The following is a 72,089-nucleotide window of genomic DNA, read 5'->3' as shown; positions in this document are numbered from 1 at the left end:
TTTACGGTTGGTTCGCGATGCCGTATTTCTCACCATGGCGGAATGGTACTTTCCGCCATGCTTGATGGCGTTAAGTGAATGTCCGCTAGGGTCAGCATTCGCGTACCGTTGCGCCATGGTGGTAATTACGGTTTTGCATGGCGCGCGTGCGCGTACTTGGTGCAGTTTGCGTTGGCGTTCACTACGGTGTCGCTGATGGCATCGTACTTTACGGTGACGGGTCATAATCGCACCGAGCGGTATTCGATGGCGGTGTTGCATTTCCGCCATCGTTTTTCGATTTCCGCCAGGGTCGTAATGAGGGCCAGTGGGTCTATCACTGTATCTTCCTCCTTTGCCAGTGGGAAATAGTAGAGGAAAAGCACGTGCTTCTATACTTTTTTCCCATATGCTCATTGGTGAACCTTTGGTTTGTCGCATTTGGTAAGTTTCTAGTGCATCATCTATGCTGTCATTAGAGTGCAATGGATGAATTGAATAATGGTCCAAAATATTGGATACCGCAGCAGGATCCAGACGTTCAAATTGACTAGTTTCTGGTGACTCTTGAATTATTTCAGTTGTTTCCCTTAAGCTTTCGTCAATATTTATTTATTTGTAGTATTCATTATTGTCTTTCAGATATTGCAAGGCTTGTCTAAATTTATGTAAGTCCACAAGTTGTTGCCAAATTTTTTTGTCTTTTGTTGGTACACCATTTACTAAGACAATTAAAGATTGCTCTATTGGATGTTGCACTCATAGAGTGTGCACGTTTTCTGTCAGATCTAATGGTAAATAAACTTCTTTGCCACAAATGCCTTTCACCAATTCAGAGGAAGGTAACTTGGCTGTTTTTGGTTGAAGGCATATTATTGCTTGAAATGGGTGTATTGTTTGAATTATGATGCTCTCATACAAATTGAGTTGTTGCAGGGGTTTTGGTAGTGGGAATAATTTGTTATTTGTGATAGCATGTGAAGGAGTTTGGTTGTTGTAAAGTTTTGTGGTGCAGTAACTGCAAACTATTAAGGGTTCACTTATTTCGGATTTGTTTTCTGCTAAATGGTAAATGTCTTCTATTTTGTATATTACGTCTATAGTGTTTGTGTTACTTTTGTAAAAAGTTCTGCAGCAACACACAAACACATGGTTTGGTACTTCAGCGGATGTACTTTTAAATTTTAGTGTTTCTTTTTTGTATGTGTGCAATAGAAGGTTGCCATGTGCAGAATTGCTGCTAGTCTGTTCTAAAGCTATTGCATTTTGTAAGTGGCTTTCACTTCAAATATATTTTCTCTGGATAAGGTCAATTTCTTCTTGTAGGTATTTGCATGTACTATGCAGAAGAGTGTTATTTAAATTGGCTAGTTCTAAAGCAGGACGTTTAGCATAGTACAGTTTATACACTAGATTTCTTATATTTGAATGATGTGTTGATATAATTTTGATATCATGGAAGGTGCTTTTGCAAATAGGTCCTGAAATGCACGCTAATTAATGTCCTTATAGTCCTGTGTATTTGCGCACTGGATAGGTATCCATATTTTAGCAGCACTTTCATTTTGATTTTGTCTTTACCTTTCACATACTGATTGAGGAACTGGGGTAAAGATATGAAAGATTTGTTGGGAATGTTACACATTGACGTGCACGGCCATTTGTATACTGGATGTTCTGGTTCAGTCGAATGGGGAGGTAATGCTGAGTTTTCTGGGGATATTTTTGTAAGCAGTGCTTCTTGTTCCATGATGGTATTATTAATTTTTTCATACACTGCTCCACTGCTATGGATGGCAATTGTGTTTGTTTGGTTTAGTTTGTATGCTTCTTCATTAAAATAAGGTTCTGTGGTCATGGTGTGACTCCATCACCTCCACAGATATTTAAGAAGTTATTTTTGTTGACATTTTGTTTATTGAGTTTTTTTTGTAGTTTAGTACTTAGTTTTGTTAGTGGTTTCATCCTGTTTAAAACTAAAATAAATAACTTCCTTTTGAGAAGAATTGCACTGTCTACCAGAGCTTCTAGTATTAATTTTCTACGGTAGGTTTTAAGGGTTGTGCATGATTTCGCTCCTGTTCTTATTAGATTCTGAAGGACTCTGTGGTGGAACATTTTTGCTAAAATACTTTTTTAGTATGGTTAGTTACTAGTATATGAGGATTTATAGGAGCAGTGTTAGCAGTAGTGGTAGCCGAATTCTTGTTAAGCATTTTCTGTTTCGTTTCACATTTTGATAGAGGAGGAAAAGTTTCTGCAGTTTCGCTAAATGACTGCATTAGCTGTTTTGTTTGAACGTTTTGTACAAACTCTGGTAGAGATGGATGCTTATTTTGGACACTTTTATTTTCATTTGCTATATTTTTGCGTTGCTTTCTACGGACTTGCTTTTTGGTAGGCATTCTTTGGGGTCTGTTGAAACAAAAAGAAGGTATGGGTTGGTCTGTTTTACAATGTATGTGTGCTGTGTGCATGCCTGTATGAGTTTGATGGGGAAGATGTATGTGGTGGTGTGTGAATGTGCATTGGGGAGTTACAATGAGTTGGGAAGGCTATTTTTCTGTTTTTATGTTACCACACTGTGGTTCATATGAGAGTAGAAAGTGAGCTAGTGGTGAGGAGAAGCATTAATAGTAAACGTAATGGTATAAAATGAAAACAGTTATTTGTTTTGGAGTACTAACATTCTAACGCTTGAGTATGTTATTTGTGTTCCAAAAAAACGGGAATTTGTGTGCCATTCTCCCTGCTAATATCTGTTTAATAAATGGGGATTTGAGGGCCGAATGGTTCAGAAATTGATGTTTTTATTGGTGCGCAAATGAAATGAATGATGTAAACAGTCTCTTTGAGGAAGAGTAAGAATATAAAGGTAGTATTTTACTTACTTTTTATTGTGGAATGAGCAGGTTTCTTCGGATATGTTGTTTGTAGTTTAGATGTTGCTGATTTTCAGGCGAGGGGTCTTCACTGCAATTGTAAAAGGAAAAAATTAGTGATTTTGTGTGTTTATAGCACTGATGTTAATGTACACGTTGATTTTTATGTTTTCGTGGTAGTATTCTTGTTTGGTATCTGAACATAGTGTATGCATGCATTTCATTTGACTATGTGCAGCCTTTATTTGTTATTTGCAGTATGAGTAGAATTTTAAGTTCATGAATTTCACTTTTTATTTTTTGCAGTTGTGTTGTAGATAGCAGAGAGGTTTGGAAGTGATAGTTCACTAGAGTAGATGGGAAAAATTTAAATAATTTCATATTATAACTAGACATGCGAACAATTGGGAGCACCTGAGAGGGAGATTTCACCACAGCAATTGGGAACATTTATTTTTCTCATATGATTGCATTGTGATTAGCATTAATTTAGACAGGATACAGTAAAGAGTTATTAATGAAAAATTGAGTTTTGCGCGTAAATCGGGAGGGTTGGCATGTATGTATGGGTTATGCGGGAGACAGTAAAAAGTAGTGTGATTTTTCAATGAAAAATCGGAAGTCTTGTGCTTAAATCGGGAGTGTGGGCATGTATGTATTGGTTATGCAGATTTAGTGGCATTACTTTGGTTATATGGAATCATAAGAGTTGTACATGTAGTCTGAATAAAATATGCATACCTGTACTTTGTAATCATGCATGTGGATATGTATGGAGCTGTAAGTAGGAATCTTCGAGACTTTCACAGTAGTTTTTGTAGTAGGTGCTTTCCAATGATATGAGACTTGTATTCAGAGTGATCAACAGTACATTTGAAGTGCGGAACTCTGATGATGGAGTTAGATGTAGAGGTCTTGGATGTGATTGGTGGATGGTTGTGTGACTGCTTAGCTGTGTCCATTGAGGGAATGGAATTGCGAGTGAGCCACCACTTACTTACAGAGAATAGTACATTGGTTTTGCTAGAGGAGCACCCCAAAATTGTATCTGTCCTAGGACTGTCCGCAGACTTTTAAAAATGTGCAGGGCCCTGCACTGATTATTTGACACTTCTATTTTTAAACTGTGAAAGGTGGCTCTGAAAAGAGCCTTTTGTTTTGGATTTTAGTTGTTTTAAATTTTTTACCTTTTTTATACACGACACACTAGGAGAGGAGGGGAAAGGAGGGTAAGGAAGGGACACCAAACACGGGGATAGGAAAGGGCAGGTGGAGAGAGGAAGATGTAGGGTGGGTGTTATTTAGGTAAGAAGCAGGTCTTCTGGTGGTCCGTGACTGTAGTCTCGAAAGCACTTCAAAGACTCTCCCCCCTGCAGAGTACTGCGTCACAGTACATACACAATATTGTGAGCCTCGAAAGGTAAGGGTCAACAGCATCGCAAATGGCCTGTGAAGCAGCTGGAAGGATGCGCTCTCCCACAGGAGTGTCTCTTGTGGTGAGAGAGGCTGAAACAGAGGATGCTGTGGAGGAACTCAACCTACTACGTTCATCACAAGGTACAACCTTGCAAACGTCTGCACCGTGGAACGAAGTTAGTTGTCACTTCATGGATGTCATACCAAAGCTGTATGCACCACGTCTCCACGACTTAGCACTAAATTGCACTGGTTACAGGTGACCTTGTCCGCACATGCTTTTGGTATGTTACCATGAAAGGTAAATAACCGCCACACCCAAGACTCCTGGCGAGTGCTGGTAGTAGGGAATTCCTCGACCTCATTCTCTTCATTCTCTTCATCCTCTTCATCCTCTTCATCCTCCTTCTCTACATCCACATGCGTGTTCCCCTCTGCAGGCCCTTGGGGAGGTGGTGGTGGAGGGTTTGGGGTTGGTGCAGACACTGATGTAGCAACAGCAGCCATGGATGCCATTAGGGTTGTCGCAGTAATCTGAGCTAGAGCACTAAAGGCAGCAAAAGTCAAGCTGCAAGAGCCAGAAGTACAATGAAGATAAGCTCGGGGGTGTGACCTTTTATAGGTGTGGAGGGGTGCACCTCGAGAACATATTGAACACTCAAAATCCTTCAAAAAGTTACAAAGAATAAATGGAAAGCCAGGGCCATTGTCTGGGACATGTGAAATGGTGATATTTTACTGTAAAATAATTTGAATTGTCTAAATAAGTTCTTTTAAAATCAATGTTATTTCTGATGTCATCTTTGATGTTCTGGGTGTTAGTCTTAGCAATGCACGTAGGTGGTGCGAGTTATGGTTGTTTAGCATCCCATATTTAGGGATTGTCAATTGTTTTTCGGTTTTACTGTGAACTATAATGGCACAGTAAAAAAGTTTTTTCACTGAATATGCATATATATATATATATATATATATATGTATATATATATATATATATGTAGAAAAAAGGACTGGAAACCAATCCGGGTTACATCGGCACTCCGGCTGTGATCAAAGCGAAAGGCTGGATGTCTTCAATAAATCCACACACAGACTTGTGTTCCGTGCAGTCAAAGTGTCCTTTATTGTTTAAGATACATGGACAAAGGAGGCAGCAACGGTCTTAGGTGTAAGAAAGGAACGACGCGTTTCACCCTACTCGGGCTTCGTCAGGTAAGTGACATAGAGAGAGGACTGTGGTATTATATAGACAAGTGTATGAGTCCTTTTTCAATGTTTTGCACTAAAATAAAAGTAACAAGTGGTAGACAAAAAAGCAGCCATGTTGGAACTTGCATAACAACACATCTCAGTGCATTTATCAGAGACACGGCATTTTCATAAACAGTGTAGCAGTTCGAAACATGTTTGTGTTATCAAACCAAATGTCCCAAGTGGGTAAGGGGTGGACAGAAAGCCTGAGATTACTGATATTGAATCACTGATATTAAGTCATGTGGTTTCATCTTGGTATTTGCCAATGTCAATAAAATTAGGTAAAACGATCATACACTGTTTTCTATTGTGCTGGGTTTGTTTAGTTCAGCCCAAGTGGGCCAACACATTGTCTCAACATGGACTGAAGTGTGCTCTCAAAAAATTATTTTACAACATATATGTTGCAGACATCAAAATTGAGATATGCAGGTGTTTTATAGGTAATAAAGTGCTGCATGCTTTGTAAACATTGAAAAACGGTTGTTTGAGAAAGTGCTGAGTGCTATCAATAAAGTGCATAGTATAAAGTGCATATTGCAAAATCGCAAGTGATTGGGAATTAAATCTAGAGGCGGTACTTAACCCCTGCGGGTGCCTCTAATATGTATTCTATCCCACTCAGATCTCTGTATATCATAAGTATCAAACATGTTGATATTAATGTGCAGTGTGTTACCCTCGCGGGCGCCCAAATGCTGTGACATGAGGCTATTATATGACCCTTGCGGGTGCCTCACATATTGGTCAATTCCACTATGCATAACTATACTTGAAAGAGACATACGATCCATGATATATATTATGAATATTCATAATAAAACATATAGGTGGTCTAATATGTACACCTAGGCAGTGTGTTACCCTTGCGGGCGCCTATATATTGTGACTGTACCAACCTGTATATTTAGCAAGGTAGTAAAAAGTAATTAATGCAAATGCAAGAATAAATATTGCCTTCTAAAACTGTTGTACGGATATATTATGAAAAAAGTTTTGAAAAAAGTTTTAAAAAGGAGTTAAGTTGCTTGATGTTATATGTTAAAATTACTCCTTATAATTCAAGTACAAACGATTTAAGGTGCATAGTGCTGGATGTCCCATTCATGTGTTGGTGTTTTATGCTTGAAAGTTTTTATAGTGGATATGGGGCATGATATTTTTAACATTCAAATTATTGCCTTCTCCCATGCTTCAAATCCATCGGTTACATTTAAAACAATTCTGCGGTTAATGCACATTGTTTTGAGGGAACTTGCAATACATTTGACAACTAAATGATAAATGCACTTTACATATTGATAAAAACAGCACTTGATAGAGCTAAAGATAAAACATCCTCTCCCTGAACTAAGTTGCTAATTTAAAATGATTGGTGATATAAAACAACACACAATCAAAGTGAAAAACTGCTTACAGGAAAAACTGTGTAGGGATGCATAGGCGTCCAAATTAGACTCACTTTTCTAAAAACCTTATTTCATTATGCATATTTGCCAAACAGACAAGATATACAAAAAATGCAAATAATATATATAGAATTTTCAGAAATGCAGAAAAATGCAGAAAAATTGGAAAAATTCCAATATATAGCAGTGAAGAAAAACAAAGGGGCGAAACATGCTGCCATGTCGTCAGTGGTGTCATCAATGACATTTGTAATGGCACCCTTCATGTTCTGCGGGATAGTGGTAGCAGTGCACAGTGCTAATGGCAGGAGTGGGTGCTTAGCCTACCATAACTGGTGAATTTCAGGGGTTTTTAGGTTGTAATGTGCACCGTAATGGCAGACTGGAATTTTATTTTTAGTGAAGTGCACAGGTTTTTGGTAGGGCAATGTAACCAAAACGTCCCTTTAGCAAAGTTGTTTTCACTGAATTCGGTTTTTAGTAGTGTAATTGAATCATAACATTAATTTAACAACATTTTTCAACTGCATTTTTTCAGATTTATCAGGTTTCTAATAGTAAGACATAAGCATATTACTGTAAAGGAACATTTGAAGTAACTGCCCACCTTCCGCAGAATTCCACATTATCATATCCTCGCGCACAGCATGGGGGCGTGTTTGAAAACTCATACACACTTCACAATAACATGTGTGACTGGTTAATAGTGTGGAAGTACATTGTATATTCTTGTAGGAAGTTGTAACTGCAGCATTTCTGGTGCAGAACTCCACAGGGCAGGTTTGCAGCACAATAGAAGCAAGAATGCATACCAACGTCTCTGGATCATTAACCCCATTACTCCCCAAAAAATGGGGGATGAATGCCATCAGCAATTGAGATTTTACAGCACAGCGTTCCCGGCTGAAGAAAACAAATGCTTTTCCAAGATGGCCACCATAGAAAGGGAAGACGGGTGTTGAATAGAAACCCTTCTTCACTTTCCATTACAGCCTGCAGAAAGCAAAAATGAGACTGTGTGACCGTAATGGCAGCTCCACATTTTTGTTCCTTGAGAAATGTGTCGTTATGAGCAAGACCTTTACCAGAAAGCCAGTCCCTGGTGGACATGGACATGGACATGGCGACTTCGATGCAATGTTTTGTCCCTTCCAGTAATGGCCAGTAGCCACATCCCCAACATTGTGGCCACTAACCATACATAGAGCCTACCCCTCAGAGACAAAAGCTGCACCGTTGATTTGTTATGTACATGACGACACTTGTTAAATATCAAAACATATGCATAGAAAACGCAAAGGAGTAGTCTTCTTACGTCTGCACAAAATCCCAACAAACTCTGTGATGGCAAGCACAATCACGTCAGAAATACTGCAAGCAACACCATTACTACTCACCTTTCGACATATAATTTCGTAAGTAGCACAGGTCGAAAGGTGTGAAGATATGTGTATTGGGAGGGTGTAACCATGTATTATTTTACAAACATGTCTGTACAGCAAACACTTTCAGTGCACCTTACCTCATTTTTCCTCCTTTAGAAAGATACTAATCATTCTGAACTAATGTTGGTTAATGAGGCATCCGGGTGACAGAAATTGGCCTGACAGTGACAGAAATTGACCTGACGGCACTAAAGCATATGAGATGGGCCTGACCCTCCCATAGCCAAAGCAAGTGGTATGCAATACCTTTCTCCATAACGTTCCTTGGCAGTGTAAACAAATGCGTCCATAAGGATTTACGTGCCGTGATGCATCACCTACAAAAGAACACATTACGACCTGCAATGTAGCATGCCACATTTTGAAATAGGAGAGTACATTTGTAAAAAAAAACATTAACATTTAAGAATTAGTAACGTAGTTTTATTTCACAATAAACTGAGCAAAATCATCACCCTATACAATTAGTAAAGTAGGTTTGTTTCACAATAAACTGTGCGAAATGATTGCCCTATTCACATTTCCATAGAAGTAGTAATTTTGTCTCTTTGGTCGAAATAGTAAGTTTGTCTCTTTGGTCACTAATGAAAATGTTAATGGTAATGGCCATGTTGTTGTTTTCCCACACAGAAAGTAAGCATTGCAGGCACAGTAGTCATTTTCCTTGCACATTGATTTGCAAGACAACGTCAATCGCTGTGATCTACACCACCAGAAAGGATGGAATGTTACTCCTTATGGTGAGAGCAGCGTAAGGACATAGAGGTCCGACACGGTCATCCCACTGAATTATGACGCACAGACAAACGGTGACAAACAGTTGCATTTGACAGTTGAATACGCCGTCACTCAGCAGCTGCAATCTGTGACAATCACAATAGGGAAGGAAGTAGATGAAGGGGAAAGGGGAAATAAAACATGTATAAATACGCAACCTTTGGACAAACCAAAGTTGTAATACATAACATTTTCAGTACAAATTATTTCAATAGGGGGAAATGTAGTGGGACCCTATGGACGGTGACAATGTGCAATCTCCATAATGTGAAGAAAATAAATTCAACGGCACAGAAAGCTGGAACGTCTTTATTAATAATAAAATTTGTGTTTGGAAGTTGTAAGTGACTCCAATCAAGCAATCCCACTAAGTCAGTGCCTTGTCTGGGATGCCCAAGGGAAGCCCTTATTTATGTATTTTTATGGCAAGTTATAATCTGGATGATGAACCCTTGTATAACACCCCTCTCTTAGAATCCCCCTTGACCCCACTGAGCCAACAAGTAGGCTTGTTTTGCAAATTTAAAAGGTTTATTTGAAAAATTAAACAATATATATATATCACACTTCTATAAATAAATTGATAATGGATAGTACACTTGTGAATATGAGCAGTAATCAGCAAGAGGTAATCCTACAGTAGCAGAGTTCTGGGTTACTTATGAATAGGAACAGAAGAATAAGGTGGGAAAGAATGCTTTATATGGTTCAAGGAAACGCAATGATGAATGAAATACAGTACAGAAAATAACTTGATATGATTTCAACCAAAAGATAATATGATCACTTTTTCTTGAACAATTCACTCCCCCCCTATGCAATGCAAGGAGATGAAAAGGAGAGCATACAGTTCTCAGGAATGAAAACAATATAATTCAGTTCCCCCCTAGCAAGCTTAGAGGAAAACAGGTAGAAATTGGAAACACAGGCCCAAAATGCTTTGAATGTGATGACAATGAAGTGGAATGATGCTAAAAATGCTTTTAATTCCCTATAGAGGTTCAGGGTGGGTGATCTCTAGCTTATATTAGTTCAGGCTCACTTTAGCAATGCTCTATGTGTAACTAGCAGGTTAAAACGAATTTTAGCAAAGGAAAGCAAGGAGCTGCTGATTTTTCCACGTGGCTGAAATTGTGCAAAATGTCAAATCACGGCAAATTTAGTCGCGTGCGTCGAGCACGATTACGGCGGCACTATAAGGAGTAGAAAGTCGGTTCTAGGCTTGTTGGAAAGCTTAGAATCTTAGCTTTGATATGACAGTAAAAACTCCTCCTAGCATAAATGGTTCCAGTGATACAGCCAATTTAATAAAGGTAGTTTTTCGGATTTGAAATTTTAAAGCTCAGAATGACAGATGACTGTTTTCATTTTTAAAGATGACAGAATGACACGATTATAGGAGGCAGTTCGAATAGGCTAAAATAGTTTGGATTAGATTATTTTAAACTAAGAGATTGGTTTTGCACAGTGAGTACTCACACTATATTTTTGAAATAAGCCATCAAGGTCTGGTCAGGTTGGACGGAACTTCCGGCGGGTGGTTCTGAAGTCCCGGCTATCTGGGTCAGCTCTGCTCTCTGGGTCTGTCAAGCACCGGTTCTGCTCACAACGGTCTGGTTTGTGGTTCTCTCTGGTTCCGGATACAGCACTGCTTTCTGGATACTGCTACAGGTTCTTGCAAATGTTCTTGGCAAAAAATTCAAACAGCTCGCCCGGCTGTTGAATAGTTTGGTTGGTTTTGAGGCCTGCTGAAGAGGATTCAGCTTGTGGATTCAGGCCTCTCTGCTACAAATTCTGGAGTTAATTTCTGCTCTCTGGAGATTGATGAATTTGAAGTCTGGATCTCTGGATGTGAAGTCTGAAGTCTCCCAGCAAAGCATCCCGCAAGAAAATGGAAAGTGAATGTCCCTACCTGGGTTTCAATGTTCCTTTTTATGTGTTTTGAAAATGGGTGTGTGCCTGGCATAACTGAGCCTGCCCCTCTCTACTTGTCATTGGCCCAATTCTCCCCTCTCCCATGATTGGTGGAAGGAAATGGATTGTCATCATGATGAGGTCTGTTTATGGGTCAGAGGATCCTCCCCTGGTCAATTTGCCCACAAATCTATATTTGATTCAAATACATATTTCCCAGATACACAAGTGGTTGACATTACATGTACATATTACAGAGGAATTAAGACAGGTCTCTGTTCAAGCCCCATGTTCCTGCGAGCTGGGATTCAGAAATGAGAACATTTTGCGCTTTTTGGTTGGTTTACCAATATCGGACATTTACCAAAAATTACACAAATGTGCGCAAGGAGTATGGACATTAATTGATGAAGTGTCAGATTTTTAACATGCAGAAATTTGGAGTAAGACCCTATTTTCCGCTAGCAACCCCCCAGAATACACCACAGGGTCCTAACACCTCTTAAAACGTGCACAGAAAAATCACAAGACTAATGATATTACTTATATAATTCTGACAAGTCCGTACTATGAATTATCGATCTTTTTTTTAAATTATGCTCTGGCCCAAAGGGGTGTGGTTTCCCCCAAGCACATGGTGGAGTTTCTGGTTTGTCCACTTCCCCCAAGCTCAGCTTGCTAGCAGAGGCACTGCCCCTCCCAGTTTCTCCCAAGAGGAAGTCATTTTACGACCCCCCCAATATAACATTTGCCTGAGTCCAGGACAGGGCTTTGTTCAACTTCCTGCAGTCCCCATGTGCTCCTCCGCTAACCCAATCAGAGAGGTGTCATCTCCTTTTGGCAGGGGCAGCAGGATGCAGCTAGGCCTGGGAAGAGTGGCTGAGCCGGTTTCTCCTGTCGGGGGTAGTTGTCAAGCAGAATTCAGCTAAATGTCACTTTAGTTCCCAGTTTTCTACATTCAAATCCAGCTTACATGCAGCTATTTTTTATATATACATTAAATAATTTCTTCCTTCAGGTCATTTCAGAATATAGTTTTACATTGTATCCACCTCTTAGCAAGTCTTTCCTTGGCCTGGTTTGGGTTCATTTGTTCAGTTTTACACCAAAGTCTGGTGGTTTTAAAACGCCGGCTTTCTGATAGTGGTGAGCACCGGTATTGTATCCATTTTTGATATTAAGAAAATGAATTCCCCACAGTTCTGGGTTGCTTTTGGCAATCAGCATTGCCATTCCCAATGGCTTCAGGCTACTGTGTGTGTAGCCCAATGGTTGTTTTAGTCAGTGCCCTCCTGTGCTCACAACATAGGCAAAAATGGGTGGCAGCCTATTCTTCATGTTTTCCCTGTGTACTCTCTGGGGGAGTTCTGGCCATCATGATGTTTTCAATGCCAGTAACACACAGTTTTATGGTAGGGCTTGGATGCATGGGTAAAAACATCCCACAAGCACCTGAGCGATGAAAGGGGAAATATAATGTGTATCAATACGCAACCTCTGCACAAAACAAAGTTGTGACACATACCATTTTTACTAAATATTAACTTCATTTGGGGAAATGTAGTGGTACCCTACAAATGGCGACAATGTGCAATATCCAAAATGGAAAAAAAAAATTAAACGCCACAGAAACCTTGTAATTCATTAGCAAAAATAAATGTTTTCTTTACCAAATTAAAAATGTAATGCCAGTTCGGTATACAGGCGTAAAAAAAAAACTTACATGATGTGGACCACCTCCATTGCGTTTAGTACAGACAGTAGTGTAGTTGGAAGAGTGCCTCTTCGGGAACGGATATTTCATGTTCGTTATAAACATTATTGAAGCATAACCTTATCAAACAATATGTTTTTTCAAACTGTTACTCCTTGCATTCTTTCTGCTTTTTCCCTGTAGCCCAAGGTTAAAAAACAAGTGACCCTTATGGGTGCCAATAAATATGTGGCCGTACTGAGCTCGTATTGAAAAGAGTAAATCAAGTGACTTTCACTCCGAATGCAAATACATTCTCATTTTGCAACAACATATCAGCAGCTATTCATGAGAACCTCTACTCCCGTACACGTGCAGAAGTGCTGTGTGTACGAAATAGTGCAGGTGGCTGGCTTAGATTTCAAACTGTAGGACGCCAGTAATTTTGTTTATGTATTGTAATATGGATGCAGTAAGTTCATTTCGTACAATGAGTAGCAAGTCCCACTGTACCGTATGACAGTGGTAACTAGAATACACCAATGTTTGACTTTCTACTGCCACATCCATTAATGCTCACCTTTCGAAACAGTGTTCCATAAGTGTAACAAGTGCATTGGTGTCTTCTTCGTTTATGTATGTTAGCGGCGACGTCTGCGTACAACAGAAAACAAAGTAAACATGGCGGACGTATCGAAAGATTATGACGCACTTCACGCTGTGGCACAGCCAATCGGTGAAAGCGCAACATGGTCGCGAGCAGCACGCCACGGAATAGCCAATTGAAATCTTCTCCACGGAGTGAACAGGGAAGTGTGACCGCGGAGTGGACATAGATATCACTAATTTTTAGAGACATACTTTTTGATCGTTTTTAAGGAAACTACTGGACGGATTGTCACAACATTTATAAAAACACGCTTTCGAGATTAAGTCCCTGCCCCTGCTGCAAATTAGATGCAAATCTCTCCAGCGGTTTGGCATGTGGCCGTGCGCAAAGATTTCCCCCATTCAGTCTATGGCAAAAAAATACATTTTGGGACCCTCCCCCCTATAACTTTGCCCCCCCCCTGGACCAAACATCACCAAGCAAAAATATTTAGAGTGGGCCATATACTTTTTTTGCAAAGTTTGGTGAGGATTCGCCGGAGTTATAAGCCGCCCAAAAAGTGCTCTTCCTATGGAAACAGCAACTTAACCATAACTACACAGCCACTAATGTGGCTGTGTAATTCTTTCTGTACCCCAGCCTTGTTCTTGGCTTATTGGTGGCACAGGGGGAGGGATCTATGTGGCTCTATATGAGTTATAGACAGGGCTAGACTGACATAATTGTGAAGCTTTAACTAGGGGGGTGATGAACTCTCAATGTTAAGTGGAAGTCTCTAAATATATCATTACAATATGCACATGTACCATCAAGTGGCTTGCACCCCTCTCAACCTGATGCAAGTGTGAAAAGCCTTTCATGAATAAAGCCCAGTTTTCTATAGATTTCATTGATGTATCTCTACTAGATGATGGTATGTTTGCCAATTGCAGTATTACGTCTATACAGTATTGCATTTATGCATGTATGGTTCATTTTATATTTATATATTTACTAGAAAAAAATGGGTTCTGTGGAAAGACATGGCAACAGTCTCATAAATGACTAAAATTCAATGATCCTGGAGGTCACTGTTCCGATTTGCTTATCTCTTGATGTGTTTTGCACTGCACTGAGAATGGCTGCGTGTGGCTGGCCGACATACCACGGACCAGACATTGGGGGGGGAGGCGAGAGTCGGAGTGCTGCTGCATACTGAGACCTACTGTGCTCTCTCCCAACCTGTTGCCTCCCCCTGACGTGGTCAGTCCGTTGTGGTACATTTTGGTTTAAATGTCACAGAAACCATGCATTGTAGGGTTGGGGACCGGTCCTTCTATGACCTTTTTGACGATTCACTGATTTCAGGCAGCCGTCTCATGTGTGAAGATGCTGAAATACATTGAAAGGAGTGGGGTGTCCAAATGTAGTGTATTCAGTAGTGTCCGGAGAGTACGAACAGGTAACTATGTATAATTTGGAGAAAATTGGTGAAATGGTGTGGAATTGCCTAAGGGGCAACTCTTCTCAAAGCCACAAACCCACAAACACATTTGAGTTGTGTTGAAAGAGGGTGGGGTGGCCAATTGTTGTGTAGACATTAATTTACCAAGGGTCCTAACAAGTAACTATGCAAACTTTGGTGCGGATTGGTGAAATGGTGTGGAATTGTATAAGGAACAAGCTTTTCCAAGCCACAAACCCACAAACAAATCTTGACTTGAGCTGAAATCTGAGGTAAGGTGTGCGGTGTCCACATGTCATGTAGCCAGTAATGCCTGGAGGGTCCTAACAGGTAACTATACAAAATGTGGTGCAGATTGGTAAACGGTGTGGAATTGTATAAGCAACAATGCTTCACCAAGCCACAAACCCACCAACAAATGTTGACTTTTGTTGAAATCCAGGCAACGGGATGGGGTGTCCAAATGTCATGTACCCAGTGTTGTCCAGGAGGTCCTAACAGGTAAGTAAGCAAAATTTGGTGCAGATTGGTAAAACAGTCTAGAATGGTATAGGGACCAATGCTTTGACATGCCACAAACCCATAACTGTTCATTTTTATGAATATAGATAATGTAGTGGTTTAGAGTACCCGTGGTTCAGTCGATTTGATTACACCAGTAGTTCATTTACAGCTCCAATTAAGCAATTTACTCCCGGCAGACTTGATGATGCGGCTTGCTCTAGACCTATCTCAAAGACATCCCAGGAGGATGTGATTTGAGCAGGGAGGAGCAGGTTTCTGTGAAAATGAATTTGGCACGGCCATGGGCAGTCAATGGGCACGTAAATATTCATACAAAACACACATGCTGTATGTCCTCCTCACATGTCATCATCATCCTAGCAACAGCCCAAAGATATAGTTGTATTTATAGGTGCCGCGTGAGAACCAGTTAAAAGCCACAACTAAAAAATGTAAGAAGCAAATTCACTGATGTAAGTGTGCTGAAGGCCATGAACATTTTGCAACTTTTTCAGAGAGCAAGAAAGATATGGTAAAGGGGCATCGATAAAAAAGAAAGTGAGTGATACATGGGATTTGTTTGTTCTACATTTACAAAAAAGTAAAGAAGCAATTCAACTGAGCCTATTTAATGGCATAGATGTCAAAACATAGAGAGGTAAATGTTGCCTGAAAAGACATGCATCTCAACTAAACACATAGCCTGACTGTGAGTGGTTTAATTTGGATATCCACCTCTGGCAAGTGGCCTCAAGTCATGTGTGGGAATTTAAATCCGCCCTTTTCTGTTTGACTGACAGATCCTACATTTTCATTCTTGAAATTGTATTCCTTATTAGCTTGGGCTATTAGGTGGTGCTGAAAGCGCTACCTTTGAGGCAAAATTATTGTCATTAAAACAAGAGCTTCACATATGTGCTTTGAATGAGGGTTTGCAATGTTTTTCCAATGGAGATGACATTTGAGGAGGGATACACAGTTAAGTTATTGACTCCCTTCCATTCCCTACCCTTAACCATGCTAATCCTTATGGATAATCCCACACCTTCCTGCCCATCTCTGAACTCTTTGAGCTCGTCCATGGAGGCGCAGCCATCTTGAATGACTGTCTCTAAGGAAGCTTGCTGGACAAAAAAGTCAAAACCAGCCGCCATCTTTGAATAGGAAAGATACTGTGCATCTTCCAAATAAAATTATACTTTGAATCATTTGAGTATAATCTTTTTTTAAATAGCTAAAATAATTTACAATACTTTCGACAGCAGTCATTATTTCTGTACTTTCTGTTTTTCATTTTAAATATAGCTAGGGTTGTTGCTTGTCCTTTTTAAATCAGTTGTAATATGTATCAATGTCGTACAACAAAATATCGGCAATGTTGTGATACATGTCATGTAGTGCTCGAACCCTTGCTGGCTTAATTATTGCCTCTGTTAGCTAAGAAGGGTCATGTAGATGCTTGCCCCATATGGTCCCACAATCCGACTGGTTGTGCTTGGCTTCACACATAAATTGTCTGGCTCACCCCACCTCTATTTTTGTCCTTCAATGCATTCCCTTTCCGTTGTTTTCATTATCCGCCGCTTTTTAACCAACTGTAACGTGTTCAAGTAAGAAACTTACAATAAGACATCTAACCCCTCAGTGGTCATGTTGGAGAGGATCTCAGGGTCTTTATCCCTGAGATCCTCTCGGACTTAAGCACTGTCCTCTATGTTTGTGGGATTTTTCCTGCATTCAGGATGTCTAGCTCCCCTCTGCCGGCGTGTGCCGTGTTTCTGACAACGGCGAGCTAGAAATCCACAGTGTGAGCAAAATCCTGCGAGTAGTACACAGAGGACATTGCTCACATGAGCAATGTCCTCTATGTGTTCATAGGATTTTGCTTGCACTTGGGCTTTCTAGCTCCCTGCTGCCGGCAACGTGGCATATGCCGCCAGCGGGAAGCTAGAAATTGGAAGTGCGAGCAAAATCCAGGAAACACACAGAGAACAGTGTTCACAGATTTTGAGAACTGTCCCCTGAGTGTTCACAGGATTTTGTACACAAATCACATTGTGAACTAAAATGACAAATATATAAATACTTATAAGAACCAAAAATAGTATGACATTAACTTTGTTTTCCTATTTGGAATGGAAGAATAAAAGTATATGAATGCAAAATGGTGTCATGTTAAACAAATCTTCTATGCATTATGCAATTTTTCAGTCAAGTCATAAAGACACACAAAAACAAAACTGTGTGACAGTGCTATCTGTTAGTAAACATAATGGTCCTGATTTAAAAAAAAAAAAATCAATTGGAAAATCAATGTCATTGCTTCCAGAATACATTGACTGCTTCTAGAAGTGCCTTCTTACCACTTGGGAACTTTCATTTTAAATGGTAAGCAAGCATTTCTGTTGGTTTAGGGACGTTTTGACCTTGCTGGGTGTCTCCCCTTTTCTCACCAAGCAAGTCTGTCGTCTTGGTCAGCTTTTCAACTCTTCTGAAGCACAAAGACCAAATAACGCAGATGCAAGGTGTTGCTCGGGAGTTTTGCAGCTAGGGAAGGGCAAACCCCAAGACATGTTTGCAAGTTACGCTTGATTTTGACTATATTGATTAGCCACCTCATTGACAGAAACATAATAGAGCGTAAAAATAATCATCTTCCCCTTGCCACCCGGAGAGCAAGGTGTGCCCCCCAGGTGACACTGAGAACCCAACAAAGCCATAAGGTTGAAATCTTGCTGTGTCTTCACGTGAAGGAACAGGAGACTTGAACTCCTAAACCCACCATGGGACAGTAGAATAGAATGACAGTCAGGGTGCAGACACATCTCCCGAAAAGTATTCCCGGGTTGACCAACTAACTCAATACAGTGAGACTTGAGTGTCTCCCAATGACACCCCCCCCCCCGCCCTCAAAGTTATTGGCTTCCTTGTGCAGCAGTGGTCTCTGGTATATCGCTTTTCTGGAAGGGACACTCTTAAAGCAGGCGGTACATGCATCTTGTTTTCTCATTGGCAGGAGAACACTCAGGATCTCAGGGTTGCTTTTGTTCCAGTCAGCAGGCATCGCTGGCCAATTTGGAAGCTTGCCAGCATTTTAGGCTCATGTCCAACCGTTTAACACTAGGACCAGAATGCCCCATACTATCGCTGCACCTTTGCTGCTGCTCCAAGGCTGCACCCTGATAAGTGGATATGCATAGATTAAGGACAACCAACATTGGACATTTTTAAGTGCAGGTAGGCAGCACGGCCAGCTGCGCTTAGGATGTGACCATGATGGGTGAAGTGCTGGAGTGGAGGCAGAAGTAGTGAGTGACAGAGGCAGGTTAGAGGCGAGGCAAACATGTTAGCTTAGCTAGCTAGGATAGATGGCTGGGTTGAGTAAATGCTGCTGACTGAACACGAAATGCTATCTATAGGTCACATGTTTGAATCCTATTGAGGTGGAATAAGGATCTCATCCATCTGCCATTGACCAGAATTAGGACATTAACATTTTGTGATTTTTTTTTCTTTTTTTGTAGCGCAGAGCTGAAACCTATATTTTTCTTTCAGGCTCAGCGGCAAACGGTCTTGTGGTTGCTAGCTTATCTTGCAGCCAAGCAGAGCCCAGAACTGATTAGTGAAGTTGCACATGCTTCTGTTATGGTGCATTGTATTGCATCTCTTCAGATGTGTGAGTACCGTATGTTGGATACGGCGCAAAGCTTGTAGGTGTTTGGTTATTTGGCCACCCATCGATTGACCATGTGTATAAAGGATTAGGAATTTCGCAGGCACTGCTATTAGATACCCACAAAAGCCCAAACTGTTGGCGTTGCCAATGTTTGGTGTTTTAGGATTTTGTAAACAGCTACATGCTACTATTTCATTATGGGAACAGCGAAGGCATAATGCAAACAGCACTGTTCTGCAAAATAGTATCACTCCTGACCTATGGTTACTTTGCTGCATTGTACAGGTTCAAATAGTTCTATTCTTATTTTTATTTTACTTATTTCTGAGGTATGGATCTTTTTTGGCTTCCCCAATTTACACCTTCCGGGGTAATTTCCACACTTTGTCTCAAGTCCGCTACTCAGCTCAAATTCTGCAAAGGATTGCGGCAGAATGTGGAGCATCATCCAGGCTACTCCATGAAAATCATTTTGCCTTCCCAAGGTGGCGTTGTGATTCAGCCCATTTTTGGTGGAGTGCTTCATGAACGCAGATCACCGATTCATTAACTTTATCTCCCCAAATATCCACTATAGTACAATGTTGTTTCAACTTGTGGTCTTTATATTGAGTCTTCCATTTTTTTTTCTCCCTTTCTATGTTACAATTATGATTGTTAATAGCTTTATTCGCAGTAGACTTGATTATTGCAATTCCATCTTCCTGTGCCCACCAAATGATCTATTGCACAGCTTCAGTAAATTCGAAATGCTTCCATTAACCATTGCTTGGCTTAAAGTTGACAGATCATCACATTTGTATTGCATAGTGTGTCCCCTTTGTTCGGGTTTACCCAGAATAACCATAGATGTACTCACAGAACTTAAGTGTGCTCTAATCCGCCCCTCTAAGCTCTCCAATAGTTGCACTGTGCCAGCTACGCAACGTAGCAGGCCATTTTCTCTGTCCATGACCTGTGAAGGTAATATGCCCATGCTAGGGTGAGCTGGAAATGAGGATGGATGCAAGGTCGGTGGACCTGGGTGGGAATGAACACCTCATTCAAGAAAGGCAGATGGGGCGCAGCAGATGGAGGAGCAGGAGATGGTAGTTGGGGGGGCAGAGAAATGGGTGCATAGCTCAAGGAGCCCCCAGTTTAGGGACACTTTGCCAGAAAAAAGAGAAGCTGGTGAAGGTGACAGCTAAATGACACTCTACAATTTTGTGAAGGAATCAGGGAGGATATACGTTAACATTTTGAATGTAGAAATTACCATAAGTTTTTGTTTTTTTAATGCCGGGGTGACCCCGCTGTCCCCTTCCTCTACCCGCTATCTTAACTATTCCTTTTACCCCCCGATATTTTTGAAAAATGTTCACAAAACTGGAGAAAAAAACACAAAAAAGATGCGGTCAATTTTACATTCCAAATTCTTCTCTCGACTTTTTGTACAGATACCATCAGGGGGGATCAATGTGTTGGATTCCTCAGGGAGGGATCAGTGGGTGTTTTGTATACCAGTGGGATTATAATAATGTACATAGATCTGCGAAATGTGCTCAATTAAATGTTCTCTGCATTTTGTTTAAGACTTTACTTTCACCACTCTTTGTTTCTTAAATCGAAAATATTATTATTATCAACCTGCAGTTGGTGTTTTGGAGAGTTGTAATTTCTGAGCGGCCGTGACTCTGAACATGATCCCCCTGTATGGATGCGAGGACTCTGGCAAATGTTTTTTTTTTTTTCCTATCACTGATGGGTCTGTGGTGAAAATGTGTGCACCAACTCACACTCTCCTCAGTGTGGCACCAGGAGCTACTGAGATAACCTACACATTCTTTATACACTAGGGGCGAGGGATAGCATACCATGCTTTACATAGCTGTCCCATTACACGGATTCTGTATCCTTTTGACAGTGACAGTAGAGGGTTGTTTTTTGCCTGACCAGTCTACAGTGGAACACACACTGTACAATAGGGTATTGGTCACAGTTCTTTGTTTCCATTCAGCCACAGTACAGTACTGTGGCACAGAGAGATAGATAGTAGGATTGGAAGTGCATCAGTCACTGTCAGGTACTGAATGAGCCCAGAGAGAATCTTGTGCTCTTAATGCAGTGCATGCTTAATTCTTTATAATTGTAGTGAGTTTTGCACTCTTAACCTAGTGCATGATCAGACGTGTAGTCAGTGGCAGATATCTGTCCAAATTGAGTTTTGTGTTTTTAGCACAGTGCATGTTGGGATGTGTAGTCACTGTCAGATATGCACAGACTCTACTCATATTGAGTTTTGGTCTCTAATTGCAGTAGATGTTGGGGCATGTCATTTCTGCCAAATACGCACCCACATTTAGATGTGTGTTGTTAATGTAGTGCATGCTTGGGACATGTAGTCAATGTCAAATATGGACCTACATTATGTTTTGTGCTCTTAACTCAGTGCATGCTCTTTAACTCAGGATGTGTAGCTACCGTCAGATATGAGCCCAAAGTGAGAACAGCTCCTGGCCACGGTGCAATTCCACTATCAGCTGAAAGAATTATCATTGTGGATCCTATTGGTAGATGAAGCATCATCACATACTGGAAAGAACCCGGTTGGAAATGGGGTAGTAGAGCAAGTGTTTGCTGAGCTCCCACAGACAGGTTATTGTGATGCCTTGTGTTGGGTGCGTTATAACTGATGGATGCATTGATAGGCCACTAGAGCACCAATTAACCAATCACATCCATTGAATAAGCCTGCAGTGCGCTACTGTAGGAGGATGACTGTGGCTGATAGTCATCAACCTGGTATTTGGTGGTGCCGGGAAGACCCTTTTGCTAGACTGAGCTATAGATGTGTCAGTGATGGGGCATGGAGATCACTGTTTGGATATTGATGCAACTGAAACCTCTATCCAGTGGTACTTGAAGGCTAATACATGCATGATTTCTCTTGATTATATAGTATTTGGTGGCAATTTTGTGCCGTATCCAATTTCTGACCATGTTTTTTTTCTGCATGTGACACTGTTTCAGTTACCAATAGAAGCCACCACGATTATTTTTGTTCAGCAGTTTATGGTGGAAACACACCTTGTCCAGAAGCGGTTCTCACTTTAATAATCAATACTGCTGGACTACACATTTGAGCATCATCACCTGTTCTATAGCATCTGTGGCAGAACAAAATACAATTCCATTCATTGGGCAGTGGCTACTGTGCTATGGTACTGGCTCACATTCTGTAATATGCCTGTAATAACAACATAAATGAAATTCTCGAAGAATCCTATATATTCCATTGTTGCTCTGATATAACTACAATTGATATTCTTTCAGTTTTGATATACTTGTATATTTATAACTAGCTGTCCCGGTCCACACATTGCTGTGGCTCAGTCTGGTTAAATGGAACAGAAAGAAAAGAGAAAGCGCAAAATTAAGCCCCCCACCCCCCATAATCCAGGAGTCAGGTATTTAGTCTTTCCCCCTCTCAGTGGTGCCAGAGGTGCAGGCAGAGAGTGCAGTTCCATTCCCTCCTTGCTTGTAGTCCGGATTTTGTGCCCCCGCTTATCCCTCCTCATGGGTCAGAGTTTGCATTATGCTACCTTGCCTGCTGGAGGATATACACAGCATGGAATGGTACTTAGCTCAGTTAGTGTTCCTCGGCCCTCTGCCATGAGCATTATAGCTCTTGGCAGTTGCTGCACCCATCAGACAAATTAATACTTTATTAAATGAGATGCGCGCAATCTGCCTGTTCGCAACCGTGCATCCTCAAGTCTGGCTGCACGTTGCTCTGCTACTTCCTCGGCACGTACTTGAGCCCTTCTAAATCGGAAACATTGAAATGGAATCGTAAAATATTTAGTATAGCCTGTGATGCTTTTACGTCCAATAGATGGCACTGTTTTTCCCAAAAAATGTAAAATATTTAGTATAGCGTGTGTTGCTTTTATGTCCAACAGATGGCACTGTTTTTCCCCAAAAACATGGTTTTACCTGTCAAAGGTGTGACATCTATGTATAGTAGGTATATAAAACACGCGTCTATTCAAATGCCACGTTGTGTCTAAATTTCAAGAAGTTCAGAATACAATCTCGCAAAAGGAAGAAAAATAACTCTGACCACAAACAGAGGTCTGTGTGTGCAAGTTATAAGGTTGGTGATTCAGCGATTGGGTGTATTGTTAAGATCAAAAAACATATACACACCAATATTACTTTACCAACTGTTAGTAAGTACACCCCGATTATAATGTTGTAGTGCCTCCCCTACTTTCGCTCATACTCCCAGTCACTTATATTGTGATCATTGACGGTCAGTGTTTTTTTCTTCTATCTTTAGGTGCTGCTCAGCAATTTCTATGTGAGGGAATAAAATAAACAGGTTTATCATCCTCTGTCAGGGGAGAAGGGTTCATGTGTGTTGACAACCAGGTGCAGAACCTTGGAGAGCAAAGACTTGCTGAGACACAATCTCTGGAGCTGTACCAGGCTTCACTGGCAGTGAGACGACAGTACACATTGAACTTCGACATGAAGCATGCTCTGTTTGCAATCTCTCACAGGTCAGAAGAAGAATTATCATTGTGGCATACAGCGCAGCAGAATCGAAAGCAAGTGCATATTCGGTTGACCGTGATCCTGGTGATGGAATGAAGCAGATCACTTTGCAGATGCCATAATGGCTCCTAGTCCTTCAACTGGAGTCTGGATCAGTCGGCAGAAGAAGGCATGAACCCTATGCAGATGCCCATCAGCATGTGATGGATGTCTGAGTCAGATCCAAATTGTATGAATACAATGTATCCAAATAGCCAAAAACTGCAGTACATGAGATACAAGAAAAACAAAAATGTATTATAACTGCCAGGGCAGGGAAATATCTAACAGACATTCACATTCTAATGGTGAAAATGGCTGATGATATAGTAATTACAGAAATGAAAATGCATCAATTGTTGCAAACTTTTTCACTTTTAATTGACTGGTGTGATCAACATTATAGGTGCTTCAATACATTTTATGAATTCATTGGCCTATTCTAATCATGTTGTATGGTGACGTGCTTGCTGGTTAGCTCATATACTGCAAAATCATCTCCCTTCTCAAGCACCTTGATTGGACAGAAGCATAGACACATGTATCAGTCAGAACTACTTTTACTATTTGTTGAGTAGATGTGGAGTGAATGATAACAGAAATATTGACCAATCATCACTGTGAGGCGTAAAATTGTGACACATAAATATACCTTTTAAGACAAATTCCTGTTAACCTCAGCGGTTGGCACCATCATACTGTTCTCATCATTGCAAACTGCTTACAATCATCAGTTCACATTGCAACTCCATTGTTGGGAACCATTATGTGCATGTCCTTCCTGTTCCCATGCTTAAATCTGTTCTGTCTATGACCTTAAGTGCTGAGGCTTGGTTGCTGACAAGCTTTGCTCTTTCACAGTGGCACAAATATGTATATGTGTTTATATGCATAGAAGTGTTTTTGCAATGTACATTGACATACACTTGTCTTTGTGTGTTTTTACATTCATGTGGTGCAGATTAGGTGTGAGCTGTTATACTCGGTACTAGATCTCATGTGTTTCTAGTGTAGGGCAAGTAGTGCTCGTGTAAGGAATGGTTTCATGACTGGTCCCTATCACAACTGCCTTCATCTGGTGTGAGTTAGGTGCAAGCTTTGATATTATGTACTAATTCCTAATTATGGATAATCTGTGGATTAAGGTGCTTTGCATACATGTTTCTTTTCCATGGAGAACTCTACGAGTTCTATTTACCCTTGTAAGGAAGGCATGGTATCGAAAGTAAAACAGACACAAGTAACCACAGTTCAAAGTGTTTACTGAACATTTAACAAGGGTGTGATAAAAGCCTAACCAAAAATAAAACTACGACCATTAAATAATAATAACGCCGTCCTGGTGGTATCTCGTCAAAATAAAAGGGCCTCTACTAAAAACCCTATTGCCAATCCTTACTACTAATTTACTAAGTGTGTGGGATAATATTAAGAAAAATAAAGAAAAATAAGTGAAAGAAGTGTTTACAAAGAATAAGTCAGGATGATCAGATCGTGGTTTCCCCTTATCCAACAAGGTGGGTCACTCGAGCAGAGCACACTCTGTGCTTCAACGGCACGAGACCACAGTTCCAATACTAATATCAGGGCCTTCTATGTCCAAGTTTTTGCCAACTAAAAGTCTCTTGACTCAGCGGGCCTGATATGTAGAACAAATGAAAAGGTCCTTCACAAGTATTCAAAACCAAAAGTTCCTTCCCAAGTATTCAAACCGAAAAGTTCCTTCACTTGTATTCAAAGTAGGGTGTTTCCCTCTTCAGCTTGCATCCCCATCCGTCAGGCTCAGATCCTCTTTGGCAATTACTCTCACTTAACCGGGCTTGATCCAATCTCAACTTCACTTTTCTTTTGGGTGACTCACGGTTCACCCCGGTTCCCCCTCTGTTGGGTTGAGATCCCCTTTGGCGATTAGTCTTCCTCAACCGGGCTCAGACCAATCTCAACTTTACTTTTGCTGTTGAAGGCTTTCGAATGTGCAAAGGATTTGGCTTGAACCATTACAGGACCACTTTGGCTTTATTCTTTACAATTTTGGAAGCCCTCCATCGGGTTCACACTTGCCTTTATATTCACAGTTTATAACCTGTTCCACTCTACAGGTGATTACCTAGCAGAGACATTTTGGAATGAGCACCCACCTTGCACCAGACCAATCTGTTCAATATCGTTCAAAAGTTTATTGACTCCTTGGATTTTCAAACATCCGAGTCTTTCATCCCAGACACCTTTTGCTTTGCTCTTTACAGATTACTTTCATACAACTTTGTCACCTGCGTCCTTGGGTCTAACAGAGTCTGGTCTGCTCTCGGTCTCCCCTGACTTACCGGCTGTGCTGACTCTACTGAAGCGGCTTTGTTGCAGGAGCCAAGGACAGAACCACAGCAGCAATCTCTCTTCCCACCATCCACTATCGATACTGCAGTGCCCTGTGTACCTTCTACACACAATGCAGCTCTCTCCAGCACCAGTTCCATGCCTTTGGTTTCATATCCTTGAGAATTCTTGAAAGTAAGGGTTTCCCTCTCTCAAGGAAAAGGCCAATGGTAATTACCTCCTTGCAACCCTTTCTGGTTTCACTGTCTTTCTCCTCCTGCTGAACTGCCACTTCGGAAACTGCTGCTTTCTTTGGTGCGTTGCCTCCCTCTCTGTGTACTTTCGTGCTCTGCCTTTTATCCATGTGGGGAAGTGCGAAGGAAGTGAGGTGTGTGTAATTATTAGTAATTGCCTGACTCTGCCTGACCTTTGTGTTGGAACATGTCAGGTATACGGCTCGAGTTATAGTCCATTCTGTCTTGTTGGGCTGTCCGTGAAAAAGTGTTTGTGTCGATAAAGGAGCGGGGGTTGAGCTCCTAGGTATCCTACTAGGTAGGATGGGGAAGGGTGTCATAAGGAAGGGGATACCACGTCTCAACCTTCGGTGTCCAACTTACCGTCCCCGAGGACCCCTCATCCAGGTGATCCTCCGCACTGGTCCACCCCCAGGAACTGGATCCAAAAGCTATGGCCATGTCCTCTCCATCTGGATGACAGATCCCCGGGGACTAGCGGGCGGGACAACTTCAGGTTTCTCACACCCTATAGGTGGCAGTTTTGTGCTGTGATTGTTCTCGCTCTGTGAGCATGCTACTTCATATCTTGTTGCTCGTTTCAACACAACTTATGACCTTCATTAAGTTGCATTTGGATGTTCTGCTTGGGGACATAAATTGTTATAGTTCTCTGTGATATGGCTGTGGGAACTCGCCAGACATGAAGTGCCCTGGCCAATCAGTGTACAGTGTCTATTCCTTACACTCTGGGCCTAGTATCTTTTCTTGTTGCTCCTGTATGACTTCACTAAAGAAAACTTTACCCTGGGAAAGCTTCGGTCTTCCTCCCTTGCATCAACCAGTCATTGCAGGGCATTCAACCTTTGGCTGTATGAATTGTTGCAACTTGGATTGGGTGTGCCTTTCTGCGAGGGACTGTCTGATGTTCTCTGCTGTGGGGTGATGGGGAGCTTTCGTGGTTCTAGAAATGCTAATTGGATAATATGGCCTACATGTATTGTATTCAGCAAATGCAGAGGAGTAGCAATTTGATTTCATTTGATTTTTTGATTTGATTTTTGCATTTGTAATGCGCATGTGACGGACCAAACGTATAGCGGTGCAGATGAAATCATAAATATGCAAAAACAACATAAGCCCACAAATAGATTGCAACACAGCAACACATCTATGAAGAGGCTACTTAAACAAAAAAAATTTCAGAGCTCTGGGAAACTGGCATACGGTTTTAATGGCCCTAATATCAATTGGAGTGAATTCCAAAGCTTTGGGCCGAAGACCGCAAATCTGCTGTTTCCTCTTGATGAATAGGGTGAGTGAGAGATTGCCAACAGATGGCAGTCACTAGATCGCAAAGATCTCATAGGTTTATAAGGCTGAATCAATTCGCTCAAATATATTAGGATCAGCCCATTCAAACATTTAAAAACAAGGCAAACTACCTTAAATCTAATGCAGTCTTCAACCGCGAGCCAATGTAAGGCTCGAAGAGATGGATAAATAGGGGTCATTTTGCCTAGTTTAAAGATCATCCTGATTGTCGAATTTTGGGCTTTTTGAAGTCCCAGCATTTGCTTGGCAGGAATAACGGGCAGTTGGCTGTTGCAGTAGTCCAGGTGTGCATTGATCGGGACACCCACAACTGGCACATGATCTTCCGGAGGAAGGTAGGGGAGTACCTGACGTAAGAGTCGCAACATATAAAGCACTGCTTGGACTTTACCTCCAACCTGAATTTCACTGCCCAAATCCTCCTTACAAACAAATCCTCGCTTTTTAACCTTACAGACACATTTTAGATTGGTTCCCAGAAGAATTGGAACCGACAACTTCTTTGCAGCACTAAGAAGATGTTTCGGGCCAAATAAAATCAATTTGGTTTTAATTGCATTTAACTGAAGCTGCTCGTTGGACTTCCAACAGCCAACCTCCTCCAAACACTGCCCTAACTTGTGAAGAATTTCATCAAAATTAGCAATCCTGATGAAAATCTCAGTGTCGTCAGCATAGGAATGGAAAATCAACCCATGTCGTCTCAAAATTTCCAGTAGAGGGCACATATATAAGTTGAACAGTAGAGGTGAAAGTGAAGACCCCTGGAGATCTTCATATTCCAACTTTCTCAAGATCTGACATAAACGTACCTAGTCTTACCTGTTGATGACAATCTGTCATAAATTATTTAAATCAAACAACTGACTCCTTTGAGACCCTTTAGGTCACTTGCAGTCGATCTAGTGGGATGGAATGGTTCACCGTATCGAATATTGCGGAAAGAGCTAACATAACAAACATCATTTATTCAACATTGCAAACACGTCTTCTATATTTCTTTGATTGATGTTAGACACTGCGGGATCTAATTGAGGGTGCATGGTTATGTTCATCCACAAAATGTGTCCTATGGATTAAGTAAAGCATCGCTACTGGTGCCTCATAGGGCCTATGCAGGAAACCCTTAATTATCTGGCACTGCTCACTTATTTGCTAGATGTCTTTCATATTGACTTTCTCAGCTTGTATTTTCATGCATGTTTAGGACGTTGAGTATACTCTCCCATATTTTCATATTCCCTTTCATGGATGTCTGAGCCATAAGAAGAATTTGACAGGCTCACCATTAATGTGGTTAAAGTGCCAACTCTATTGCACCTGCTGATAAATACAGTCCCAAAGTTTGAGGGAGTGGCATGGTACATTGGCATATTCTGATGCGCGCCTCTCACCTGCAGATAAAGGGATCTAGTAGCTCTACAATAACTGAAAATACTATCCGTCTTCCAAATGAGGTTCAGGCTGCATGGAGATGGAGGAGGGGGTACTAGACATATGCTTGAGTTGCCTGTAAAGATTTCATGAGTGGACAGTCCCCACTTCCGACTTGACTTTTTACAGCTATGAAGTTGGACTAAAGGTGGGGCATCAGGCCATTTGAGACTAGACTCTTGACAAAACTTAGATAAGCAGTTCTTAATATCGCCTTTGCTGTGTCTCACCATGTCACTGGATTTGTGATGATAGGCTTAATGCAAATGTTGGGTCATTTTCAGAGCTCTGCAGATATCTCTGACACCTTGGCCTGTGAAGTTAATGTATCTATCAATGCCTATTATAATGGGGAGGAAACAACAGGAATATATTGTGTAAGAATGTTCTTAGCAGCAGCTACTGAGCCCTTTCTTCACCACGGGTAAGCCTCAACCTATCCAGAGGATACATCTGCAACCACTATGCAATACTCATCTCTTTGGAAGCTGAATTAAGTCTATCTGCGTATTGGGGCCCGGTAATTCCTCCCTCTGGGAACCCGGGCCCGGACCTTCCCCATTCCCATCTGAGCCCCCATTGTTTTGCCAGGCGTCCTTACCGGGTCCCACGAGGGGACCTCGTAATCAGGCGGAATGGTGTTAGCGGGTCCGCACCCATTAGCGGAACCCGTTTACCCATTCCGCCAGGGTCGTAATGAAGCCCATAGACTGACACTGTGTGCGTCCCGCATGTACAATGACACAATGCCTTATTGCTCAGAGAAGATTAGGTGCTTTCTTTGAATCTGAGCATGATATCATAGAGGAAAGGACATTTTGTGCTTTTACAGCAAAAGAATATATTTAAAAATAATCTGTTTACGTGTATTAACATTGTAGGCTAGCTCTTTTGAAAAATGTACTATTACTTTCAAGTGTTATTACCATAGAATTAGTGTTTGTTAATATATTGTTAATATATTTCGTATCATTTTTATACAGTTTCTTCTACGTCTATTTATTTGATTGTTGCATTATTTTCTAAATGCATAAATAACATTATTGATTAAATTCAAACAAAACAATGTCCAATGTTGATTTACAAATATCACTTCCAGTATATATGGGATTTATCATTAGCATATTAATTACACTTTATTACAGAGCAAAACATTTTATCAAAACTTAGTATGGAAATATAAATGGTCTTCTAATTAAAGGTTATGATTTCAAGATGGACAGTCTGGTCCAATTGCATTTTTCTCTTTGGAAATATCACTATAAACATTGCGAAGGGGACATATAGAACCGAAGAGGGTTTCTGGCTGCTTTGCATACAATTAAAGTGCATTGGGAACATATTTTACAAACCTAAGAGTTGTATGCTTGAATCACTGGGTGCAGAATGCACCCTGGACTTGGTGTTGATTTCATTTTTCACAACATGGACCATAACATTCAAGGGTTTGTATCCATGAACTATATATATTGGGCAGTCTCTGGATTTATATTTGAGGACAAAATGGATATTGTAATTGGGGTATCGCGGACCCGGGGTTCGAACCTTTGATGCTCCAAGTTGTCTTGTGTCCAAGACGCATGTTGCCCCTGAGCTATCATCTCATAACATAAAATCATGTTATCCATACCCCCATTGTATACAAGCATCGTTTTGCATCTGATTTCTGGAGATCATAATTCCTCTCCCACAATGGAAGCATCATAGAATTTTTAGAAGAGATGTGGCAGCGTGGGGAAGCAAGGTGCACATGCCAAGCCCTGACTACAAAGATATCCTTAGAGAATGATAGAGCTTGAATATTGGCTACTGATAGGTTCAACACAGGGTTTAAATCCCTTCATACACAAAAAGGGGCAGTGTGGCTATGATTGTTGTTGCAGATCATGTCAGGCTGCCAATCAGTTTGTACAACGTATACAATAAGGCATAGGAAATAGGCGGGGCTCAATTTTTCGTATTGCCCACATACTGTGTAGGTCTGCCTAGTCTTACCCCGTATGCATTCCCTTTACCGCTGATAGATTTAAGGACTGGTTTACAATTGTTTCAATCCACTCCCTAATCATAATGACCATCAGATTAACCAGACAAACAAAAACAATCTTCAATTTATGATGTTTGAATTATATTGCTCCAAGGACATCCCTTTTCAAACCTGTGGAAGAAAGTAACCATTTACATTGCATCATATATAACTTTATTCGGCTCAGAGCCATCAAAGTAAATACAACAAAAACAAATCATTAAATAGACACAACCCCATCATTTTATGGTTGTCCTTATGGATGACATTGTGACGGGCTACATTCGGTAGTCACGTCTCCAGATTGGTCTAGTAGGGGATTGGACCGGGTTCAGGGCGAGCCACACATAGTTCGCTAATGGATTTGGAACGTCCTGCTAGACCTGGTCCCCCAAGGGAGCTACTCACACTGTAGAGGCAAGCCCCTTATCCAGGAGCTCCCTGTGTTTGAGCAAAGTCGATTCATGCTATTTGCCGGGCAAATGCGTGATCCAAAAGCTTTCAAACTGTCCCCTACTACTCCTCGATCATGAAATGTTGGTTCAATTGTGTTTGCAGTATCCCCCATTTTTGTGGATCTCGTGCGCTCACCAATGTGGTTCTCATTCACAAAGGGGCACCCACCTGTGGTTCAGAGCCAGTGCAAGCTTTTGTTATGAAGTACTTCCCTCGGTTCCAGGTGGTTTAGGAGGGGCTTGTGGGCTCCACACACAAAAACTGAGTTTGTTGCCTGGGGCCTGATGTGGTTGGTCAATGGATATTGTAGGTCCTGAGGCACCCTACTAATAGGGACTTCACAATAACAATGTCCCTTAGTAGCAGGGTCTGATAGCCGTTGGTTACCGGACAGCCGCTCCACCCTACCGGATAGCTCCTGGCAGTTTTCCTGTATTATGTTCTATGCTATGGGCAAGGAATCCTTGGTGGGTCTGGGTGTGAGGGGGGGATTAGGATATGAACCCTTGGACGTTCCACATTCATCTTTTCCCTGTACAGCAGTTGCTTCCACCACTGCTGCCCTTTACCAATAGCTGCAGTGAGGAACAGAAGCAGTTTCTTGATCTGAGAGAGTTCTGCCAGAACCAGCCTGCAGTTACAGCAGCACAACCCTGTGCCAAGATCTCTCACCTTTCTCCTCTCTACTATAGGGATAACCACAGGGATTGCAGTGGGACTGGCTTCGCCTGACAATGGAGGGGCGGTAATAGGCCATGGATCAGATAGCAGGGTTCCCTCCATCTCTGTGGGTAATCGGGCATGGTGTAGAGTCATTGGCTCATCGAGTACTGCTTTTGGTTGTGGTGATTCCCCCCTTCTTTTGATGTCGTGGTACGTGGATCATCTCCCCATTCCAGTGTCGGTGCAGGGGTTACAGAATCCTCCGTCTGGCCAGATCCAATGGTTGGGCAGGTGACCGGTAGAACTATACCAGTGGTGCTGTGGGTACCGTGGGGTGGAGGGGCTTGTCCAAGGGTTCTGGGCAATGCTGCACGGGCATCCCACAAGTGAGGCAGGGTAACTGCTGTTACCATCGGCAGCTGGAAGAGGGGCAGCCCCAACCTCCCCGTGCCTGCTCCTCTCCTCCCCCCCAGCTACGGAGACACGCAGTCTCGGCAGCACAAAAGCCACGGAAGGGTAAGGTGCGAACAGTCATCTCACCCTTCCTCCAAACAGCAAGGTGCTAAGCGCCATAAGGAAAACAACCGTCAGGCAGGGCCCAGGTTCAAAAGATCTGCCCCCACCAGGGGGTCAGACAGTCGGCTATCCGGCCGGGGGCTACGACAACAGCAGCCCCCACCACATGCACAACAAAGACCCAGGGCCTCCCTGGGTCCTATAAATGAGAGCAGCATGCTCAGAGTAAACACAATCTGTTTGTGGACCCAGAACGGGGACCCAAGCAAACAGGAGGTTCACTGTTTACTCAGTGTCTTCTGAATCTTCTTGCTTCAATAGCAATTCTTGAAGTTCACTGTATATCGCAGCGTCTTTTTCCCTTCCTGAACATTGTACTGTTCAAAGCATTTGCAATGCAGCCTTAACGAAAGAAGAAGCGGCAACCGAACGGCCAATCTCGGCATAGAGGAAAAAGCGAGCGGCGAGAGTGTCCAAAGCAAAACAAACAAAGACGCATGCTGCGGAATCATCCCAAAACCAGTGCGAACGAAGGAGAGAGAAGCACCCGAGCAGCCCAGCGCGGACGGTGACCGATTCAACAATTTACAGGTGAGCCACTGCGCTGGGGCTACAAGGGAGGAAAAATAGACATTTGTGTCCGGAAGAGATACAATTTATTACAGTGGATCGGAACTCCCCGCGTTATAAGGCAGGTGGGGCAAGATAACACAAGCCAGTTTTTAAACTCGGGCAGAGTCACAAGCCAGCTTGGTAGCATGGCGAGCCGGGAGCTCGTTTTTTCTTGACAGCCACGCAGAGATTGCGAACACAGTTTCAAGCTCGGCGGGCCCAAATACTGTATATTTAAAATCATTTTTGTAATATTGCAGGGCGACCTCACAGCGAAACCAATTATTTAAATACCAGTGAAACAAGCCTGAGGGCTGCCAAATTTTTAAAAATAAACACCGCACAAAGGTGTACACTAAGAGACAATTTTGTTTGAACCCGGTCAAGAAGGCACCAGCCAACAGTTACCCAGCACGGGCAACAAATAGAACAGGCGCAAATAACTCGCCGATAACAAAAGTTTAACTCCTTGATAAAACTTTTTTCCTTTTCCTATAAACAGGCATAGAAGACCATGGTGCCCAAACGGAAAGCACAGGCACCCCCAACACCGGTGCAGAAGCCCAAATCACCACAATTGCTAGCAGCCATTGAAGCGACAGAACACTACGGATGGGCATTGGTTAGAGAAAACATGTACGCCCTACCATGTGAAGGAATTACCAGCCCACCCAGCCAGGAGGAGTTTTCTGCACCATTAAAAAGGAGAAAAGTATCCGAAGGCGCCAAAAAAGGTACCAAAGAATTTTCAAAACTATGCGAGAATGTAGCGGAATTACAGCAACTAATGGTAGAAATAAGGGGGAAACAGACACCGCCAACAAGGGAACATGAGGCCTCAAACCCTACCATCGCAACAGAACCTACAATAACAGTTGTCAACCCACCCGTAACACTACCTACAGCAATCCCGCCACAACAAGTACAGCAGATGCCAATAGCACTTGCAGCTATAAATACAACAGCCTCCACAACTCCAGCAACAGATTCAGCAGGTGCTCTAAAAGCATGGGCAACCCCAGGCAAAGACAAAACGGGCACGACAGGGACACCCGCCAGCAATACAACTGACATTATAACAATCTGTATTGCACAATTAGACCAAAAAATGAAATCTTTCCAAACAGAGATATTAAATAGATACAAAAGATGCCTGGCATGGAACATTGATACCACAATCAAAGAAGCAATATGGGCCAAAGAATGTATAGAAATCTGTTCACTAATAGAAGCCCAACGCAAAGGGAAAGACACTTTCAGAGACCCCAAAAAAATAGAAGAAAAAGCTATTGCCAGAAACGCCCAGGTCGAACAAAACTGGGACACATGGTTACAAGCCTTTGACATCTTAGCAACAATATATGAAGAAAAATTCCCCATGGATGGTAGGAAGATCTGGGCATACGTTGATAAAATAAGGGAAGTAAAAGTAACAAAGAGGGGGAAGACATGGCTTGTATACGACATCAGATTTAGGAGGAGCATGTCAGAAAGGCCGGCCATTGAGTGGGATGAAGTCCAGAACGATTTATACACCCTCAAAGCCGAACCTCCCCTGGTAGAAGATACCATGCATTCTTCTTCCAAAAATAGCAAAAATTTGCAAGGAAGCAAATCCCATGACAATGAAAAATCCAAAAAAGGGGAGTAGCCCTTTCGGAGGAACCAGCCTTGGGCGGCTAAAAATAATGCCCACAGACAGAACAAACAGCAGGCTGTCAAATCCAACATGCCATGCAGAAATTTTGGGAAAAACCAGTGTACATGGGGCAAAGAATGCTGGTACAAACACGCCTGCACAAACTGCAACGGCGACCATGCAGCAAGCAACTGCACCAGACTACCAGCCAAGAAAGAATGACATCCCAATTTTAGAACCAGGATGAACGCCCATCAACCTGGGCAATTTTAGGGATGCCCTAAACAGCTACCCAGACAAGGAAACCAGCAGGATACTATGGCAGGGTTTCACCAAAGATTTTTCCATCCCATTTAAGGGCACTTGGTCACATACCATCCCGATGAACCTAAAGTCAGTCAGGGACAACCCCCAGATAGTAGAAACCAAAATCAAGAAAGAACTGCAACTGGGCAGGGTAGCAGGTCCTTGGGACGTCATGCCTTTAAAGGACTATTTAATATCTCCACTAGGCCTGGTCCCCAAAAAAGAACCCGGGAAAATGAGACTAATCCATCACCTCTCCTACCCTAAAGGCCAGTCTTTAAATGACGGCATCCCACACACAGAATCCGCCGTGTCTTACACACATTTCCAAGAGGTGGTAAGGCTCATACAAGAGTGCGGCTGAAACGCCTTGATGGCCAAGCTGGACATCGAATCTGCTTTCAGACTCTTGCCTGTCCACCCAGAGTCGCAGCAGTGGCTAGGTTTCACTTTTAACAACATGTTCAACATAGATAGATGCCCCCCATGGGGTGCACAGTATCCTTTGCACTATTTGAGCAAATCAGTTCCTCTTTCCAATGGGCTTTCCTAAAGCAGAGACCAGGGACCAAAATAGTGCATTAACTAGACGATTTCATGGTCATAGGGCCACCAAACTCCGGGGAATGCGGCCAGGCTTTAGCAAAACTGGAGCACATGGCCGCGCAGTGGGGAATTCCCCTAGCAGGGGAAAAAAACACCAAACCAGACACAAACATAATTTTTCTGGGCATCGAAATAGACTCACCAAAGGGGCTCTGCAGAATCCCCAAAACAAAAATATCAGAACTGTCTAAAATGCAAAACCTGATAATGAGAGAAAAGGGAACTGTAAAGGAAATACAATCCTTAGCAGGCAGCCTCAATTTCGCATCCAGAATAATACCTCAAGGGAGGATATTTTCCAGAAGCCTGGAGTTCAAAATCAAATCACTCACCAAACCACACTTGCATATCCAGCTAGGCAGAGAGGTGAAACAAGACCTGGAAACATGGGGAAAATTCCTCAGAGATTTCAACGGGTCTTTACTTTGGTGAACACCTTTAAATACCCAGTCAAACAGGGTCCTATACACCGACGCAGCTGGGAGCAAGGGGTTTGGAGCCATACTAGACTCCGAATGGGTGGCAAGACACTGGCCCAATTTATGGCAAGCGGCAGGGTGGACAAGAAACCCTACTAGAAATATTTCCCATCTGGCTAACATGACACATCTGGGGCAGGCGACTAGCAAATATCGAACTTTTGATCTGGTGCGATAACATGCTGTAGTGGGCTGCATAAACAGAAGGTCTACGAAATGCTCATTAGTACTGAGAGTATTACGAGTCATTACAACAGTCACACTACAAGTAAACGTTGTACTCAAAGTGAAGCACATTTCAGGGGCAGATAATAACATTGCTGATGCCTTATCTCATTTCCAGTGGACAAGATTCTAAGAGGAAGCGCCGCACGCCCAAGAACAGATGACGCCAATACCAGCAGAATGCTGGGCAATAATGGGAAGACAAGAATAACGGCATCAACGCCAACGCCAGAGAGCACTGGCCGGGATGCCCAACGAAAACCAGGCACCTCTAAAACGGGTGCCAACAACACATTGGCATCAACGCCAGCACCAGAGAGTGCAGGCCGGGATGACCAATACAAAGCAGGCACCTCTGAAACGGGTGCCAACAACACATTGGCATCAACGCCAGCACCAGAGAGTGCAGGCCGGAATGACCAATACAAAGCAGGCACCTCTAAAAGGGGTGCCAGCAACACATTGTTATCAACGCCAGTGCCAGAGAGCCCAGGCCGGGATGCCCAACAAGAACCAGGCACATCAACAACGGGTGCCAACAACCTCACAGGCTTCCTAACGGAGATGGCAGAGAGGGCGGTGGCAAGCACCACTGCAACACAGTACAGTAAGTGTTTGCAAACAGTATTTAAGGCCACAGGTGTAAACCACGTAGAACTAATAACGATTAAAAATGGGCTCGGGAACAAGGTTTCAAAAGGGATTGGGCTAAAACACACATGGCGGCAATTTCATACTTTACAAAAATACGGGGCGATTTAGACCCCACCCAGAACGCCCTCATCTCTTATGCAATGAAGGGATGGGGCAGAATAGAGGTTCCTCAAGTGGACACCCGCCAACCCCTTGATTTCAGCAAACTGGTGCAGATAGCAAGCCATTTGGAAGCCATATGTTGGCACCCATATGAGATAATGTTATTTAAAACAGCCTTTTTCCTAGCCTACTTCGGGGCTTTCCGGGTAGGAGAACTCATTGCTTCCAGCACCAAGGCCACAAACGGCCTGGGCGTCATGGAAATCAGGTTGAGACAGGAGAGTGTTAACATAGAAATGCAACAGTTGAAAACGGGTGCAAAAAGAACCATCAACATTTGTTGCATTGATGAAGCAACAAACTGCCCGGTTTGCATCACCAACCTCTATTACGCACAACGACCCAAAGTGGGGGGGATTTTTTTAATCCACAAGGATGCATCGGCCCTAAGCCGCTACCAATTTAAAGGAGTGCTGATAAAAGCAATCAGCAAAGCAGTGTGGGATCCCAAACATTTCGGCACTCATTCCTTCAGGATAGGTGCCGCCACTGCAGCCTGGCAAGGAGGCTTAGCACCGCAACTACTAAAAAACATAGGGGGATGGAAGTCAGACTGTTATAAAAGATATATCAGACCACAATTGATATAGCCTTCCGCCCTAAAATGTTCTTTCTTTTCCCTCCCTCCCACCACCACAGAAACAACAGGCGAATCGAGGACCACACTCCGATCAGCATGGATAGTTGGCCACTCATTCGTTTTCAGGACAGGCAGATGGGCAGAAGAGACCAAAGAAGGGCCACCTTTCAGAAACACCATTACTTCATGGTGGGGATACAGAGGCCTACGCTGGGCTGACGTCCACGAAACACTAGCAGAACTAGTGGCATACAGGGATCCCCCCAGAATTCCTGATCATTTATCTTGGGGGCAACAACCTAGTCAACACAGTTAGACGCATCCTATGCAAAGAAATCTGCTCCTCCCTAGCAGGCATTTCGCACAACTGGAGGGGTACCCAAATATACTTCTCAGCCATCTTACCAAGAAAGAAATGGCTATGTGTCAACTGCTACAAATCTATAGACATATCCAGAAGAAAACTGAACAGGACGATAGAGAGATTCTGTATGACAAGAAGACTGGGTTTCATAAAACACACAGCCATTACACTAGGCAACCCAGACCTTTTCTCCACGACGGCACCCATCTGTCTAGCCAGGGCATGGAGCATGTCTTTCGGGAAATCAATGCAACACTTGCTCACAGGGGCTGTCTCTATAGCATACTCTTGGGGGAACACAGTCAGCCGGCAACCTGCCCGTGTGTGCCGGCACGGGTCCGAGGGGGTAACCTCAGGACCCGGTGCCCAAAAGTATGATACCATCATGATATGTGATATTGTTATTGCCATAACTCATATCTGTACAATAAAATCCTACGGCCTTTTATTGCCAACACTTGATACAAGTTGTGAGCCTATCGTTATGGGAGAGGGTTTGGGTTCGGCCATTACTAATGCATGCATATGGGTTCAGCAGTTATGGGCAATGCTGCATGTGCATCCCACAACTGAAGCAGAATAAATGCTGTTACCATCGGCAGCTGGGAGAGGGGCAGCCCCAACCTCCCTGTGCCTGCTCCTCTCCTCCTCCCGAGCTACGGAGACACGCAGTCTCGGCAGCACAAAAGCCACGGAGGGGTAAGGTGCGAACAGTCATCTCACCCTTCCTCCAAACAGCAAGGTGCTAAGCGCCATAAGGAAAACAACCGTCAGGCAGGGCCCAGGTTCAAAAGATCTGCCCCCACCAGGGGGCCAGACAGTCGGCTATCCGGCCGGGGGCTGCGACAACAGCAGCCCCCACCACATACACAACAGGGTCCTATAAATGAGAGCAGCATGCTCAGAGTAAACACAAACTGTTTGTGGACCCTGAACGGGGACCCAAGCAAACAGGAGGTTCACTGTTTACTCAGTGTCTTCTGAATCTTCTTGCTCTTTACCACAGAACCCGCCCACCCTACAAAAAGGGGAGAAGAACAAAAAGAAGTACAAGGCACTGTACGGTGCCCACAACAAGTCGTGGGACACAAGAAGGCGGCACGGGTCCGAGGGGGTAACCTCAGGACCCGGTGCACAAAAGTAGGATACCATCATGATATGTGATATTGTTATTGCCATAACTCATATCTGTACAATAAAATCCTACGCCCTTTTATTGCCAACACTTGATACAAGTTGTTAGCCTATCATTATGGGAGAGGGTTTGGGGTTCGGCCATTACTAATGCATGCATATGGGTTCAGCAGTTATGTTGGTTCCCAAGCTGAGAGTCTACGAACGTGTCCGCAAGCCTCACCCCCTGCATGAGGTCCACACAGTCTGCACCTAACTGGGAGGTTAGGGTGCACGGTTGGGGCTCGGAAGCAGCAGGAGCCGATGTCAGTCCAGGTAAATTGAGACCCCCCTCCCCGGGCCTCTCAGGAACTGTCGAATTTCGCTAATCAACATATGGGAATTGCCAAAGGTATTTGAGGCTTTGGCGACATTGGGGCTGTTAAGAGTGCCCACAGTGCCTCTGCGGGCCAAAGAAACTGTATATACTAACTGCTTAGGACTCTTTAATGACCACAATATCCGTTTTGCGTCTATTTCAGCGGCCCGGCCCAGCTTGGGGCGGTAAAACAGTAATTGAGCAGGTACATGGGTCTTTCTGATTCCTTGACCTGGGGACTGCAGTGCGGTAGGCATAGTAAGCATGTTGTGAAAGCGGATAGCAGCCGTGTGATAGTGGATAGCAGCCGTGTGACAGCAGTCTAATAGCTTCTCAATTGACTCCCTCCCAAGCTCGCACAAATGTTCTTCCTTGTAGGGGCACGGGCAGTTCTGAGTATTTGCGGTGCTGTGGTCAAAATTTCAACAATTAAGAGGAGGATCAGCTGTGCTTGTAGGCGGGGTGTGATCCAGTGTGATGCAACAGTACAACGGTCTTCCTTGTAGGGGCTCATATATGGGTACTAATGATGTATTCGACAGATTTCCAACAGTGCAGAGCATGACAGCAATTTGCCAATCTACCTAGCACCCTGCATAAGGGTAGCGCGGGCTGCAGGCAGTTACCTTCTTGGGCAGCAGGCCCACTCTAGAGTCAAAGTTCCAAGGCTCCCAGGCTCAGTAGCAGGCTTTCCTCCAGACATCTGGTGGAGCGGGGTAGCACACTCTCACCCACTTGGCCCGCTAACACCCTGTGGGCCGCCAACACCCGCCATCCTTGGTCCCCGTTGGGTTTCGACCCAGTAGGGGAGGATGGTTGTATTTGAAGTTGGGCGGGGGCGTGGCCAGACAGAGAGAGCAGCAGCCAAAGTCCTCTGGGCCCTGTGGAAAGCCAACACCTACCGCCCGGTCGAGCTTACATTGTAAAAATATGCATTCCTAGTATACAGTCAATATCATTTATTTTCTTTTTTCTTTTCTCTGTAGAACTATCTTGTCCATATTCCTTCATAGGTAGAATAAGCAGTTTTCTGCAGGCGCCATGATTATGACATGATATGCAAAGGCAGATTTCCACAGTAGACTGTGGTCCTGACATACAACGCGTTTTTCAATGGGACTTCCCAATTGAAAAACACGTTTGTAAGTCAGGCTCTGTGAGTATATAAAACCTGGCCACTCTACATCCCGAGAGACTAACGTGAGTGCAAACTGTATTTTATCTGTTTTCCTTGCCTGTGAAACCTCAATATTGGACACCTCCTTATTCCAGTTCTGAAAAATTAACTCCTAATTTGATATTATTTGAAACTCAAAAGCACCAGGAGCGCTTTCAAAAGACACAGAAACGTCAGACAGAAGGCGACACTTGCCAAGTGGCCATATTGAAGGGCAAATCAAGAGACTCTGAAATTGACTATCATATTCAGGTAAAGATTGTTTCGGCAGCCACACCCACTCGATGCGTACCAATGTACAGAATGTTATCAGGTCCGGGTTGTTATCTATTGAAAGGTATTTCATTGGATTCCTAAAACACACACTTGTGAAATGACAAGAAGACAACTACAAGTACCTTTATAGACCTAGTTGACGTTGCTATATGCAGCTCAATATGAAGCATATTATCTGTGGCCCCTGTCTCGGGACGATAGATCAGCGGCAACGCGCTCGCCTTGGAAGCAAGACGACACAAAGCAACACCGTTTCCTTCCCCAAGTCCGCGCTTAGAAACTCTCTGTATATAAATAACTTATCATATCAGTTCCACTGATTACTAGTTTGCAACTCAAAGCTTTATATTCTAAACATATCGTCCTTCCCTCTTGCCAACCTGCATCTAAAACGCTCCACCTTTGCCTCAACATTTGAAGGGAGCAGAGACCCGCCATTATAATGTTATCCGCCGAGGTGGCGAGCAGTTGTGCTTGGGAGAGATAACGCATTGCAAATGAGGATGCTGGAACTGTCCGGCCTCTCAGCGCAGCGGGGATGATTAATCTGTTATTAAGGAACAGACAATGAAATTGCTTTCCTGGTTGTAATGAAAACATCAAGCAGCGGCGATTTTTTTTCTGTGACACGATGTTTTTTATATACACAGGAAATGTCATGACAATTAAGTCATGTTGTAATGGACTCCAAGGTGAGCTCGGCGGGGGCCTTTGGAAATATGCATGCCTCCTGCCTTGCAGAGGGGTCACGTTCTCCATCAAAGGGGGTCACCCACACTAACATCCCTAGACCCCAGAGATGATGAACACATGGAATGATTACAGGACATTATCGCAGCTTTGCTACCTCGGTTTCTGCTCTGCGGGAGGAAAAAGAGGGCCATAACTCCACACTGAACCGCGATTAATGACTCCTTCTGAAATTGGTTCTGTTTTCAGACACTAACAACATCTGCACTTATGCACGGCCTTTTGCGAACCTTACAGAGAAAACTGTGTTTGAGTAATGCAGAAGAAATAGGCAATTTGGAAACACAGGCTCAACACGCACACACACAATACGAAGCCATAATATGCTAAGATATACACAAGATAAGGGTGGAAAACAAAGACACGCTATGTGGAGAAAACATATTCACAAACAGCAGGACAACCGACCCACACCACAAACTACACAAACAACTCACACAAGAAGCGGGTTATAATTAACCTATCATATCAAACACACGCACGCGCGCACATACACACTCACACACAACCACTGCACGCAACTTCCAAATACCTAGCACATTTCCATGCACCACATACACTACTCTCACACGTGTGCCCACACATACATCACACTCACTCGGCACACCCAGAGCTCACACACTACACTCAAACACCATAGAAATAAAAAACGCCACTCATAAATCACACACTAAACTTGCTGCACACCACACATATGCCCCCACCCAGGCACGTCCCTTAGACACCAATCCACACGATATATTCTACACAAATGGACAGACAACACACATACACACACACACATCACTCTCACATGCACACACCACAGCACATGAAACACACACAAACATTCTACACACACTGGAATCTGCATATGCATACACACAACAACATATCACCACACAAAAACACACACACCAACAGAACCAGAATACCTAGAATTAGCATTTGAAAGCACACATAATTCATGCTTGGGAAAATACATAAACAAAAGAAACCCTCAAAACGTCAAGATGTTCCTAAAACAAAACGAGGATTCCCTGGTCAGATAGAAGCCGCATCACCACTTCGAATGCATTTGCATAAGTGGTCTGGATGTGAAGGCCTACTTTTCACATCGGCCTTAGAAAGGGATCCCTACCTTGCAGATTACTGCCTGCCAGTCTTACCTGGACCTCGGTGTCAATCAAACTTGCAGCAATGCATGAAGACCCCCTCCTCATTAGGTTGAATCTTTGGTTCCTGACTTGTCCTTTGCTTCCCTACTTTATTATTTAATCGTGGTACCTGCACAGTGCCTGCATTATCAAGTAGACAGGGGGATTTGGGTGAGCGGTGTGGCGCTGCCCCGTGTGGGACGCGCCTGCGGCGGCGTGACGTTGCACGTCGCTGCGTGCAAGTTAAATAAATGGGGCGTTCCCGGACGCGACAGAGCGACCAGGGAGCCCGAACTAGATGGACGTGTGTAGTGTGTGGTCTGTCTAGTGTGGGGGCTCACGGGCGCGCACGGGGGTCAGGACACACCCCCAACAGTGGCGACGAGTGCAGACGGATGCCCGGGCCCGGCGGTGAAAGGCATTCCAAAATTTTTCTCCATGACACGGAACGTTCGTGAGTGTTTCGTTTCACGCCGTGGCTGCGAACCGTACACGCGGCTGGTGGCCATTTTGTTTATGAGGCCGTGGAGTTTCACCAGGCTCCGGTTTGGAGGGTGAAAGCGATCCAGGTCCAATTTTTGGATATTCTGATTGCAGGCGGCATAACCTGCATGCCCATGCCTCATTTGTGTATTTTACTCCAGTTTTGGGATTCCTACGTCGAGTGAAAGCTATGGGAAGGACTAATATGGCTGGGCCGAATTAGTCCACTCCACCATCTCAGCTTAATTTTTGGGACATCCACACCACTGTGGCCTGCAGCAAGGTGGAGGCACGGCTCTTCTTTGTTCCCTTCATCATCAGGACGCTGTGGCTTCTTCTTTGTCTCCTTCATCATCACGAGGTTGGCTGCAGTGGATGCTCTTCTTCTCATCTGGTGCATCGTCACCGATCCCCTAGTTTGGACTGCCATTGTGCCTGGAGAGGGGGAGAAGGTCTGTTGGTGTGGTGCTGAGGGGCAATTGAGTTGCGGCCCCCAGGACACAAGGTGGGGGTGCCTCTGCGCTCAGGCCCATGAGTGACTCTGATGATCAGGAGGGTGGTGACCAGGTGGCACAGCCTCAGCAGGCCCTACAGCCTCCAGTGCTTCCAGGACAGCGACCAGCGCTACAACTTCAACAGGCCCCGCAGGGAGGGGGTCAGGTGCCTGCACCCCAGGTTTTCCCCGGGGCACAGCTAGGTGCTGCTCAAGCACCTCCCGTCATGGCTCAGGCTAGAGCCCAGGCTGCCCAAGCTGCCCTGCAGCCCATCCATGAATTCGATGCATCGGGCCCACCTTCAAGCATGGGGCCTCGGTGGAGGAGGTGGGTTGCTCGCCTGGACATGTACTTCAGAGCTGCTCAGGTGACAGACAATGACAGCATGGTGGTCACAATGTTGTATTCGGCGGGGCCTGCGGTCCAGGAGATCTTCGAATCACTCACTCCGGTGGACGAGTCTTATGATGCGGCCAAGGCAGTCCTGCTTGCTCACTTTCTGCCCCTTGCCAATGTGGACTACGAAAGGTTTGTCATGTTGTCGGCCAAGCAAAAGGACGATGAGACTCTGGATACCTTTTATGGCTGCCTGCACCGCCTCTCCCAAGGATGCGCATGGGGGGACGCGGAGGACATGATGCGCACAATGCTGATTCAGGCATGCTCCTCTGGCAAGCTCAGGAGGCAGGTCCTGAGATAGCCAGGCTTCACCCTACCCCGCATATTGGAATTAGGCCGGTGTCATGAAGTGGCCGAGGCTCGCGCCAATAAGATGGAGGCGGGGTCACGCTCGATGAAGTCGGAGGAGGTGTGTGCGGTCTGGTGGGGTGGCAGAGGAACAAGAAGACCTGGTGGAGGACCCCGGGACAGGGCAGGAAGATCAGGGGAGTCGTGCCAGAAGTGTGGCTATGACCTCCCCCACCCGACAGAGTGCCCGGGAGCGGGGAAGGTTTGTGGCCGGTGCGGCCTGCCGGACCACTTCTCAAGGGTGTGCAGAGCGGCTCTGCCGGTGCTGGTACCGAGAGGTCCGGCCCGGAAGTGGACTCCGCGCCAGAGCCGACCAGCAAATGTGGCCCAGGTAGACCAAGGTGAGGAGGAGGCCCAGCTGGATGAGGCAGAGGAAGACGAGGAAGAGAACATTTTCTTTGTTTCGAGCATGGGGATCCTCAAAGGGAAGAACAGGAGGCAGCCAAGGTGTGTGGTGGAGGTGAACCACTCGCCGGTTCTGGTGCTGGTGGACACGGGGGCCTCAGTCAATGTCATGGCGAGGGGACACTACAATACCATGTGCCCGCCACCAGACTTGGCCACACCGAGAGCCCGCATATTTGCCTTTGGAGGGCTGGAGCCTATACCGCTGGACGGTGCATTTGTGGCGAAGGTGGAGCATGAGGGCTCGACGATCAAGGCTCGGTTCTATGTCACCCCGGTGAGCAACAACACGCTCCTGAGTTGTGCCGCTGCAAAGGCCCTGGGGATTGTCACTTTCGCTTACTCGGTGTACTTGGAGGACATCAATGACCTGCTCGACAAGTACACTGCCCTCTTCAACGGCATCGGGATGATGACTGGTGACCCGGTCAGGCTGCATATCGATGAGTCTGTACAACTCATTGCCCTAAAGCACCAGAGGGTGCCGTTTCATCTGAGGGAGCAGGTTGACAAAGAGCTAGACAACCTGGTGAATCTGGATATTAATGAGAAAGTCGAGGGCCCGACGCTGTGGGTTTCTCCTATTGTTGTGGCAAGGAAGCCGAAACAACCGGACTCTGTTCGTATTTGTGTGGACATGAGGCCGCCCAACAAGGCCATCAAGAGAGAGCGGCACCTCACCCCCACCATCGATGACATTATCGCTGAGGTGCAAGGAGCCCGTTTCTTCTCCAAGCTATATCTGCGAGCAGGATACCATCAGGTTGTCCTCCACCCTGAATCCCGGTATATAACCACGTTCACCACCTACCGGGGGCTGTACAGATACAAGAGGTTGAGCTTTGGGGTGTCATCGGCTGCGGAAGTATTTCAAAACATCATACAGGGCACCCTCGCTGATATGGAGGGTGTCCTCAACATTAGCGATGACATTCTGGTATTTGCCAAGACGGAGGTGGACCATCTGAGGAGGCTGGCAAAGACCTTTGAGAGGCTGCAGTCGCTGGGCCTCACCCTTCACAGGGACAAGTGTGAATTCCTGCGCCCCTCCATTGAGTTCTTCAGGTTTGTGGTCAAGGAGGGGGGGGGTGTCACCAGATCCAAGGAAGGTCCAGGACATTAAGAAGGCGCAGCCCCCGGAGTCGGTGTCGGACGTGGGAAGCTTCCTCGGTATGGTCACCTACTGCGGGCGCTTCATTCAAAACCTGGCCTCGAGGTTCGAGCCGCTCAGGGCGCTGACGAAGAAGGAGACAGTCTGGCATTGGGGCCCACTGGCGCAGTCGGCCTTTGAGGACATCAAGAGTGCACTAACAGCGGAAGACACCATGGCGTTCTTGGACCCGGCGCTGCCGTCGGAGATCATTGTGGACGCGAGTCCATTTGGCCTGGGGGCTGTTCTAACTCAGGTGGACCGAGATGGGAGCGTTCGCCCAGTGGCGTATGCCAGCAAGGCGCTCTCGGACACGGAGCATAGATACTCCCAAATTGAGCGGGAGGCCCTAGCGGTCCTCTGGGGATGCAGACATTTTCGACTCTATGTCTTGGGGCGCACGGTGACCGTGGTCACTGACCACAAGCCCCTGCTCCCGATTCTGGCTGGGTCGTCCTCAAAGCCCCCGGCCAGGATTGAGAGATGGATGCTCGCCATGCTCGAGTATGGAGTCACCCTGGTGTACCGGCCGGGGGCCAACAATGCAGCGGACTACCTCTCCCGACATCCCGGAGTGCGCGGGGGAGAGGAGTATGACACCTGTGCAGAGGAGGCCGATGACCATGTCCGGATGGTGGTGGAAGGGGCCACGCCAAATGCGATGCCCCTGTCGGAGCTGGAGGCTGCAGCGGCAGTGGATGAGTGTTTTCAGATCCTAAAGAACTCGATGCAACATGGTTCCTGGAAATCCATCTTGGAGGCTCTGGCAAGGCGGACCCAGGAGGCCAGGACTGGACTCGAGCAGCTGTGGAAGGGGAAGGATGAGTTGTCCTTCTCAGAATCGGGTTTGCTGCTCCGGGGTGATCGCATCGTGGTACCCCAGTGCAAGGTACAGGAGGTGATCACTCTGGCCCACCAGGGACACCAGGGTGCCGCCAAGACCAAGGCGAGGCTGCGGCGGAAAGTCTGGTTCCCCGGAAGAAGGGTGGATGAGTTTGTGGCGGCGTGTGAGTGGTGCCAGGCGGTCTCCCCCGTGCAGCGAGAGCCGACCATCGAGGCGATGCCCCGGGGGACCCGCCCTTGGGAGGTCGTACATGCGGACTTTGGGTCCACAGCCGTGGGAACCCACTTCATCGCAATTGTTGATGAGTACTCCCGGTACCCGGAGGTGGAGTTCGTGGAGTCCGTGGCCTTTGAGCATGTGGTCGCGGCTGTGGAAAAGATATTTGCGGCCCATGGGTTCCCTGTGACTCTGTGTTCGGACAATGGGTCGCCATTTCAAAGTGAGCGGTTCCCTGAGTTCCTGGAGAGCTGCGGAATTAAGCACAGGAAGATATCCCCGCTGTGGCCTTGTGCTAATGGAGACGCTGAAAGGCTGATGCGGACCCTGAATAAGACCTTCAGGATTGCTCAGGGACAAGGGCAGCCCCTCCAACGTGCCCTTTATCAATTCCTGCGGGTGTACCGCACCACTCCACACGTCTCCACCGGGGTCGCCCCTGCGGAGGCCCTGTTTAAGCGATGCCCCCGGGGTCTACTGCCTGAGGTCCGGGAGACGGAGCCCGGGGTGATCGACACTCAGCAGGTTGAGGCTGATAGGAGGACCAGGATTGACCAGGAGAACCTGCAAAGGGGTCTTTGCCCCCAGCGGTTGGAACCGGGGGACGAGGTGCTCATTCGAAACAGACACCCCCATGGCAAACTCTCGCTCCCCTACGAGCCGGACCCACTGGACATGGTGGCTGTGAAAGGGTCTATGGTGACGGCCTCGGATGGACGATCTGCTGTCACCCAAAATGTCAGCTTCTTCAAGAAGCTGGGGGACTCCCGAACTGAACCACCCCTGGACCCTGACATGGCGGAGGTGCCTGAGGACGTTGGAATCCCTGTGAGCGCCCAGAGCTCTCCCGTCCGGGGAGCTGCGACTGGTGGACTTCCCGTGCCAGAGGTAAGCGGGAGGTACCCCCAGAGGGCTGGGCGAGGGAAACCCGCTTACCTAAGCGAATATGTGTTGTGACATGTGGAGGATCAACCGGAGTGAGGGGATCCGGGCAGCTGACATTAAAGGGGCACGGGCTCATTATGTTGATGTTATTTGTATGTGTGGTTTGCAGTGTTTAATAATAGCAATTGTGTTTCCTCCTGAAAAAAGGAGGAGTGTGGCGCTGCCCCGTGTGTGATGCGCACGCGGCAGTGTGACGTTGCACGTCGCCGCGTGCAAGTTAAATAAATGGGGCGTTCCCGGATGCGACAGAGTGACCGGGGAGCCCGAACTAGATGGACGTGTGTAGTGTGTGGTCTGTCTAGTGTGGGGGCTCACGGGCACGCACGGGGACCAGGACACACCCCCAACAAGCGGGAATAAAAGTGCCAGGATTTGTTCCCCTTTAATCAATTTGGAAGTGGTGGATCTGGGGTGCAGCAGCAAACGTTGCTGTTGTACATTCGTGGCATTCTGACCTCTGCCCTTCTGTGTGCATCACGTGAGCATTTCTGTGTTAAGGGTGTGGGAGGAGCACACTCTGCTGACATCACGGGACACCTCCACTCTGGATTGGCTGCTGGCGTGATCCCATGGCATCTCAGAGAAGTGAGGCATGCTGGTATAGATTCCAGGCTTCTCAGAGAATTGGAGCGTGTGCGTCGCCATGCACAGATCCTGTGACAGAGCAGTACAGTAGTTTCACCCTGAATCCACATGCAGCTATCAGAGCAGGATGGAGCAGTGCTTCTTTCTTGGACTCTCACTGTTCTGCTACGTCTCTATTTTAGGGATATGTCTTGTTATTTAAGTTCAAGAAAGGTCCTTCATTTAGGAGTATGTGGACATTTGTATAGGCTACCCTGCAAACTGGTATCTCATATAGTTAATTTCCCCTTTACACTTTCACCTCTCGTATTTTGTGAACTTGGATTTCTGTATGGCCCTTCCCACAGAGCACAATCAGCATGTATGCAATCAAAACAAGCACTGACAAAGCCAATATATTTGTCACTTGTGTTTCTTTATTGTATTTTACATTTGTGGGAAGAATGCAGTAAAAACTTGGATTCTACTAATTCCAAACATCTATGCAAATTATTGCATGGAGACAAATAACAATTGTCCTTACCTTGTGAGATGGAGGCATCCCAGCGGCATAGGAACACTGATGTACGCGGCGGCAAGCCACGAGATATGCTGCGGGAGGCAGTGAACGTTACCACACTAGTCGCCTTCGCTGGAGGAGGTTGTCATACAACGACACAGGATGCGGCACCCTTCACAACACTGAGGAAGGGCAATACCTCCCCCAAACCACAAGGGATCCTGCCTTTTAAATGAAGATACTATTAATGAATGGAAAGTACACTAGACAAATGGGGCCTCTAGTCCCTCAGAAAGTCTCTTAATTTCTACGCAAGAGATGCTGCAAGACTACCTGTGAAAGGGAGCAGGAATTACAAGCCCTCTTTGAAGCATACCTGAGAACTTCCCCTGCCACACCCGTGGAGCAAGGTGAGTGACTGCAGAGGGTGAACATGCAATCCTGGGAGGGGGTGGGGTACCTAAGGAGGTGTGTGTGAATGGTTGAGTGTGGGTTAAAGTCAAAACATTTCTTGGTTTATCCACTGCACAATTGTTCAATTCATTCCAAGTATACAATCACTATTGATTAAGTGATATTAACTTTGCTGATTTTGCATATGAGAGATCTCAGTAAACTGTTCTGTTTTCAAGTTCTTATTTAATTTTAATTGATGATTGGTATGATCCTGCCAACACGTTTCTACCTTATTGAACACAGGTCAGCAAAACTTATATCTGTTAACCAACAGTAATTGTATACTTGAAATGAATTGAACAATTGTCCATGCGCAGTGGTTAACCAATACATTTTTTGACTTTACACTGTGTGTTAGGCTCATCAGCGTACCCTGAGTCTGGATTGGCAATCCTTGCAGCAAGGACGAGTGGATATAACATTCAATACATTTGGCATTTATAACCAGTGGTTTGTGCATCAGAGTAGAAGTCCCACCTCCCTCAGATCAGTGAGGGAGTATCTGTTGTTATGGAATATGGGTTAACTGAGTGTGGACAGGAGGTGGAGGTAGTATAATGGTAGTGTTCACAACAGAGTATGAACAGTAATACAGTGAGGGTAGTTTGAGCAACATGGAGTGGGGAGAGAGAGAGAGAGAGAGAGAGAGAGAGAGAGAGAGAGAGAGAGAGAGAGAGAGAGAGAGAGAGAGAGAGAGAGAGAGAGAGAGAGAGAGAGAGAGAGAGAGAGAGAGAGAGAGAGAGAGAGAGAGAGAGAGAGAGAGAGAGAGAAAGATTATAATAAGAAGAATAGCAAGAAGCAAGGAAGTTAATAATAGTAATAACTGTAGTAAAAAGAGAACTAAGATCAAAGGACAGAGGTGGAAAGGCAGAGTTAGAGAGATCGGAGGCATAGTACCGTGGCAGGAGGAAAACATCTTAGAGACTAGTGTAGTGATGGGTTAGGTAAGGGGAATAAGAGAGACTGATGCTGGGTGGAAGAAGGCACCGTCCCTAACTCCCTAGAACACTAAGTGGGTTAGGCAAGAAAAGATTAGAAGACTCTCAGTTAGACAGCCATCGAATTAGGGAGACCACCATCAGCCTTAGTCAGAACATTAGACAGATAGGTGTCAACTTTGGTGAGCTTCTAACATCCCGTTAAGGACGCCATGGGCTAGGGAGGGGAAGCAAGCGGGAAATAGATTGAGACGGGCAGCCCAGCATCAATTCCCCTTAAGACACCAGTAGACCATGTAGAACCTTAAGGCAAAAGCCAATCTATATTATGTTATACACAAAATGAATTGCTACCACACAACATGCGCCAGGTAGAATATTTATAATTTATTGGAGTGTCCTTAGGTTACATGTGTTTCGGCCCCTGGCCATTTTCAAACTTTGGACAATAACCCAAATGTTGACAAGATAGGTATTTTAGGAGTTGCAATGTGTGTTCATGTTGAATCATTTGTTACTGGGTTAATCCCTGTGCCTATATTTCTCTGGAGCTAAGATCTCCTTGCGGCCTCATATCGTATTAACCTATGTTATGTTATGTTATCTTATGTTATGTTATGTCATTTTAGCTAGTTTTCTAAAGCACTGGTTCACCCAGGGGCATCTTGGTGCTGGAGACAGCTGACACAGCTAGTCCAGAACCAGTTTAGAAGAGTAATGTCTTCAGGAGACAGCTACATGCCAGATGATTGGAAGTGAGTCTAAGGGTGAGGGGGAGTGCATTCCACAACCTACCCACCACCATGGAGCATGCTCGGCCTCCAACTCTGGAAAGGCGTAAGCTAGGGACCAGAACTAAGCATGCGCTACCGGAGAACAGAGCTCAACCTGTAAAATAGGGGGGGTCCTATCACGGAGATAGTCCACCCCATGAAGATAGTATCACAATGGACTAGACAGAGAGCCTTCAATTCCACACATCTGGCCAGTGGGAGCCAGTGGAGAGAGCACAGAGAAGGAGTAACATGGGCACCAGCGGGTGTGCTGGTAGCCACTCCGGCCATCAGATTCTGCAACACCTGCAACTGATGGATGAGCCCCACTGGTTGAGCCAGAAACTGGGAGTTACAATAATCTATTCGGCTCAAAACCAGTGAGGCCACTATCGGGGGTCACAGGTGACAAGGTATGAATGGTAGAATGTTATGCAGGATACTGTGGTGGAATTGGCTGGCATTGCAGACTGTGCCAACATGAATGGTCAAAGAAAGTGCCGAGGATAGAGTCATCCCAACATTCCTGACAATCGTCACTGGAAGAGGGAAATCACCAAGTGCAGCAGGACAGAAAGACAGATTCCAGAGAGTGAGTTTAGGGGGGGAACCCACCACCATGACCTCTGTCTTGCCCCTATTCAATTTCAGCCAGTTTTTGCCCATTTAAGCACCCCTACAACCATCAGGCACTGACTCAAGCACAACACCTCTGTTTAAGATCTAAGTGAACCAGGATCTGGGTGTCATCGGCATACGAATAACACTGGAGGCCGAAGGAGCGAGTGAGAAAAACATGAGGCTGAATGTATATGTTAAAAAGTGTATGGGACAAGGCAGGGACCTGGGGAACTCCACAAGACAGGGAGTGGGCAGAGAAGGGAAGAAGAAAACGTTTTTGGTCCCTATCAGCCACGAAAGAGGAAAACCAGACCAAGATAGGCGGGACAGCAGTATGGGGTGGTCGACCTTGTCGAAGGCAGCTGAAAGATCTAATAGTATCAGGGCACCCACTCCTCCATCATCCACCAGCCTGGCCATGTCATCGACAACCAATACTAGGACACTCTCAATGCCACACCCTGGATGGAAATCTGTATGAAAGGGGTCAAAGAACCCAGTAGATTCTAGAAAAGAAGAAAGAAGAAAGAAGAGGAGACACCAGAGTTTTCAATAGTTTCATGAAGAAGGGCAAGAGAGAGATGGGACTATAGCTAGCAAGTACCAAGGGGTCCAGTGATGGTCTCTTTAAGAGGGGGATAACAATGGCCTGTTTGAGCTCCACTGGAATATGACCAGACAGGCATGAGAGATTAACTGCTTGGGATACCCATGAAATCATGCTGGGCAAGGTGCCATTGAGGACCTCGAATGGGGCTGGATCAGAGGGGGCCACCGATTTAATCTGATTAACCGCTTTCCCCACTGTTTCGTCAGAGAACATGAGATATTCTAACCAAATATGAGCAGACCACACTACTGCCACAGCAGGGTCCGTGCTGGCAACACCAAGGTGTGCCAGGTGAATATCAGACCAAATGGTGTCAATTTTAGAAATAAAGTATTGAGCCAAAAAGTCGCAAAGTAGCTGCATCGGCGTACTGTAGGCATAGCGTTTATAGTGGAGGAAAGGGATTTGACAACAGAGAACAACTCCCTGGGCTGGCTGGTTAAGAGCATTTTCAATTTTGTGGTTAAAGAATGCTTGCTTGGCCACATAGATTGGCATATGGTAAACTTTAGCGAGTTGATGGTAAGCCACCTTTTCCAACACCCCATTAATGCAACGCCATTTGCGTTCGACCTATCTTGTCTCAAGGCGAGCAGCTTTAACATCGTCCAAAAACCACGGTATTAAGGGGCATCTACAAAACCTGGTAAGCTTAGAAGGTGTGACTGCATTAGCCGCTGCTCCCTGCCACTTGGCCAATAGAGGCAGGCTGACAATAGGGCTCATCCTGCACTCTTTTTCAACAATAGTTGTAGGGCATTCCAGTCTGCAGAGCACCAATAGCGCTGCATGACCTTAATGAAAGGAGTTTTAAGATGAGGAACATGAACTCTCAGCATAAAGGGCACTAAGTGGTGATTTGACCAGACCGCTGGCTCCACTGGGAGGGAAGTGATTCTAAAATCATTGGAAAACACTAAATCAAGAATGTTACCTAAGACATGGGTGGGTTCAGTAAGAAATTGGTGAAGTCCCAGATCAGGGAGGGCTTCGAAGAACTCAGTAAGAATGTGGGGACATGGAGAGTTACATTAATGTTGAAAATGCTCAGAACAACCAGTTGTGAATATTTCACCTGGAGATCAGCCACTAAATTTAAAAGAGGGTTTAAGAATCCTGCATGAGCACCAGGTGGCCTATTAGCAATCAGAGAGAGTAGAGGACACAGCAAACCCTATTAGTAAAGCTTCCATATTAACATCATGTGGGAACAGGATACGTGATACACTAAAGGTGGATCTGAATATGATTGTAACTACTACGCCCGGGTGGGGCGAAGTCCGATCAACGTGAATGATTTTATAATTCTCTGGAAGCCCCTTTACCAAAATAGGTACATAGGCTTCCCCAAGCTATGTCTCAGTGAGGCCGATGAGGTCGGGGGACTAGTCACATAAAATGTTGTAAATAAATGCTGCAGGGGTTGCAAAGGAGCACACATTAGAATTACTTTAAAGGAGGAATCAACCTCTTCCCTAATGGTCAAACGGCCAACGAAGATGTAGTTTCAGTTAGCGGGAAACAATGTGTCAGAAGGAGCCCTGTTGAGTATAGTCTTGCAGCAGAGTCCCACACCCCTAGCCCTGTTAGGCCTGTCCAGCGCACTATCTGCTGGTATTTCCACACCCTTTGACTTCCAGGTTGACATCTTTATTTGTGGTGGGCAGGCCCCCCATCGCATAGGGTGTCAGAAGTAGAACATTCCAGATCCTGAAGTGAGATCACCCACACCCATCAAAATACTAAGATCTACAGAGTTGCCAGGTTGGTTTTTCAACCATTGACCACGCCTGCATAGGTACCACCTCAAAGATCATCTTGGGAGAATTCCAATGAGGGCTGGAGTTCCTACAAACATTACATTCCCATTAACGAGATGGCTTTGATTGAGACAGACCTGGGAGTAGACTGACCCCTAGACTGTGCGGCATGTTTTGTCCCTACTTACCAGACTCGAACAATGCTCCCGTATGATTTACTCATTGTTCTCAGTCATGAACAGTATCCAGCCAACATCTGGGCCCTCTTGGTTAACACCATGTTTAGATACTGTCTGGGAGACTGAGCTACGCTTACGAGAAACTAAGGTGGAGAAAGCCCGAAGTTTGTCACCGAACCAGCTTTGCATAGATTCACACAGAAAGTTACGTCCTAACCCAGGAAGGCTCATGGATTATAATTAGAATGCCAGAGAGACAACCATATCCAAAGATCAGGGATCTAATCCTAAGAACAAGCTCTTAGATCCAGAAGCAACCCCAGTATCCAAAGACAGACTTCCCTCCTAGGTCCGAGAAAATAAAGGAGTTAAAACTGACCGCGACCAAAGATCTCCAATTTAGAGAAGGGAAAAGGGCCAACTGTTCAAGATCCTCTACAACTTCAGCAGCTATCCTGAAGGAAGGCCACACGATTGAGAGGGTATCACGCCCTACAACCCCAGCCCCACTTAGACAGAGAGTGCCTAAGCGATCTCCTGCATTGAAAAGATCAAGTGGGGATGTCCTCGATCCTCAACCAAAGCCAGATGATCATTTTAGAATGGATTCAGTGGGGAACCTTGTCAGCACCTCGAGAAGTGGTCCTATAAAAATCAGAAAATTGAAGCGATTCCCGAACTTCATAAAAGCAACCATTCCTCTTGGAACTAGAAGCCAGCCCACAAACCCAAGCCATCAGACGCATAGGGCATCATTACGAGTAGGGCGGTAAGGAGACTGGTGACCGTAATCCCTTACCGCCCTACTACGATTCCCTTAGCAGGTCCCTCCTTTAACGCCTGGTCTGACCAGGTGTTACGGACGGGACCTGTTAAGGGACTTCAGAGCTAATAACGGTACCGCAATTTGCGGTACCGTTATTAGCGCCTTCCCCATTCCCATTGAGCCCTATGGAGGCTGAAATGGGAATGGGGAATGGTTTTTTCAATGCGGATTTACCGGTCCCGCAAAGGTCGTATTACACTGGTAAATCTCCATTGAACCATACCGGTGCCGGACATGTTATTGGAGGCAGTCATGGCACAAATAGCGCCATGACTACCTCCAATCTCGGAATGAGGCCCATAATCTTTTCAGATGACAAAGAGGAAAGTCCCACTCCGGAGGAGATAGCCCAGCTTCCAACAATGGCCAGAAGACTTCGAACAGGAGAATGATGATGAACAAATAGGGGAGGAGTCTTGTGAACAGAGGATGAGAGCAAGTTGTCTGGGACTGACAGGGAGCCAAAATCCAGGATTATGTTTCTAAACCAGACCTCAGAAGGAAAATCTAAAGGACAGAGGAAGAAAGGAAAAACCCCCTAAAGACACTCCTTGGCCTAGTTGTTGTATGCCCACGGTGACTATGAGTAAGATGGATACCGTGTGCTGGAGGAGACTATCTTTTGGTCAGTTCTCCTATGGCGGTATCCTTATGGACACCAGACTTTTGCCTCCCTTCTCTTGGGGTTTTACAGCGCCCTTATGAAAATGTAACTGTGGTGTTAAATTGTCTGCCTCCCTATCTGTTGAGGCTCAAGTTAGTGCAGTCTGCCAAAAGGTCTATTTCAAAATCAAAACCATTGCAAAAAATTCTCCCTTTTCAGCTGGATCATTTTCATGCGCCGGTCATTTCTTCGTCTATGGCTGGTATTTTAGATTCCTGTAACAATCTTTAACTTTCTCAACTTGATTACATTTTCCACTGATTACAGATATTACAAAATGCAGTCAACAGGGCTGCCACCTCTACTTTATAAACACGTATAAAGCAGCATCTGCTCAGAAGTTTTACCCATGGACAGCCAAGTGGATGGAGCTTCCAAAGCCACCTGCTGCATCCATGGAGACTGGGTGTCATACATGTCAACTAAAATGCCCATCCAACTTGGATAATCTTCTTGGGAAATTAAGGTTTTTATAAACCCCAATCTTCAAATGACATTATGATGAAGGTCCTTTGCCAGTAAAACGTGCCTAACAAAAGCGGGAGAATGTGAACATCATATCTAAACCGTGTCACCAAATGTTATGCCGGTGGAGTAGGCGGGCATATATCTTATCAGGGCCCGGGGAAATTCAGGGTATCAGCAACATCCATTCAACCAGGGAGCATGACCATACCCAGCGAAGAGGGCGGGACTCATTCAAAGAAAGGGTATGGATTCAGACAGCAAGTCACGTCCAAACCCAGGAAGACTTAGAGATTGTAACCAGAATGTCGGAGCAATGACCATATACAGAGAAGAGGCATCTTCCCTTCCTCTGTGTGTAGAATAGCCATAGAGGAACTTTTAGAGATCCTAAGAGAAGTCTGTGAAGGTGGTCCCCAATCAATAATCAATTACAAGAGTTGGCCAGGAAACCACAAAGGAGTATTTCTTAACATTTCCAGTGTAAAACACAAGATTTGAAGTCCAAAATATGTCTCACATATTGTCATAGTTAGTGATAAGAAAACCTCTTTTAACATTGGTTACGAGTACATGGTATACATCTATTTTATATATAATGAATAATACTATTGGATGTTCTTTAACTAATGGCTCTACCTAAGGTTAGCCTACTAAAAGTGTTTACGTTGTGTTCTCTACCTTATTGGTTGGCACCATGCTCCGGTGTCCAACCTGACAGACACAGTCCTAAGTGATCTGTGATTTGCACATCTGTTGCCACTTTAATGTGAAGCCAGGATGTGAGTAGGGGATGAGAGATGGGTGGGTTGTCATTCAGTTGTAAGAAGTCAACTCCCTTTCTATTCTCAGGCTTGGGACCTTCATCAGCCAATTTATCTTTTGGCCTTGACACTGCCCCTGTGTCTGGCTGTACCATGGAATTAGCAGGGACACTGTCTGGTCAAGCCACACATTAATGGTCATTGTTCCATTCAAATGGTAGGGATAAACTACTTCAGACCTCATTTTCATCTATTTATTTGAGTTTTCCTACTATTCTAACCCATATTTGATGCTCTGTGGGTATTTATTTGGAAACTCTTTGGCACGGTAGTCTCTCGCACCTGAAGATCAAAACCTATCTGTGTTTTCTCACTGCTACCAACAGAAATTGAAGTTGCATGCTGTGCACATTTTTGTAAATGTTATCTTAGTGGTGTTGACTCCCATTTGGGACCCCCTGTCATATAGCCATGATGCCTGAGAGTCTGTCTGAATATTGTGCGGTTTAAGCCTTTGTGTTGTGACAAATCCTGTGATGTTGTCACAGCTTCCAAAGGGCGGATCTCAAAGAAGGGGAGACCCCATTCGGGACCAGTGACAACTATCTAGGGTGAACACGATATTCCCATCCAACACATAGCCCTGGTGAGCATTTCCCAAGTGACCCCACCTTTTCTTCCTCCCCATTCCTCTTCATATTTACAATCACATTCCATCTACTTTGCTAGGGCAACTCCAATAGAGAACATTGAAACAAGGAGGAATACTAGTGAGTTACCATCTCAATACTCACTTAGTACTGAGGCGAGTAAGAGGACTAGTGACTTACCATCTTCATACTCACTTAGTAATGGGACAAGGAAGATGACTAGTGAATTCACATCTCAAGTCTCACCTGGATCGGAGATGAGGAGGGATGCAGAGCAAAACCGAGTCCATGTTGGAACCACTATCAGGAGTCTAGTGGTTCATGCTCCAGGATTGGTCAGAACAAGTTGAAAGTCAAGGGAGGAGATGCCAGAGTGTCAAGCCCTCCCAGGAGAAACAGCGAGAGCAAAAGTGAGTGTGATGGGCAGACGGTCACTGACTGGGATGCCGTGCAGAGCAGGAGAGAATGTGGGGCTGAACAAGGATGGAAGAACTGCATGGCTTAGAGGCAGAACATGACTCCAGGCATCTCAGAGACCATGGAACCACGAAGGCGAATGAGCATGCAGGCCCAGAACAGAAGAGACATGCAGAGCAAGCTGTAAGTGATTTCAATCCGGCACACACCCAAGTCAAAGCCCAGCATGTAGTGCACAACTGAAACCCTTATTTATTTTTGTCTATAAGTTCAATATTCTGAACGATATACCACTCATATCTCACCATTCTCCTGAGACCTCTCCGGTCACACTGAACCAGGAATCAGGCTAGTTTTCAAAGTTAAATATTTATTTATGTATTGAAAATTTAATCACAATATGTTTTAATAGATAAAAAACAATCACCAATGGGGTGACAGAATACTGAATAATATTTGTAATACACTAGGAATAAGTAATAAGCAAAACAGATGCAGCACAGAAAATAATACTTTTGTGTTGGTTTGGACAGATGGTTAGAGGTTCCCACTGCAACACCCCTCAACATCCCCAATATGCAATGAAAAGAGATGGGAGGAGAGAGCCAGTATTCAGAAATAGCACAAATCAAACAAAATATCAGTCCCACTTTCCCCCCTTCAAACACAAGAGAAAAACCGAATTGGCTTTTCAGCTGTCAGGATGGCTTTTACAATTGTCTTTAGAATTGACTGGGCAAAAACACCAAATGTGGTCAAAAATACTTAATTTGTTATAAATTCTTATGGGAGCCACTTTGAACAGTTGCACACAATCACAAGCAATACTTTAGTTTAAAAAAAAACATTTGAAATCTTAACGTCCAAGTTGGAAGCAGTTTAGAGCTATTTCACACGTGTAAACCTTTCAGATTTTTAAAATCACAGCAAACTTTTCCATGCACGATATTCGCGATAACGGGAGAATCAGAATGTTTTGAAATGCGGTTTTGGGTTCTATTGATAGCTATGGATGTTAGGTAAGTAGGAGTCATTTTTCTATCATAAAAACTGAAGTAGTTATAGAGGTTTTAGTAATGGTCATTTTTGCGAGATAGGCGTGAGAATGGGAAACAGAAATGCACTTTTGAAAATGACAAATGGGTTTACTTACACTAGAGGATGACTATGAAAAAGCGAATACCATTTAGGGATCTTACAGTCACTTGACCAGGGAGACCCGCCTGCTAAGGAAACTTGACTTCTTCAGATGAGAAAAGAGTCAGCGCAAAGATGGTTCTAACAATACTGGTTCTGAAGGAAAGATAGGATGGGTTTGAGATAGGGATACAACAATGCAAAGATACTCCTAACAATACTGGTCTGAATGAAAGATAGGATGGGTTTGAGATAGGGATAAAACAATGCAAAGGAACTCTTAACAATACTGGTTCTGAATGAAAGATAGGATGGGCTTGAGATAGGGATAAGACAATGCAAAGGAACTCTTAACAATACTGGTTCTAAATGATGAAAGATAGGATGGGTTTCAGATAGGAATGAGACAATGCAAATATACTATGGGCCACAGTTCTTCCTATAAATACTCACAGGATACGTTTTTAAATGGGACTGTCAGTTCTGGTCATAGGATTGGGTCTGGTCTAGGAACGAAAGCACATCAGGCACGTTACTGGATCAGCTATGCCAGTCACCGGATTTGCACAGGATCTGCCCTCCTAGTCTGTGGGTATTTGAATCAGCTGGAAGGTGAGTTCCTCAAGCAAGCCTAGTGGTGGCAAGCCAGAGAATTTCAGTATACTGGTTTAAAAGGCCTTCTCATACCACACAGTGCTTTACTGGATAGAGAGAATACATTTGAGGATTTGGGACTTGCTGAAATCAATAGTCTCTATTGCTGGCAAGAGTCTTGGCATCTGGATCTGGAAGAATATTAAAGCTGAATGTAGGATGCTGGATCAGAGTGCTTTGCCCGAATCAGGAAAGTGGCTGGATCAGTGAGTCCCTATGTGTTGTCAGCTGTCTCTATTTATGCTATAGGATGACATCACAGAGGGGGTGTGTGGGCCGGCTTAGCTAAGCTTGCCCCTGTGAGCTGGGATAGGACCACACTTCATCTCCACCTTGCAGTTTGAGTGATTGGATCAAGGCAGGATGATGTCACATTTTATGATTTGCTTTACAGTCCTGAGAGACCTCCCTTTAGCCACTGGTCTCAAAATCGGATTTGATACTAAATGTACATTTCTACATTGGTCACCTTTATACAAATCACACACAAAGATGCCATATTTTACGTAGCAGCTATTCCCAAAAACCCCACAGCGGTGAGATCTTGTCTCAACTTTCTACAGAATTTTGCCCTTTTTGCTATGAACACAATTTCCAAATTGTATGCAAATTTCCACAAATGTGCGTGTTTAACATAGGGATATGCGTGTACATTTTCACAATTCTAACAGTAATACATTTTGCATAAAACCACTTATATTGCCATTCCTGTCCAGAACATGTCATACAGTTCTACAGCCTCGTCACACGTGCAGCCGGAAATTAAATTAACAACTCTGTCCTTTTTATATTTTTCACCATTTTGAATAGCAAGTTATGAGTTTTGTTCTTTGTTCATGTTTAGCAACAGATGGTCCTCCCCTTTTTGTCACCCTGCAGTCCAGGGCATCTCCCTCCTTGCTTATTTTTTTCCAGAGGCCATTTACAACCCCCTTAACACTTCCAGTTTCCTAGGCTGCAGCTTTGTCATTGTTCCTCTGCTTTCTGTAGACAAGATTCTGTTCTAACCCACAATTAACACCTCCTAGTGAGTTTCTGCTGAGAGGAAGGCCCTCCTTCTGGGAGAAAAACCTGTTTTTCCAGTTCTTGCAGCTTTAGCCAGGCTAATTAACTTCTTAAACCCAGCAAAAACAACATTTGTTACATCAAACATAAATACATTTCTGTCTTGGCCTTAAAATCTGTGGGAAAAAAACACAACTAAAATCTGTATTCCTTTTTGGCAACAATCCTTTTTATGTTTGCTAATCCAGCAGACTTTTTAGTTTTAGGTCCTTTAAAAGTTTCCTCAGTACTCCTCTGACAGCTGTCATTCAGGTAGCCCCGGGTAAAGCACCCAGATTTTGGCCTATGCTGTCAGTTTTCAGACAATCCAGTTTGTCTGAAGAATGTTTTGCTTTTCACATTGGGACTTTGTATGTTCACAATGTTTCAGTAGATATATGAATTTTAGCACCAGGCAAGATTTTGAATGTTGAGAAGTGTTGTGTATAGGCATTTGGAGGCACATTTGTGTGTTTCACTTGCAAAGTGCCGCTTCTCTCTCTGCACTCTGTTTGCTGGTCAGGGAGCCACTGGCACATTTTTGCATGGTGTGCTCTATTCCACCGCACATGCACCATAGGTCGCAGATTGTGCATCCCTCTTTTTGTGTGCTGAAGCACACAGTTTTTGTAGGGTTTTGTAGGTTTTTGGCACGTGCAAGGGTTTTGCCGCCATTGTTGCTGTTTCTTTCCCCATAACTGGCAGGGTGATGCTGCATAGCATAGCGGAGTGGGTCAAAACATCCTACAGTGCCCCCCCTCCCGACTTGGTTTTGACTGCCCGTCATGGGGAAGTTGGCAGATTGGGATGTTCTTTTCTTTTGTCCATGTGGAGAAATTCAGCTGCTTCTCCTGTAAGTGCTGGAGGCAACCATCTCTCCTTGGGTTCTGGTCAGGAGTATAGATGGTTCTGGTTGGGAGTATGGAGCAGCACTCTGGGCTCCTTGGGTCTTTCCCCCCGGTCCCCGATTGGTCCTCCTTGGTAATCCTTTGGATGATTCTTAGTCCAGATGCTAGAAGATAGAACAGAGCATGGTTATGGATATTTTCACACTACTGTGTCCAAACATCATCTGGGGATGTCAGAAGTGGGAAAGACACTTACATTGGTTATAATTCCCAATATTCCCCATCTATGTTTACTAATCATCTTAACACTCTTTTTGCACATGCACGGTGAACATTTAGTCGTTCTTCTATGTTTCCGGATTTACCCCCTCTGGGTTTCCGGTCGGATCCTCTATTTGTCGCAAAGTATGCCTTGGATGGCAACTCTTCAGCTGGTTAATGTGGACCCACTTGTCTTCTCCCTCTGCCAAATTGCCCTTGGGGATGCGGATTCTGTAGGCAACAGGTGAGATTCTGTCCACAATTTCAAAAGGGCCCCACCAAGTTGGGAGGAATTTGCGCTCTTTGGCCTGGTTCCTTTGGTAATTGTACAAGTAGACTCGGTCTCCTACTTGGTATTCCTTTTTAGTTGTCTTGAGATCATAGTGGGTCTTCATACTGTCTGCAGATCTTTCTAGATTCCGCTGAGCATAGGCAAAAGCATGTTGAAGGTGTTTTCTCAGATTCTCAACATACTCAAGAGTTGTGGAGGCATTTACCAAGGTCTGCTCTTGGGTTCTGTAGACCAGATGCTGGGGTAGCACCATCCTTCGTCCAGTCATCAGCTCAAATGGAGACATTTTAGTTGCAGAAGAAGGGATAGATCTGATGGCTATCGGGATAAGGGGTAATCGAATGTCCCAACTTGGCCCAGAATCTGCCACAAATGTTTTTAATATGCTCAGAATAGTTTTATTGTACCTCTCAACTCCACCACTAAAGGATTTCCGGTAGGCAATGTGTAATTTCCTTTTGACCCCAAGTATCTCCCACATCTTTGTCATCACTTCGCTAGTGAAGTGGCTACCTCAGTCTGATTCAATCCTTTGGGGTAGTCCAAAACACAAGAAGATGTGATTGATAATCAGGGCAGCTGCTGGTTCTGCCTTGTAATTTGGGGCCGGGAGACATTCCACCCATTTAGTGAAGAAGCATGTTACGGTCAAATCTGACCAAGGCAGTTTCATCCCCCTCTTTTGGAAGGGAGCACGGTGTGGGAGTGATGTTGGCTGAAATTGTGCACACAGAATACACCAGTTCAAGTATTGGTCACGGTCCTGCCCCATGTGTGGCCAGTATGCAACCTCTCGCAAGATTTCTAATGTTGTATGAAACCCCCAATGACTGGCTGTGGCTTCATCATGGGCGTGATTTAGCATCAGGCTTCGGAATGAGGTAGGGACCACCCACTGGTCATGGCCAGCTATGGATCTCCTCACCAACAAACCGTCTTGGATTCAGAACATTTTTGGACATTTCATTCTGAGGTCCTCTTTCCCAATATAATTGGTATCCGTCAGGGGAAAGTTCTCAGAGTCCTCAATGTGTTGATAAAACTTACCAATTATTGGATCACCTTTTTGAGCCGTAATCAAATCAGCATCTGGGGTCTCCTTACCCCATTGTGCAGTTGAGAGTTCATTGTGAGCATTTGTCTGGGACCTAGTAATAGCAGTGACCTGGATTTCCCCCAACAGGGACTCAATCTCAAGTAAATCCCCTTGGATGGCTCCGGTTTTGGCCAGCTGATCAGCTAGGTCATTTCCAGTTTTGTATGGTCCCTCTACTTTAGAACTGCCCTTAATCTTTTTCCAGTAGATGGTCATCCCATTCGAGGTGACCATATCATCAATATTTTGTATTAATTTTCCATGTTTGAAAGGTTTATTATTAGCACACAGCATGCCTCTGGTTTTCCAGTTAACCAGGTGCTCCCCAAACCCGCTCCGTACATAATCTGGATCAGTGATTATGACCAGTTCGTGGAGTTGGTGTTGGATAGCAATGAGGATGGCTTGATGCACAGCCATCAGCTCTGCTACTTGACTACTTCGGGGACCGGATTTGTGCCCAGCAGAGGGTTCTGGGGCATCCTTCACCCATGAATTCCCCATGCCGGCCACAAGTTTCTTTTCCCAGTTGTCAAGATGGTAGGAGCACCCATCCACATAGCCAGTGGGCATTCCCTCACACTTGTCTTCTTCAGTTATGCCCCCATGTTGTCCTTGATTTTAAGACTTTCGTCCTCGAGACAGTTTTCTCTGGCACAATGATATGATATGATATGATATGGCATTTATAACGCGCCCATACACAAGTGTTTCAGGGTGCGATGAGGCAAGGGAGGGGAAACAGTGGGAAACAGACAACGATCCTACTAGGCCAGGTGTCATTCAGATCGCTCAAGTGCATGGGTAGGGAGAAAGGGCAAGTGCCTGGAGGAAGGGAGATAGGAAAAGTGCAGTGCAAGGGATAGAAGAATACATATGATAAATAAAAGCGGCCAGATGGTGGCAAGTGCAGGGTAAGAGAAGAATAAGTGCTGGTAGGGTACTGTAGGGATACAAAAAACAGGCCCCAGGTGGGATGGATTGCCAGGGTGGCAGGGCAGGTGTGCAAAAGTGGGGCTGGGCCTGGACCCAAGATCAGAAAGGGTGGCCAGGTAACCAGTGCAGTTTCAGCCAGGAATTTCTGCAGAGGAGAGAGGCAGAGAAAGCAGAAGCAAACAGGAAGGTTCTCAGGTGTTTCCGGAACTGGAGATGGTTCTCCTCAAGTTTCAGGGAGGCAGGAAGGGTGTTCCAGAGGGAGTACCCTGCTGAAAAGAGAGCTCGACCACCCACTCGTTGCTTGGAGAAGCGACTGACCCTGAGGGAGTTGGAGGCAGATGAGCGAAGAGGCTGAAAAGGAAGGTATTTGGGAAGAGAGAGTTGAAGGTATTGCGGCCCCATGCCCCAGAAGGCCTTGTGGACAATGCAGAGGGTTTTGAACTTAATCCTTGCAGCCACTGGGAGCCAATGCAGAGATTTCAGTCTTGGAGAGATACGATCCCTGGGCTTGAGGTCAAGTCTCGCAGTCCTGTTTTGGATAAGTTGCAGAGGGGGGAGAGTAGAGGCAGGCAGATTAAGATAGAGACTGTTGCAATAGTCCAGTTTAGAGAGAACCAGGGCTCTGGAGATGGTGAGCTTCTGGGGGAAGGAGAGGAAAGGAAGAATACCTCTGAGGAAGTGCAGCTGGTAGTGGGTTTTCTTAGAAACATCTGAGATGTGAGGAGAGGAGAGTGTGGAGTCGAAGATGACCCCAAGGTTTTTGGCCTTGCACGTGGGAGCAGGAAGAGGGCCAAGAGAGGCCGGACAGAGAGCTGCAGGGAAACAGGGAGTCGGTGTGCAGATGAGTAGGATCTTAGTTTTCTTGGCATTAAGGCAGAGGTCATTGGTGGCACACGACTCCTGGATAACAGACAGAGATGAGGGAAGAAGAAGAGGAGGCCGAGAGTAGCCTGAAAATGAGCTGGGTATCATCTGCATAGCACTGAAAGTTAGGGCAGAGAGCGGCGATGTGATGGGCAAGGAGTGCCAAGTATTGGTTGAACACCCAGTTAGAGAGGTTAGACCCCTTGGGGACACCACAGGTAGAGAGAAAGATATCAGAGAGGAAGGACCCAAGTCAACCAGACCTTGTGCGAGGGGACTCTTCTTGTTTTGACCATATCTGACCTCCACAGGAAAGCCTTGCATTGACAGGATCCAGGAAGTAATTCGGGAATTACTCACATTTCCGGTCCGGATTCTGTCACTTTGAAGATATTGCAAAAGTTGGTGTGGAGCCTGCACTATGATGTGTTCCCCCTGGATAAACAGGCGGTAATTCTTCAATGCCCACACCGTTGCCAGGAGTACCTTCTCACAATCGTTGAATTTTTCCTCCAAAGAGGATAAATTCTTACTCACATAGGAGTTTACTTTATTGACCTTGGCATGCTTTTGATATAATGCAGCAGTCAAGCATGTATTTGAGAACCCTGTCTTAAAGAAGAACTCCTTGTTTTTGACAGGGTAAGCTGGGCAAGGTGCTTGTGAGAGGCTTCTTTTGAGTTGTCTTACTGCCTCGGCTTGTTCTGGACCCCACTCCCACTTGACCCCCCCTTCAACAGAGGGATCAGGGTTCTCGTGATCTCTGCGTAGTCCTCAATGAACTTTCTGCTGTAATTGGTTAGTCCAAGGAGGGTCCTTAGTTCCCGCAGAGTTGTGGTGTCTTTTATTTTCTGGAGTGCTTCTACTTTTTTTTTTCCTGGGGACAGAGACCTTCAGGAGTTATCTCATGCCCCAAGAAATTTACACGGGTTACCACAGTGCCTTTTGGAAAGAGAGTTTTGCTCCGGCAGCCCTCAACTGTGTCAGAACATAAATGATCTCTGCTATGTGTTCCTCCACAGTTGAGCTTTTGATAAGAAAATCATCTACATAGGCCAGGTTACCCCTTTCGCCCAAGTCGGGCATGGCCTTATGCAGAAAGATGTCAAATTAATTGCCGGAGCTGATGTATCCGAAGGGAGTTCGGGTCAAAGTGTACTGCTGCCCCCCGAAGGCAAAGGCCAGCTTGTATTGGTCCACCCTACTGACAGGTACAGTCAAGTACCCTATGGTCAGGTCAATAGCAATGTATACCTTTGACCCCTGGATCTGGGCCAGCCCTTGGTCAATGTAGGGAAGAGGCCATCGGGAAGTATGGACCTGTTTGTTGAGTTCCCTTAGGTCAGCACAGAGTGCTCACTGGCCATTTGGTTTCAAATCCCCACCACCGGATTATTGAAGGTGCTGTGGACTGGATGAATTATCCCACGGGATTCCAGGTTCTTAATGATTTCAGTAAGGGACTCCATTGATACGAGAAGCAAGCGATATTGCTTCACAAACACTGGAGTCAGGCCACGGTCCGTGGGAATTGTTGTTGTGTGGATGTCGGAGTGACCACAGTCATATGAGTCCACCGCAAAGAGATCCCAAAAATCTAAGAAAATTTGTTTAAATTTTTGCTTTTGCTCCAGAGTCTCACAGGCTTCATCTAGGTTGACTCTCTCTTCAACCATCTGCCTGAAGCCCGCATAGACTTCTGGTTTGGCTATCTCAGCGGCCACCTCCAGCTGGGTGGAGAAGTCCCTGGTCAAAGTACTGATTTGGACTGATGGCTTCAGGTGGGGAAGGCCGTCCTTGTGGAGTTGAAAGATCACCTCATCCCTCCTGAAGTCACAGGTCACATCTTCCTTACCATAAGGGCAGGTAGAATATACTAGGAAATTCCCTCCATGCCGGGTGAAGATCCTGTCTGGGGTTGTGTCATCGTCGCTATCACTGTCAAAACAGTCCTCCTTGGAGATTTGCCCTAACAGTTTGTTACCTAAATCTATGTAAAAATGTTGGTCATAAACCGCCATGCCAATAATGGTGCCTGCGCCCAGAGTGATACTCTTTAGGTCGCTGTTATCCACCTCTATTGGAATGGTGTTGTTTTCTGTATGGACTAGTGGTGCTGAGATTACCCCCAACCCTTGCTGTTGGAAATAAGCATTGAGATGAACATAGGCGTCAGGATTTTTCAGTTTCTGTCCTCTTTTAATTTTTACTTCCAGTGAGAATTGTCAGGTCCGTTCTGAGATGGTGACTTCGTCTCCAATCTGAATTTCAACTGCATATGGCAGCAGTTGAGCTGACCGAAATGCTTTCTCTGGGTCATCAAATTCCATAGGATTACCCGTTAATCGGGACCAGGCTTTGAAGTTTATTAGGTCCAAACTAATGGCAAAGCGATTGTGAATGTCACTGCCTAAATAAAATGCAGCAGGGACATCTCGCACGACCTAACAATTATGGACTGTGCTCTTGTTACCTATGGAAATTTTGAGCAGACACCTGCCAGGCAGGAGATGTTTGGAATTGGGTGTTTCCAGGCCCATTTGTCTAACAGTTTAAATGTGGGAATGGCTGGATCTTTTGGGAGCTTGCGAAACATGGACTCGCTGATGAAGCTCTTACTGTTGTTCACACATACTCAGAGATAACAGAGTCCTTTCCTTCATTTAACTGAATAGGGATCAACAACTGCTCTCCAATTTTCTGAATATCAGCCAAGCTTTGAGCTGATTTCTCATAATATTGGACTATAGGAGTAGGATTTTCTGATTGTGAATTTGTATAGAATTTCAAAGTGTTCCCTTCCAGTGTGGAATGCCACCTTAGACTGGAAGGAAGGTTGATTTTCAGAAATAGAGAGGATTCCCCATCACCAGTTTGTTGTTCCACTGCAATTACTGCAACGTCAGGGATTCAGTTATTTTGGAAATGGAATTCAATTTGGTCAGGTTTTTGTTCAACCATGTGGCATGTGCCATTTAAACTAACATGGTTGACACTATGTTTCAATTTTATTGGTCGGTTAGTCTGGTTCCAGAGGACCTTGTTTACACAATCTATGAGGGGAGATAATCTATGCAGAATGTCATTCCCTGGTAAACAGTACTTCTGTATTTCTCCCCCCTTCCCGAATTCAGCTGATCAAAGGTCCTTTTTGACAGAAGGGTGGCTTGGGATCCAGTGTCCACCCTTGCCAAACATGTACATTGCCCCTGTATTTGGACCGGGGCATAAAATGTTCCCTCCTTTTCCTCAACGGGGCAAAGATAATGCGCATTTTTGGCCAATTGGTAGGTTAATTTCTTTGCTTTGGATTCTGACAGAGGGGTGATTTGGGCAGGATTTTGTTTGGGATCTTGGGAACCTGTAAGAAAAAGGTGGCAATTGGATATGGGCTCCCCTGGTTCTGATTCTGGGCTCTCCCCTCCCTTTTTGGAGGTAGTCAATAGAATTGGTTTGACCAACATGATTTTCTTGCTGGTCATTCTGGGGTTTGATGATGGGTGGTTTTAACTCGGTCCCTACATCTACCCAGTCTTGATCAGGATCTCTTGGGACCCATTTTTCTTTGTTTTGGGAGAAGTTCCCTCATCCCTGAAGGTGAAGATCCTTTTCCAAGAATCCACTGAGGACCCCTCTCCTTCAAATTGGAAGATTCACATCTCCACAAAATGGGCCTTTTTAGGCTCTTTTTTTCTCCTACCTGCCCTCTGTTCCTTAGGTTGCAGACTTTCATGGACAGGAGATTCTGGTTACGGTACCTGGGTTTCCAGGGACTTTCAAAAGGTGGTGAACGAAGCTTCCTCCAAGGCTTTACACCCCTCTTCCCCTTGTCCCTCCTCACTGGGAACCGGTGGGTTGTCAGGGTTCTTCCTCTGGCATTGTTCTGGAGCACCAGATCCTTGATTTGAGGAGTTCTGAGTCGCCATGCTCATCTGAGGGTTCTGTTGAGCCCTCAGCATGTGACCCAGATCTTGTGCCATGTTCTGGACCTGGTGCTCCAGTTGGGACACCCACTCTGGCTGGTACGGGGTTCTCTGGTCTACCCTTGGTTGATCACAGGAAGGTAACTGTCCCTTCTCCCATAATACTCCTTGTTGGGATAGTTTTGGTACCCCTCCACCCTTGGCCTCCCCTCTCCCCGATTGGGCTGTCTGGGCTCAGGAAAGTGGGGAAAGAAAGAAGGATTGTTTTGGGGGTTGGTGTTTGGGAAAGAAACTCAGCCCGGCATTTGAGGGATTACTGCCCTCCTAGGGAAACTGAGGAGGGAAGTTTCCTAGGTTGGCAGCTGCCTGGTTGAATCCCCCCCCCCCTTAGGCTGGAGGAGTCCAGACATAGCCCAGATGGGTTTGTTGCCCTTGTAACGGGGGCTGATGTAGTCCAGGGAGTTAGGGGCCCCATTTGTGTGGTTACCTCCCTGACTCCCTGTTTGGGATTGGCCTGAGGGCCTTCTGGGTCTTGGGTTACTGGGTCACAGTAGGATTCTGTGCAGGAATGCTTTTAGGCCCCCCCATCTCCAGATCTAAAATGAGGGCAATCTTCACCTCCGCCACCTAAGCAGCAGCAGGTGTGTTTTGGTCGGTTTTGGGTTTTTATTAGCACTTTTACTCCCTACTGGCTTCTGCACTTCGTAAATGCGAGTTGCTTGTTCAATGACCCAGTCTAGTGATCTTTTCTCATGAAAGTTCCTCACCAGCTGGGTCATAATGTATTTAGGGAGGGCATGAAATAAGGTATTGACAGGTTCACTACTATCAGTGCGCACCCTTCTGGTGGTCTGCGCAAAGGAACGTTTCAGTTCTTAGACAAATTCTTGTGGGGCCTGGTCTTCCCCACAATGCAGGTTGCAGGCTGCCTTGCGGACCTCTTGAGAGTTTCTATGGATTGAAAAGTGCTTTAAGATGGCTGCCCTATATGTGGGCCATCTTAAGTGGTTCGGATCCTCCAGCCCCGCAAAGAAGCTGGAGTACTCAGGTGAAAATATCCACCTGATATACTGAATACAACTTTGGCTGTCCTTCAGTTGGAAAGTCTCCATCATTTGCTCAAGCAAATCGAGGTGCTCCCAAATTGAATATTTGGCATTTCTATGGTAGGGCGATATGACGCTCTTAATAGCCTTGATTTGCTTCAGGGGATCTTTCAGTAAAGCTCTCCTTACTTTGATGGCCTTTTTAATTCTGGTCACCCTGGCCAATTAAAATCCTCTGACTCAGAGGCACTGCTATCAGAGGTGGCTGTCTGATCTTCTAGGCTCTCCCAGATTCTGCGAGCTTGGGAATGGCTGGCAGAATGTGGGGGCCTAGTCCCTTGAGAGCTGTGGTGCTCAGAAGATTCTTGTGACTCTCCCTTGCTCCAAGGATTGGCTGAGTACCCCCCCCCCACTGTCCTAGCTGGGAAGAGGTTTTTAAAATGCTCTTAGTGGGCCTAGTCTCCTGGAATTCCCCACCAAATTTGACTGACTGATCTCTTGGTAGGTGATATATTTGAGGATACAGTTCTCTGATCCTCCCCTCACTGGAGTCTCCCTGATCAGGGAAGCTGGCCCCAACCTTTGGGAACCTGTACATAGATGCCGCCCATCCATTTCTGGGAAGCGCTGACCTGCCAGTCCCAAATTTCCCATTGTGTTGAAGTCTGCCATCCCAGTGGACCTTGGTTCATATGAGACAGTGGACATGAGGGTGGCAGAGGCCATGGAATTAAAGGGATTAAAGTCCCTGATGCCAGGGTTCCTGAGGTTATGCTCAGGGGTTTCTCTCTTCCATCTTACCTCAACTTTTTCAGCCCCTACTCCCTAATGACATGCCAATATCTGACCATTTTGCTCCTCTATCAGGGCCTTACTGGACTCTATGAGTTGTTATTCCATGGCTATCTGTCTATGGAGCCTGTCATTCTTTTAACAGAGAGCCTCATTGTCTCTCTGTGCTTCCTGCATGAATTGGGAGTATTGGGCAATTACTGCGGCAGGAGTCTCACCTCCTGAGTTTGGTCCTTACTGGTCTGAATATTCTTTGCCCGAGCCGCCTCAACCCGCCTGGTGTGCTCTAACAGCTTTTCATAATCCATTTTGATTTCCTCAAATTCCTAAAGGGCCAGTTTACTTTCCTCCAACTTTGTTTTTAAATGACTGACTTCCTGGTCTAGGCGCCCCTTTCCTGAGTTAGAGTGCTCCTCTGTGCAGCAAGGTCGTCCCTCTGTTTTTTACGGGCACCAGCTTTCTGGTGATCCTCATCAAACTCTGTTTGGGATTCTAGGTCTTTGATAATCAATTTATTGTTTTCCTCTTTTAATTTGTCTATCTGGTCTTGTAAGATGTTGAACTGTTCTGCACAGACTCTGGTAAAAGTTAATTGCTATGCCAGCTTTTGTTGACTCTGTTGTAGGGAGTCCAACCTTTCCTGACACTCTTTTTGCAGTGTCTGCACCTGTGTATCTTGCTCTGTATTAT

This window comes from Ambystoma mexicanum, chromosome 6p (assembly GCF_040938575.1).
Source record: "Ambystoma mexicanum isolate Mex_15411 chromosome 6p, UKY_AmexF1_1, whole genome shotgun sequence".
Taxonomy (NCBI): Eukaryota; Metazoa; Chordata; class Amphibia; order Caudata; family Ambystomatidae; genus Ambystoma; species Ambystoma mexicanum.
Note: the sequence above shows the minus strand (reverse complement) of the source record.